This window comes from Quercus lobata, chromosome 10 (genome assembly GCF_001633185.2).
Source record: "Quercus lobata isolate SW786 chromosome 10, ValleyOak3.0 Primary Assembly, whole genome shotgun sequence".
In the NCBI taxonomy this organism is placed as follows: domain Eukaryota; kingdom Viridiplantae; phylum Streptophyta; class Magnoliopsida; order Fagales; family Fagaceae; genus Quercus; species Quercus lobata.
Window position 1 is genome coordinate 42,513,756 of NC_044913.1, and position 72,089 is coordinate 42,585,844.

Genomic DNA, 72,089 nt, shown 5'->3' on the forward strand with positions numbered 1-72,089 from the left:
CCACTGCTCACCTCTACTCTCCTCTCCCTCCAAACTTCCAAACATAGCATTAGTCTCCTAACAATACCCTTTCCTTTAAGGCACCTAGTTCACTAGGTAATGAAGTTGTAAGATAGCCTCAAATGTCACTATGCTCATCATGGAAGACATTACTTACTTCTCTATCCAATTCTTGAACATAGGCTACCTCTTGCGCACTTGGAGTGGGTTGGTTCCCTTCCATCAAGAGGAGCTTCAAGGCCTTGCACTGGTGATTCATGTGATACTTTTCATCAAAATTGTAGCATAACCCTTTCTTACATCATTCTTCTGTTTCGCTGGGGAAATCATTTGAATAGGCATCTTGGGATTTTTCTCCATGACAATTAAGGGGTAAGCTTGGTTGGGAGGCTTGCTTGAATTTTGTGGTGCTTTGAGATATACTCTTCTTGGACATTGGCAAGGCTGAAGGAAACATTTAACGAAGGGGGATTCAACTTCCTAACAGGCAGTCGTATGTCATCTCTTAAGCCACTTAAGAAACAACTCAATTTGTGCCTCTCTAAGACCCTTGAATAGGTTGGAAAGACCATCAACTTGTGCCTTGTAATTAGCCACTGTAAATGTTGCTCTCAACCTTGTAAGAGCATCCATTGGAACATCATAAGTTGTTGATCCAAATATGATTTGCTAGGCTCTTATAAACACTTTCTAATTCATGAATGGTTCATATTAACGGATATCCTTAGAGCAATTGTTAATAAACCATAATAGGATAGTTTTAACATCACTTTTATGGAAAATATAAAAAATTGTCAAAAATATTTATTGTTTTATCATTATCCTAATAAAAGGTTTCTAAAAATAATTCCTAAATCAATGCCCTAAGAGCATTGGTTAACATTTCCCTTCATGAATATGCCTGACTCCTCTACATCTTCAAACCACACCAAGGCCTCTTCCTCCAAGTGAAAGGAGACCTTAAGAATCTTTTGGTGTACCGGGCTATTGTAAAAGATAAATAATTGGTTGGCCTTGTATATCCAACAAGAAGGATATTCTCCCTTAAATCTTGGGAACTCAATATAAGTAGGTTTCGGTAGATTTGGAGCAAGAGCTTCTCAAACTGCTTGTTCTTGTCTTTGGACTCAATCTCTAATGAAGGTTCCCAAGGATGCCTGAATATCATTAAGTCGATCATTTGCTTAGTTAAATGGTGAATAGATTTTTTTCTGAGTTGCAACAGTTTAGGAGAGCTATGAAATTCTCGTCCTTTCGGCCATTGCGGATCAATACTATGATACCGATTGTAAAGGGTTGATGTAGGACAAAATTTACAATTTAATTATTGTAATTTATTAATTTAGGTATTTAATTTGTAATTTTATTTATTTTAGGTTTATGGTTATTATTTCCTTGTTTTTAGGTGCTTTTTAATGTTTTTTAGGTCAAATTTGGTTCCTACTATGGTTAGGTATCAATTAGGAATTATTTTAGAATATATTTTCTTGTCTGTCAAGTTTTTCGAAGCCCTTAAATAGGCCCTAAGTTTGTATACGTTTTTTAACAATTATTCAATCAATAAAATTCAAATTTTTGTCTTTCTATTTTCTTTTTCTAGAGGTAGACGTGTTCTGCTTCTTAACACTTCCACATCCTACATCAATTGGTATAAGACAGTAGCAATTCCGGTGACAGAAAACTTAGCAAGTATTACGTGATATACAGCTAGCACTCACAAATATCTTTGCTAAGATGCCATTGTTGGAGCACGAAAACAATAGGGATAACTATCGCAAAGACATAACTCACCGGCAACCTATTTGTAAGCAAATTTCATATAGACCGTATAGAAGAATTGCAAGTTTTAATGGTTATTTTTATAAAGAAAATTTTCTTGATTGGTTACTTGATCTAGGAGATTTATTTGACTTTGAGAATATTTATTATGAGAGAAAAGTTGGACTTGCTTTGTATAAACTTAGTGAGTATGCCTTACGTTGGTGGGAACGAGTACAATCTGATAGAATCCGACTAGATAAAGACAAAATTCATTCAAGGCCAATGATTAAAAAGATGTTTGCTATCAAATTTTATCCTTTGGATTGTGAAGAAATCTTGTTGTATACAATACAAGATTATTATTGGCCAATAAGTTAACACTTGAATTATTTTAAAGAGCCATATAATCCACCACTAAAAGAAGAATTGCATGTTGAAGAAAATACTTTTCTTGAAGAATATGTAGAAGTCAAAGAAGAAAATATAGAGATTTTTGAGGAAATTAATGAAGGCCTTATTATAGAAGAAGAACCTAAAATCAAGATTGTGGAGGAGATTAAGGAAGACCCTATTATATAGAATCTTGAGGTTGAGATAGTAGAAACCATTAAAGAAGAAATTATAGAGGAAGTTGTCAACGATCTCAATGAAGTCAAGTTAGATGATTGCAACGTTCAAGCTCCTATTATTTTGGTAGGAGACACCAAAAAAAAGGTTTATTGATTTTATTGGGGTGGAATGATTTGATTTGATTATTGACTCCTATTTGGTGAATATTGTTAATTGCATGAAGATCAAGGGACAAGAATTTCAAGTTGCTCAATTGATGACTTTCATGTTTGGCAAGAAGACAAGGAAGATGAAGTATTCAAAGTATTTGTTCTCTTGGCATGGAAGATTTCAGATTTCAAAGTTGAACTTGAGGACGAGTTTGTTTCAAGTGGAGGGGTCTGATGTAGAACGGAATCTACAATTTCATTATTGTAATTTATTAATTTTGATATTTAATTTGTAATTTTCGTTATTTTAGGTTGAGGGTTATTATTTCTTTGTTTTTAGATGCTTTTAATACTTTTTAGTTCAGATTTGATTCTTGTTACAGTTAGGTATCAGTTAGGAGTTATTTTAGAATATATTTTCTTATTTGTCAAGTTTTATGGAGCCCTTAAATAGGCCCCTAAGTCTGTAGATGTTTTTTAACAATTATTCAATCAATAAAATTCAGATTTTCTTCTTTCTATTTTCTAGTGGATTCCAGACCCTTTCTTCTTGTGGATTCAAGGACCCTTGTGAATTCAAGGAACTCTCGTGGATTTGAGGTTATTTTCAGAAGCAAACGTGCTTTGTTTCTTGTTTTCTAGAGATAGACATGTTCTGTTTTTTTATGCTTTTGCATCCCGCATCAAGAGCCCTGTTTAAGATTTGGATAATCTTAATGTTCAAGTGGGTTCTTGATGATTTGAATAATAGGATGAGGTGTTTAAGGCCTTTAGGGTATTGGGTATTTGGATTTTTAAGTGATTCTTGAAGTTATAAGAATTAGGATTTTGTGTTTAAGAATTCTAGGGTCGATTATAATAGGGTTTGCATGAAAGTGTTTGATGGTTTGCATGAAATATGACTTCAAGGGAGCCACAACCTCCAAGAGAAACAGAGATAGAAAAACAATTAAACTATATCAAAGGAGTCGCCACCTCCATGAAAAAAGAGAGACTAAAGAGAATTAAAGAGAGAACAAGAAACAACACAACAATTGGAATATTCTTCATTGTGACTTGTGAGGATTATATTGCACTAAACATACACTCCATGTCTTATTCTCATTAGCTTCACATGCCCCATTCCTATTGGATCACTAATTAGACAGGCATGTGCATAAAAGAATATCCACATGCGTTTGTTACATATGAATTTGCCTCCCTCACTTTAACAAATTGTGACCAAGTCTTGAACTAACTAATTAAAGACGTGTTTTAATGTTTTATGTTACAACTTACAATTACAATTAAGCTCATAGTAAAGACTTTTGGATGCACTTGACGGTAGTAGGAGCTTCCCACAAAATTTGGGAGTCAAGCCATTGCCGATTATACTTCACGGACAGTTAGAATGCCGATTGGAGCAATTTGTATCCCAATTGGCAATCCCTCAATTCTAAGGCTTCTCGATATGTTTCAGTTTTCCTTTGGTCTCCTAACAAGATTGTAATTCTTGCTTATGTGGAAACAGACTACAAAAGCAGCAAATCTCTTTGGTCCGTTTAGTACGCGAGTTCAAACATATGTTTTCAGTTTTTAAACAACATTACATATATTTCCACATACTTTTTCACCCACATGTATTTCTAAAAAAACTAAAAACTGTTATTTAAACACACATACCAAACGGGCCCATTCGGGTTTTTGAAAATGGAGAAGCTACTACTTTGAAGATTTAGTCATAGTGTTTGTATCATCATTGTTTCAATATTCATTAAAAGTCATTGGACTGAATAGACCTTCTACGTACTCTCCATTTTATGGAACCACAATTGTATGGCACAAATGCGTGCTTCTATGAACCTAGTGTGTTATATTCCTTCAATTTTAAATTTGTATTTCTTTTCACAAAAAAAGGGAAGAAAAAAAATATATACTAAAAATCCATATATTTCATATTTGTAATGGATCAAACTTTATGAACCCTTGTACCGTAAATTTCAAAGATTGTAACAAAAACTTATAAATTCCAAAATCAACACCAGAACGAGATTTCACTAGTATAAATTCCAAAATCTTTGTTCGTTATATATTTTAACCAATGAGCTTTACACTTATAAGAATGTTCTATTCTTCCATCAACTCTTAATATGATATTACAGGCTTACAGCAAATTCCAACAACCTCTTAATATAGAAATCAAAACAAAGAAATAAGTGATGAAAAATAACAGATACTGAAAGGCCGCCTAACTAACATGATACATGGACTAAGGTAGAAGTGAAGTTACAATGAATTGCAATTAGCAATCAAAATAAAAAGAATATCTAATCTCACTGCCTCAAGAATGGAAGGGCAGTGACTGGAGATCATCGTTAAGCAATTGCATACGTGATTGTCTCAGATTCTTGAGGCCGCCACTGGGACTTCTGAACACACAGCAATCCCTCATTGTCCTTAGAGTAGGTCAAGCGGACCTCCCACTGCATAGACTTCAGCATTTTCTCCAGCTCATTAATGGTCTCAACATCGTCGCGAACAATGAGTTTTCCTTCTGGCCTGAGGATCCGATCAACCTCCACAACTACTCCAACTAAATTGCACCTGTGAGACCCACAAACCATTATGAAATTAGAATGCAGCTTATCATATGAATAGTGTTTCAGTGATGAAGAATGAGAAATAGAATATTGCTGCACACCTCTTTTTAACCTTGGAGAAGAGATGGTCTGCATGGAGAAGATCATAGGACCTAGGATACGTGCTAAATGATTCACACCAATCATGATACATGCCAAATAGACCTCGTTCATAAATAATGGGTAGCGTATCTGGGGAGTCTATGGTGACCACATTCATGACCCAAATGCTCAAATCTTTCAGAGCTGCAGCAAATCTGCAAGCACAACCAAAAATCAGGACCTAGGGAGCAAAACCAAGAGAATAACATATTTCGGTTACCAATCAAAAGAACTACATGCTACAACCATTTCGCTTACCCTCCATAGACCGCTCTCATGTCCATGACATTCCTCACATGTGACCAGTCTATCCCCATCCCACTAAGATATGACTTGGTCACCACACGTTTCCAGTGCTCATGGTCTGCAGTGAAATCTTCAGGAGCAGCTTTTCCATAAACTCCAACCTGGGAACTCAACAACCAGTAAGGTGGTTTTTCCAACCTAGCTGGCCATTGCTCTGGCCATTGAGATCCACGTTCTGATGCATCTACAGGCACTTTGTGCATGCATGCTTGCAATGGCACGTTCCTATGGCCAACAAGCAGACAAAATGGTGGATTAGTTAGCCACAGATCTAGAGAATTATGGGAATATTTGAGTTTGCTGCAGACATAATTCCTTTGGCAAAAGTAACACCACCTTCCTTATGTGGGACAGTTTTACGTTTCTTCCAAATGCATTAAAGTTTTGGGGTCATTTTTGCCAATATTAAGAAAAACTGCAAAAATGTCCATTACATGGTTATAAACACATCACTGGGCTCATTTAGTGATAAACAAATCAATATATTGCTTATCTAGTTTACCCCTAACTTTTTTTGTCTTTTGAAAAAGGGAAATCCTAGGAATTAGAATCATAAGAGTTGCTCTTCGATTTTTTTTTTTTTTAATGATTGCAATCAACACAAAATAAAGCCTGATTTTATTAACATAATGATAACAAGCCTGTTTGATAAGTAAATCAATAAATAGCCTTGGTCCTATTGAAAAAAAGGAGTCAGTGAAAACTGAAGACCCAATTAGAAATGATATAGATTAAAACACTCTAAGTGGGAGAGGAGCAATATTCTTCATTCAGAAAGTATAACATAATTTTCATGTCTCAGCTAACAAGAGATTACCAGGCTGCATTGGGATCATCAGACTCTGGGCAAATAGGAGGCTCACTTAGTGATCTTTTCTCATAGCACTCATTAGAAGTAGGCTTCTTATATATAGCTGCACCTACTTTATTTACTGTATCCTTGCTAATCGAAACTGTTTCCCAGCACATTGCTTTTGTTAATTCCTTCATGGCTGCAAATATTACCCATAAAATGCACAGGTGGTTAGATTCAATAAACCAACTCAATCTTTGTCAAGGCTTTAAGACATTAGATTTATGTGTAACCCACCACTCCATATTCCAGCATCCTCAGCGTTCTTCTGATAAACTGGAGTAGCAGACCAGACAAAGAAACCACCAGGTCGCAACACACGATTTAGTTCCAAAAGAAGTTTACCACCTGCATATGGCAATTAGAAGTTAATTTCCAAAACAAGAGAAATTGTGAAATGGACCCCAGTGGATCAACCGCAACCGATCAATGCCGAGTTCAAGACCCAAAACATCATAATATTCGTTTTCGACAAGATTACGAATTTAGTAAGGGAGAAACGCCATTAAGATAAATCTCAAGCTTAATTCAATCACCACTCTCAAAATTAAGCCACTGGAATACCTTCTATGTGCCATGGAACTCTACAACGCGCACAGTGAACAACATCAAAAACCCTGCTGGGGTAGGGAAGTCTCTTTGTGCCCATCACAGCAGATATTGCAGGAATTCCCCTTTCAAGTGCGAATTGCACTTGGGCTTCATGCTCATCCTTTGGAGCAAATGACATAGTAAGCACATCTTTATCAAAGAGAAAGCCTCCAAAGCTAGCAACCCCACATCCCACATCCAATATCACACGAGAGCGTTTTCCCCAGGCAATATCAGGCACAGCCTGCATAAATCAAGATATTAATATTGAGCAAAATTTGTTCAACAATGTCAAGGAAAAGTGCACTAGTCATTTTTCTTCTTCACCTAATAAAATTTACTCAAAGCTTTGCTGCATGTATCATGCTATTGATGTTGATATTGTGTTTATCAAACAGATGGATATCATCATAACAATAAAAATTTAAGAGGTAGGTAGTAGAAAGATCATGTCTAGTTAAGTAATTATCAAATAATCAATTATAATGTCAGCTATATTGAATTTTATATATATATGACCCAGAACCAGTTCCATATAGATGAAAATCAGAGTCGCAAATATAATTAGGAATCATTGTAAAGCATTATGTGTTTAGTCTATTTTAGGTAATCTTAAGGGAGTGCAGAATCCACCTTTTACATCTTTTAGTGAGGGATGCCTGCTATAAAGTTTCTAGCTACAAGAATCTCCTAATCAATAGATGGAACTACCAATGGGGGAAGGAGTTGTATGAGACTTAAGTTGGGTTTCAGACATGATTTTGCCTACTAAGTTGTCCCAATACTTAATCATTTTTTTTTCCCTCACAAGTTTGAGCCAACAAATATCACTTCCTAGATGTAAGGTTGCTTAAATATATTTGAAAGGGAATTTTCCAGACTGGGATTTCAGAACCAAGCTTAGAAAACCATGATAATATTTCTGAAAGAAGCAACATGTGCCCATCAACTGCCAAAGAACATTAACAATTTTTATAAAATCATAACCAAAAATGTCCACACATACACGCCATTTTCATTGTTGTCCAGAGTTCCAAATGATCCATTAAAAGATGAATGAAACAAAAGTTTTACCTAAATGGCAAAGCTTCATCTGCAGGTGTCTAAGGGCTAGGTTCAAGCTTTACCCTTACAGCTTGTTTGGGAGGAATTAAATGAGTGGAATGGATTTTTAAGGAACAGTTCATTTATTCTCCTATATGGGAGTTTTGTAGGAAGGAATGGAATAGCTAGGCAGAAATGCTATTCCCTTTCCATTACCTCCTAAGCATTCATTGTAAAAGTGGAAGGAACACTCACAATTTTAATGAAATGAAAGTGGAAGGAACACTCATTCCTTAATGAAATGGATGTGAAATAATGATTTTGTCCCTTTCTAAGAAAAGACAAATAAAAGGTGAAGGGTATAATACTAAAATTACATATTTCTTTTCTTTCCATTTCTCTCTTTTATAAACTCCCCAACACACTAGAGAAAATACACCATATCCCAATCCATTCTTTTACAATCTACCCATTCCATTCTATATAAACTCCCAAACATAGTTTTATACTCTAACATCTACCATTACATGAATTAGAATTTTTAAAAATTAAATAAATAAATAATTTTTTTTTTTTAAAGGAAGAAGATTACAATAACAAAGGCATATTTTAATCTTCTGTAGTATGTATCGAATGATATTCCAGTAACACACAGACAGCCATTTCCACCTCTCTCCAACTAAGAGGGGATTAAGAAGAGAGACAATAAAATGAAACCAGCTGTTGAATCCAAATCAATAGGATAAGAAATAATGCAATTAATTAATGTACAAAGTTAAGGAAGCAAGAATGGGAAGAATGAGTTTATTAGGATCAAATCACTTACACCCTCTATGAATTCAATGTAATGAAGAGCACCATGCTTAAATTGGGTCCCACCACCAGGGAAAGTAAGATATTCACCACTCACTTTCACCCAATTCTGATGGCCCTTAATTTCTGCAAGCTTAGTGTGGGGAACATTATAGTACCAGATCTGCAGGAATGCACTTTATTAGTTCATCCTACAAAGAGAAAGCAAAAAGAACAAATGCACTTGCATATCAATTTATTGAATACCTTCTCCCTGCTTTTAGGCCACTCAATTGAACGTTTATATCCTTCAGGAAGAGAAACAAGGCAGGTGGGGGCTTGTTCAGGACAGTGCCTCTCTCTATGTTCATAATGCTTAGTACTTCTAAGACTCCTAATTGCTTGCAAATTGTCTAGGCAGGGGATGTAATCAGACCCAGCAGTGACATTGCAGACTTTCCAACTATAACCAGTCTCTTCTGTAGGAGTTTGAGCCTCCTTTTCATTCTTTGACTCCGTTGCTTGAGTTGACCAAGACCCATTTTGAGTGGTAGTTTCATTCAAAAGCTCTGTCTGAGCCCCAGAAGGATATACCTCATTTGGACTCTGGTTTTTGGGCTGTTCGTTTTCCTTTTTCTCACCTGAGTTCTCATTTGACTCCTTGTTATCGTTTTGCTCCACCTTCTCCTCTATCTGAACATTCACCTTCTCTCCATCCTTTGCTTCACCCGAGTTCTCTGATTTCTTCTCAGTCTCATTTGAATCAGATTTCAGCTCAACCTCTTTGGACTGGGATTTTTTCTCACCAGAACCCTCTTCAGAATTACCTTGTCCATCAGAACCATTCTCACCTCCATCTTTTTTGGTTTCGCCCCCATCTGAATTCTTCTCTTCATTATCCTTCTTAGACTCCCCATCTTCTGTTTTATTTTCTCCATTTCCTGTTTCAGTGTTTGAAACATCGTCTGGCTTGTTATCTTCATTTGTTTCAGGCTTTTCCTCTGGCTTCTCTTCAGACCTTTCTTCAGGTTTCTCTTCAGTGTTTTCCTCAGACTTCTCTTCTATCTTCTCTTCAATCTTTTCCTCAGGCTTCTCTTCTATCTTCTCTTCAATCTTTTCCTCAGGCTTCTCTTCTTGGGTTTCTTGTGAATTAGAGCTATTCTCAGAATTCACAATACTGTCCCCTTTCGTCGCATCTTCAGGCAAATCACCGGGATTATCCTCAAATTGCTTAGTATTACCCTCATTGCTCTTGTTCACTGGTTCACTCACCTCATTCTTATTCTCCTGGGGCACATCCACATTTTGAACAGGAACCACCGACGAGGATGTCATCATCCAAACCCCAACCAAGCAAAGCCCCACAAAAATGACAATCGTCACCGTCGAGCAGTAACTCGAAGACGAGGATCTCCTATTGTCTACTCTACTATACTTCCCTAAAGCCATTTTCTCTCACCACAACTACTTCTGCAAAAATTTTAACACCTGTAAACGGGAAACAAAATCAAACCCATCTCACATAAACCAAAGAAAAAACAGAACACCACAGATCCAACAGAATTTCCTTACTATAGATCTAATTAGTTCACAACATTAATAGCAAAATCAATACAGACAGGTCCAAAGTTTGTAATAACAAAACCCCATTAAATGCATTACCAAATTCAAACATTTCATGAAGACATGTCAACAGAAAAAGACAGACACACACCAATACCAATTACACAATCAAAATGGTAACTATTAATCAATAAGATTCACAAAACTCGAAGCTCAATACATACAGCTTATTCAGAATCATATAAAAATAATAACATACCAAGAGATGTCACCTAAATAGATCTACAACGATCTTAGCAAAAATCGCATAAGCAAGACACTGAAACATTCTCTCCCACCAAAAAATCAATCAAAAAAATTGAAAATTTGGAATGAGAAACAGACAAAAGCAACGAGATTGCATTAGATCTGGGTGAGAATTGTGGAAATGAACAAGATTAAAGAATGAAAATGAGAAAATCTAGCAATGATCTAGCTGAGAAATGTGAGCATTCAAACAAAGGAAATGCAAAAAAAAAAAAGCTGAATCTGATGAAAGACCGAATTATGTAAAGATTAATGTGGATTTTAGAGTTATACCTTATGGGACCAAAAAGAAAAAATCAAAAATTGAAGCAGATCTGAGTGGAAGCAGATGAGCTTGAAGCTAGTCCTCCATTTCCATTATTCTTAGATAGAGAGAGGAATAAATGGTTGCTTGTAAGGAATGAAAGAGAGAGAAAAGGCAAAAAGATAGAATTTATAGAGAGAGACTGGCTTGGTATCGAATTAAATATTTTATTCAGTCTTATTATTATTATTATTATTATTATTGTGATTGTTGAATTTGAGAGAGAGAGAGAGACAGAGCCACAAGAGAAGCGTGAAATCAGTGGGAAATTGGAAAGAGAAGAAATAATAACTTAGATTGAAAGGAAAAAACAAGTCAGAAGGATTTTATTGAAGACAAGAAGAGGTATCATAGCCTATTCGACTGCCTTAAATTCGTAGTAAATTCGCGAACTAGCCGCTACTTATGTTTTTCTCTGTTCTTTGTCGGATTCTAACAATATGACTTCCAAACATATTTTTAGGATCCTTTTGTTTCTTTTACAAGTATTTTTAATTTCTTTGTAAGAATATATTTTGTATTGATTTATTGGATTTGAAAATATATATATATAAATCAGTACAAATATGGTTATTTTTATAAAATTGTAAGTAAGTTAATTTTTAGATGTATAAATTAAAAAATTAGGTCTCTTTTCAATTAAGATAACTAGAAGTTGGTCATGTTTCGTTGATAAATTAATCTAGTTTATTTATATTGATAAAAATGGATGAGAGTTTTTAGTTTTCTTAATAAAAACTAAAAGTACAGTTCTTAAAAAAAAAAAACTATAAAACCTTTTTTTATCGATTTATTGGAGTTAAAAATACATTCATTTGAAATACGGATATCCTTACTCTTAAATAGGTTTTTCTTTTTGGGGTGACAATAATTTTAGTATTGACAACTCAGGTCACACAAACAATAACTCTAAGGTTGTTCAGCAAACCAAAACCACTTGTACAAATCAATTAGACCTGAGCTGACCGTCACCCAATTTGACCACTCTAGCGGTCAACGTTGGGTGTCTTCCTCCAAAAACCAACACCAGCAAGTTGAATGGCAGGTCTCTTCCTCCAAAACTCAAACCACTTGAACCGATCAACGAACCAAGCATTTTTCGACAAGATTTGCTAATTTCAACAAGATCTCTGCCATGTTTGGCAAGATCTCAGCTAGATTCAGCAAGATTTTCAACCAAATTTGGCAAGATCTCACTAGATTTGGTGAGATTTTTTCCTGATCTAGCATCTCACCAAATTTTCACCATTTTTGGCTATTATATCGCTTGATCTTTGTCGTTTTCTAGATCTTCAATGTTGAACAACCCAACCGCCAGCCATTGAAAACCTAATCCGCCTGATTTGATCATCCTCTCTAGTCAACAACAGGTTGAGATTTGTTTTACCCAATTAGGTCAGGTCAAGTACGGGTTAAGCCCAAACCTGATCCAACTCAACCCTTGGACATCCCTAAATAACTCAATAGCATTTATTATTTACATCAAATCCAATGGCAATTTTTGCCACATTTCATTATAACCCAAGGTTTTTTTTTTTTTTCCCTCTTTTCAAAATTTTTTTATTTTTTGTCATAAATTTTCTCACATGCACAAATTACTCGTGTCTGTTTTTGTAATTATAGAAAAACTTATATCGTACTCTCAAAAAATACGGAAGATGTTATAAAAGAGTACCAAGGATAAAATAACTCAAACTCAGTACAAAAAGGTAGCCATAAAGTAATTGATGGATGCTTTTAAAACACAAATTTGTGGATCTTATCGATTTTGTACGAGACATCAGTATATGCATGTAATGAATTTCGAGTGTAATGGTAAATCATCACCTTTAAATAGTAGCACTCAAACACCAGTGAACAAGCGAGTGAAGCGACCCTACCAAATTTGTATGAAAACAGTAGGAAAATTTAAAATGTTGTAGTTCATATATACTTTAAGCCCCATATATGTGAATTAATCTTTCTGTTAAGAAATTAATGTTTTACATACGTGATACTAAATCTATTGTCTAGGGTTAGACAATGATCGATGTTGACATAATTTCGTGAAGATTATAGATGTGTTACCATGTAATTAATTATGTTATGCAGTGTAGGCAGTTCATAATGATGTGCAAGGGATAATGATAGCAATGGTATAACAGCTACTATGAGGGAAACATGTAACATAAAAGTTCACCTACCATTGAAAACAAGAAACTCACGCAAACCCACTCTGTGGTCAATTTTACTAAAGAAGAAAGAGATCAACACTGATATCTAACTAGCTTTGAAAACGGCATGGCAGCGACTCTAACAAGATTTGTAGGTATATTTATGTTGTTTTTGGTCCAAGCTATAGTATCGATTTCACTAATTCTTACCCTCCACATAATACAATATATGTTACATTAGCCTAATCGTTAGAATTGACTGTTCATCTATCACTAAAAGGTGACAAATATTTTAGGGAATTGTTAAAAATGTCTTTTGGCCTTTTGGAATCTGCAGTCTCGCAGAGGAGTGTACTCTCGTTATAGGGGGAGTGTCAAAATCATTGTAGTTCAAACTGACATTTTACCGTGTTTTTAATGGCTACATCTACAGTTTAATTAATTCTTTCTATTATAATCATCAATTTTTTTATTGAAAAAAATTATAGAGGGAGCTTGATTTCCTTGGTTTTAAACAATAATATTCATTTGGAATTTTTTTTATAAAGATTTTTCTGTTTTATTGTGGTGTATAACTGTATATATTATACATCGGTAATTGGGGTGAGAAATTGGGAGAATTCAAAGTTTGAATATCTTTGTTAAAAACACAAGGAAGTGCTGACAAATTGAGCTACAAGGTTTTTTTTAGCTTACTGTATTATTTGTTATAACATAACTTTTAAAGAAATACTATGTTCACAACATTTTCATAATAATTTCACAACAAATCTTAAGTGGTAAGTTGTTATGAGTTGTTATTGGTGGGATAAAAGGGTAATTTTAGTGGTAAGTTTAAATTTGAACCAATAACAATTGACCACTTATAATGTGTTATAAAAATATTGTGAACGTATCACTTTTATAACTTTTAAAGTTATAAACTTATAATGTATTTTCACGCTCCACATAATCATGTGTAACAAGTGGCTTGATATATACTCTAATGTGATTTTACATCATTCTAGGTGAAAATTTTGTAAAACTCTGTTTGATATATCTTCAATTAACAAATAAAGAAAAATACCAATGTTCGTGATCTAATAATATATTGCCTTTTTTTAAGACCTAATCAAACACAATGAGTAGCTAAGCATCATCATGATTTATCCAATAAAAAAATAAAAGCATCATGATTCATGACAATATATACGCGGTTAATCAAAAGAAAACAAAAAAGGGTTCTCAAAATCAGTCAATTTGTTTTTGTTTTATACAAACCTTTTTTTTTATCTTAAAATATAAAATTTTAAACTTTTAGGACTCGTTTGGTAGAAAAGTTTAAGTAATGTTATTTAAGTATTTTTGATTTATGTATAAGTGAGAAAGCATATTAAAATATATGTAAAATTATTTAAAATGTAAAAAAGTATGATAGAGCTTACTCACTAAACATAGCCTTAATTAGTGCCTTTGGCCATGGTAGTGAATCTGTGAATGTCGGTGCAATGACAGAGAATTTGCCGCGTGAAAAAAATAAAAAATAAAAGCACTAGGAAAAGCCATGTGCCCTCTAATCAAACAAACACCGACTAATTAATTCATGGCCCTTTTTCTAGAAAAATCAATTGAAAATAAAATCATCATCTTGGACTTTTATTAAGAGAGGATCTAAAATGGGCGACAGCAGCACTGGTGGGTCCCATGATTTGTGATTATCCAAAAAAAAATTCTAAACTGGGTCCCACATATCTTGTACATTCCATTATGATCTCACGGCGGTTATAGGTCAGCTCTGCTGTATACAATCAAAACTCAAACGTGCCGGCCACTGCCTGCTACTAGTTAAATGCAGGATCCAGATCCACCGTATGTATATTTTACTCTTTCTAACTAAGTGTTTATTTAAATACTGCTTATTTGGTTGAAATTAAAAATTTATTACTGAAAGTACTATAAATAAATGTAAAAGTTAGCTGAAATAGTTTAGTGGGGGTCATGAATAGTATCAAAAAGTACAATGAGATCCATAAATAGTAGCAAAAATAAGCTGAATAGAAAATAATTTTCATTTTTCATTAGTATGCAAACGGGGGCTAAGTTCAGATCCAGAGATAATGGGAATAACAATAGGGGTAATAAAGGGTCCGTTTGGATATAGCTGAAAACTGAAAACCAAAAACACTGTAGCAAAATAATTTTTAAATGTGTGAATAGTACCGTGAGACCCATTTTTAATGAAAAAGTTGCTAAAAAGTAATGTTTGTGGGTCTCATGAACAGTGCACAAGTGTACTGTTCACGCAAAAAGTCAACATTCACGGCTAAAAAAAAAAAGTTGAAAACGCAAACGCAAAACGCAAATCATCCGGATCCAAACGCCACCAAAATATGAGAAATGCTAGCGAATGCTCTTAGGGTAATGGTCATTTTAAGAAGAAAAAAAAAATTAATGTTTTGACATTTTTTTTTTTATTTCCCATAAAAGTAGTGTCAAAATTTTCTTAAAATGGATTGTTAACCATTACCTTAAGGACACTTGTTAACATGACCCATTAAAATATTAATAAAAATGCATTGCATAAAATTTTTACGATAAATCCTAAATTATAGGTTGTTTCTTGTTTTTAATCTAATTCATTACTAATATCATTTTTTTTTAACCATTACACCCTTTGTTATAAAATTGTTAAGTAAATGCTTTGAATTAATAGAAATCACCCTATGTTGTAACTTTGGAAGAACCATCAACTATGAGGTTTTTGATCCTAGGATGAAACTTACATCAAAATCCCGAGAGATGGATGTGCATATTTTTCATAGCCAGCAAAGCAAAAATAACAATAAAATTGTAAAAAATTTGCACATAAATTTAGAACAAGTCCAACTAAGATTCTATCTTCCTACCTTAACTAAAATACAAGTTTTGCAACTGATAAAGGGAAGACACAATATATCTTAGATGCATATATATATCAAATATGTTGTCCTTATTAGAGAGACAATTCGTAAAGAGTAATTAGTAATCAATATCTATATCTGGGACGGGGTTTCAAGTAGTTCAATTGGTAAAATCTTTAGTCATTGAGTAAGAAATTTGTGGTTCAAACCTCACTCATATATAATAAATAAAAAATAATTAATGTCTTAACTTGATGATAAAAAACAATAATTATGTGGAAGTGGATGCCATAAGTTTATCAAAAATCAAAACACAAACATACACCAAACTCAGAATAAGCATAATTTTGGAAAATTTTAACATAAAAGTCACTTTCAAACCAAAAAAAAAAAAAAAAATTGCAAGTCATCTTTTCAAACCTACCTATTGTACTCTCTTTTTCACCAAACCACCAACACAAATCGTCACTTCCATGTCGTTACCTAGGGGTGTGCATGGATCGGGTTGGGTCAGGCTAAATGGATTTTTTGACCCTAACCCACCATGGTGGGTTGAACCCATAAGTTGGACAATTTTTTATTACTATTATTATTAAATTGAGTAGAAAAAAATATAAATATAAATATATTAAAAAAACCCAAAGATTAATATCATTATAACTCCTTAAAGGGCAAACAACACTAATGACTAAACAATAATAGTAAAAACAACAGGGGGCAAGAGAAAAGGACACAGCAAGATAGAAAGAAAGGGACACAGCAAGCCAGCAAGAGAAAATATTATAGAGTAAGAAATAGACCTATAAGTTGAGACAAAGCAAAAACATTTAAAAATCAGCCAAAAGAAAACTAAGAAATCAACAAAGCAAAAGCTAAACATTGATCCACCACGGCAAGAGAGATAAGCAAATAGAGCGAGAGAGATGAGAGAGAGAAGCTAGAAAAAGAGAAATAGAGCAAGAGAAAGAAACCCAAGTATCTACACCTAATATTGGAAAAGAGAACCACCAGAGTAAAAAAGAGACTTGTGGTTGAGACAACGCAAAATCATTTCAAAATTAGTAAAATGAAAACTAAGAAATCAACAAAGCAAAAAATAAATATTGATCCACCACGGTAAGAGAGATAAACATATGTATATATATATATATATATAGAGAGAGAGAGAGAGAGAGAGAGAGAGAGAGAGAGAGAGAGAGATAGAAAACATTGAGAAACTTTACCTAACACTGAAAGAGAGAGCTACCACCGGAAAGACAAAACCACTGTCGAGGCGGTGATGATAGTTGATGGAAGGCAATGGCTCAGCAAAGGGGAGAGGGTTAGAGTTTAAAAGATAGTGAAGTGGGAGAGGAGAGTGGGAAAGGGGAGTGGGAGGTGGCACATTAAGAGAAAAGGTTCTAGAATTTGTGTGAACTAATTGGCTTTTATATAGGATAGGAAGAGCTGGTTATTTAAAAATTTTTATTAATTATATAATATATTTTAAATATATATTAAATATATGGGTAGGTCAGGTCGAGTTTGGCAGGTTTGGAATTTTATGACCTGAACCCAACCCGACCAACTATCAAAAAAATTTTTGTAACTCAACCTAACCCATCAAGCCTTAAAAATTGACCTAACCCGACGGGTTGGGTTGGGTTGGATCAGGTTGGGTCGGGTTGGTGGGTTGGCTGCACACCCCTACGACATTATCCAAAGCCATAACTAACAACCACATTGCCACTAATTGCTACCACCGCCCATGATGACCATAAACACATGCATTCTTCCTCAACCACCAAAAAAAAACCTAATTGGAGATCACATTGGGCAAAATCAACGTGGTGAAAATTACATTGGGGCAAAGGCAAAGTAGGCAAGACCACCACCATCTCCTAATTGGGCTTCTCCATTGTTTGCTTCAACCTTTTCCTCATCACAATTGACGTTGACGTACATAGCTTGTTGTGCAATGTCAACCTCTTCCATGCTTTGAAAACTATATCGATTACACAATCATCAAGGTCTTTAACGAAGATCATTGCATCAACTAAGCTCTCGTTTGTGACAAGCCCAATTGTAAAAAAGAGTTGTTGTATTCACACACACACACACACACAAAGAAATAAACAAACATTTAAAGTGTTTCTGCTAAGCTATAGTACATGCCAAATTTTGCTTGCTATCGTAGCTCGTTGGGGGGTTTTTACTGGCGTAGAGCATAGTTGTCAATTCCATTACATTTTTGTCCAAATGAGTGGAATATTTCATACCAATATTAGAACTAGTATACTAAACACCTTCATTCCATCTTGATTCAAATTCTAGTGTGTTTTGGTGCATTCTGATAATTTTGGTTTGTTTTGGCCAATTTTGAGAAAAATTGAGATTTTGTATGGGATGATAATCATCTCTTGTTTAACATTTTTCTTGGTTTTCCACCTATCAAATGCCACATGGAAAATGCTAAAACTACAATTTTTTTTACAAATTTTTGATGTGGTGAATGGTTATTGTAAGTAAAAAAAATGATGTTAGTAATAGATTCAGATGAGAACCAATAAGGATTTGTCATATCAATAATTTGTGAAATTGTTTATGCTTGTAGCATTACTCAATGCCACATTACTTTTATTTATATATTTCTCTCTCTCTCTCTCTCTCTCTCTCTCTCTCTCTCTCTTTTTAAATATTTTCCCCCATTTCCTCCACTTTTCACTGTATTTATTATTTTCTAAGTGATTATAGGACCACAAACTAATTTCATAACTCTAATGTGGCAGACTGTGAGTAATTTATCACTTACACATGAACCCATTATTTTTTCTTCACCACTTAGACATTGTCACATTATAGCTGTGACAAAAAAGTTATGTAATAATTTATGGTACTATACTTTTTTTTTTCCTTCTATTTTTCTTATTATATATAAGCAAATAGTACGTGAATACAAATTTTTATTTTATATTTTTAAATTGATACAATGTTAAAATAATTTATTATTAGATTTTGAATTGATATGATACGAGCTTGATATTAAAAAACGTAGAGTTATGAAAGAGATGAATTAGTATAGTGTATAAAATAAAAGTACACCACAAATTCAGTTAAAAAGTTATAGTTGATAATAAGTATGTTTTGAAAGCCTCAAAAATCCAACTTTATAGCCTTTATAACTTATTTTATCCGCCCCATCCCGAAACAAACATTTTATCCTCATTTCAGTCTAATATACATCAACTTTAGTGTAATATTTGAAAACAAATGATTTTAATGTCATTTCAGTCTAATATACATCAACTTTAGTGTAATATTTGAAAACAAATTATTTTAATGTTTAATCACAAGGGTTCTTATATCATCTTTTTTCCCTCCCATTTTTCTTCCCAATCCAAACAAGCCAGGGATTTAGGCCTACAGTATAGGACCACTCCCTCTCTTTGTCTTTTTTGGTTGCATCCCATCCCCCTATTTAGAAGTTGTTGATGTTGTTGTTGGTTTTTTTATATACATATTTTTTTAAGTAAATAAATTTGGCAGGTTTCATTTTAGACGTGGCTAGCTAGATGCAATTGTACCAACCCACCCAAGGAAAAAAACACATAAAAAACAGAAGCATGTTGCATATTGAACCGCATCTACACGAATTTTGGCATGGCTAATTCATTGCTTATTGATTATTACCAGAAAAATTCTCTCTTATAGTCACAGATTCATCATCTTTTTTTTTTTTTTTAAAAATAGTTAATAAGAAGTCAACTTCATCAATTTGGCCACTATCACATCATCAAGATTGCTATTTGCTAAAGCGTAGGGGAATGGTTGTGAGTTGTGACGAATGACTTGGGGAGATTGATTGGTGCCTTTGTGATTGTGAGATGTGAATAAAATAATTCTATTGTATATACCTTTATTTAATATTTAAACAACAAGATCGATCCAACAGTTGGTCTTATTATTAATTTACTACAATCCGTGCAAGGCTTATTACAGTAGCCATTGACACTGTATAATAAAAGTGTACATACATAAAGGAATTTAAAATCAAAGTTCTCCCTTTTACCTCATAAAAAAAAGGGTCTCCTTTTTCCTATATAATAGAGCTTTAAAATCAAATTCCTTTCTACTTCTATAACTAAAAGCCAAAAAAAAAAAAAAAAAAAAAAAAGAATTAGGAAAAGCTATAAATTTTAGGACAAGGATAAAAAAGGAAAGGAATGGGGATCCGATTGAGTTTAGATAGAGATAGAAGTAAGTGTTTGCCTTTAATGTTGGGTTGTAGATTGAAAGGTCATGTGTCGCATATGATAATGTTGAAATCTGGACAGGACATAAAAGGACCACCAAAATCTCTCTTGTGTGCGCTTTGCACTATAGTTTTTCTTCATGAAAATAAAATAATATCTTAATTGATTGAACATTTTTTATATTAACAACAGAACATTGGATTTGATGAACGGTACTAACTTAGAATGGAGGAAATCCCGGTGGGCATAGGAGTCAATTTTATTTTTTTATGTTTCTTTTACTTTATCCACTCAGAAAGCAAAGTATTTCTATTGTTTCATCATTCATGACTAGATTTTTTTTTTCTAGTTTCCATCTCCAGTGGCATTAAATGAATTTCCTTTTATATATGATGATTAATTCTAAAGAAACCTGATTCACGGGTTTTGGACTTGTTTCATATCGAGAAGTTGATGAAATTTACTATGATTCGTTTCATAAATTACTTTGGGAAATAATCATTACATAGACAAAAATGATCATGAATTTTTTTGACTCGTTTAACCAATATATATAAGTCAGAATTATTTTTGATCATAACGGTATCAGGCTATCAAGAAGCTACAGTACTCCCATAAAATAAAGAAGCTACAGTACTAATATTGGATAGATCATAATTCAACCATTTAATTTACCTACGAATAGTTGAATACAGGAGGAATGCAAATAGAAGTTGAATCCCCTCTTTCTTTCTCTCTCTCTTCCTTTTTTTTTTTTTTTTTTTTTTTTGGTGGGGAATAAATTGAATTGAAGGGAAAAAAACTAGTGTACAGAGTTTGTTTTACACACAATCTAAGAATACAATAAAAACTTGATTTGATGTCATGTTTTCAAATAAAGTCACATTTATAGTATATTTGAGAGCAGTGTGCTTTGCATATACTGTGTGTAATAAACATAGCCCTAAATTGAATAGCACATGCAACAAGTATGTATATGAGATAATTATTGGGCAAGTTGCGCCTATTTTCCATGCATGAAGCATGTAGTACTATTTTTTTTTTCTTGATGTGATGTAGTACTATTTTTTGGCTTTGGAAGAATGAGGTGGAAATAGAATTTATAAATTTGATTCTCAATTAATATAAAAATAAATTATAATTTTTTTTTAAATAATATAATTTGATAGTCACAAGACTCACAAACAATAATAGAGAGAGATTCATTTGAAACTTTGATTTATATTAAAGGAAAGTAACCTATATATGCCATTAACTTACAAGATCGTATCCAAATCCCAATGCCCAAAATTGGGTATGCACGGAACTATAATAAGACTAAGAAATTTTTTTTGGAAAATACTTGTCATAACTCTTTTCTTGCTTTTATGGTATAGATTCATTTCCCATTTTAACAAAAAAAAAAAAAAAAAAAAAAAATTCACATGCATGCATTGCTATATATAGCCCAAAGAAATAGCAATAAATAGCCGTTAATGAAAAAAAAAAAAAAAAAAAAGGAGAAAAATCAAGGGACGTTCACTATCCCTCCTTTCATATGTGCATCATATTTAATTTCTCTCTCTCTCTCCTCCATTCATTCTGCACTACATCATTTTTCATAATTTACATCCTCCAATCAAAAATTGCCACGTACAAAAAGGGCCATTTTAGTAACTTCACCAACAAAAAAATTCACCAACTTTCTAAATTAACCTTGTATATTTTAGTCAAATGACGAAATACACATTCCGTGTTTCTCGAGTGTCGAAATGTGATTGGTTGTTAAAGAGGGAAAGAATCACAGACGAGAGAGAGAGAGAGAGAGAGAGAGAGAGAGAGAGAGCGCTCTGAAGCTTTTGGCATTGCGTGCCTCTCTCTAAAACGAAAGCGAACCTGTATCTTTAACGCTCACTTTCAGACACACTCTCTCTGTTTATGTTTCTCTTTCTATGTATTTCTAAGCTGTGGATCTAAGATTGTGAAAAGGGTTCAGTAGCAACCTTAATAAATTTGGGCCATACAAGAAAAGCAGTATAGGATGCTACAAAAATACAGGTACTAGTTCTTGTTCTTATTTATTTCTTTTATAAAAAAAAAAATTGCAATTTTTTTTTTCCTTTCTGGGAAGCTCCTAATGCATAATTTGGTGCTCAAATTCATCTGGGTATTTGGAACTATAGACATTTGTGCCATAATTTAGTTTTTGTTATAGGAGTAAGAATGAAATGGTTGTAAATTCAGTTGGGTATGTGGGTTTTTTCTCAAATACCCAATTGGGGTTCTCTCCTAGGTAATTTTTTTTGTACATTTTATGAAAAATTTTAAAAAAGAAAAATGGAAAAGTTCTTGACTTTAAAGTTCCCATTGGAGTGGTGTTTTGTACATTTTTTTTTTGGTGGTTATCTGGGGTTGTTGTGCTGATAATTGTGAGTACCAGTTTGGTTTCCCATCATTAATTCTAGAGAATATAGTGCTTCATTTTAGGAACATTATTTAAGCTTATCTCCAGCATAGGAGGGTGCAATTGTTTTTGATGGTTTATAAACAAAGTTAAACTTAGCTTCAAGACAAGGTTTTTGCTTGTTTGCTTTTAGAAATTCTTGATATGCATATGGTGATCTTTTTTTTTTTTTTTTTGGGGGGGGGGGGGGGGTCAAGTGGGTTGAGCAATCAAGTATGAAATTCAACAATGTTTTTTCAACTATGGCATTCCTGTGATTTCAACAATGTTTTTCAACTATAGGATTCATTCATAATATGTTACTCATGCTTTAGTTACTTAATATTATCCATATACCATACAGGATCCTTGATTTGGATTAAAATTTATTTTTTGAACCATTAAGGACATCATCCAGTGATGAAATTCTAACTGGATGCTATAGAATCATCTTTACTTAGTTCATTTCATGAAAGTTACTAGAGAATATGAACTCATTATCCCGTCTTGACTGATGAGTCGGAGTGCCCATGTCGTATGATTATTGACTTGTTTTGGATGCAGTTATATATTGCTTCTGTCCATTTGCCAACTTTAGCACTGGATATAATATTGGCTTGAAAACCTTGTTGATACATATATTTTTTCTAGTTGTACTTATATTGCTTTAGTGACAAGCTGCAATAGCTTGCATTTCAAACAAGATTGCCAAAGCCCGTCATCATTTTTCATTTTTATTTTTTCACCTGGTGTTGTGAGTGCAATCAATTATAGCAGGTCTATGAAAATATAAATATAAAAAAAGAACAGGACAAACGATGGTAGAGGGAGCATGGAGTGTTGCATGGTTTGGCTTTAGAAGTACATCCATGGCTATGTTAAGAAAGTTTCACTAACAAAGTAGGGAGATTACAATGGTATCCAACCAAATCCCAAATTTACCAAAATAACTCTTTCTCACTAACTAGTTCACAAGAGAATTTCTGCTTTGCTTTGGACTCTCGCTGCATCTTGAAACTCTGAGAATGCAATCAAAAGGCTAAACATAGACACACACACACACACACACATCTCCAACTGAAGCCAGAAGTTGTCACTTTGTATCCTCCTCTTTATGTTTAATAAAGCTTTTATACTTTCAAAAATATTGTGAGCATCTACATGACCTTGTTGAGTTGTTTGAACCGAACTTGTTCACCATTTAATTGCATTAATTGAAACATGAATTTATTGCTATATCACCAATCATAAATATATATATATATATATATATTTTTTTTCTTTATCATTTTATGTATCCTTGCAATCGTTCCTAATAATGTATCAAATGGATGTTGCTTGATTAAAAGCATTCTATCAACTTTACGTACTTATTTCCTATCTTTATTTCCTATCCCTGCTTCTGTGGCTAACCGAATTGTAAAAATTCAGTGGAATTTCATATGGGGTGGTCTAGGGGATGAACCTAAATTTCACCTGGTTAAATGGGATAATGTCTGTACACATCTTTCTTTAGGTGGCTTGGGGGTAAGGAAAGTAAAATTTTTTAATGAAGCTTTTTGCTTGGGAAGTGGCTATGGAGATTTGGGTTTGGAAGGGATGCCCTTTGGAGGCAAGTGATAGAGGTGAAATATGGATGTGTATGGGGTGGTTGGTGTACCAGTCCAGTTTCTGGTCCATATGGTGTTGGTTCATGGAAAAATATTAGTCGAGGATGACCTTCTTTTTCTTGTTATATTCTGTTTGATATTGGTGATGGGACGAGGATGAAGTTTTGGCAAGATTGTTGGTGTGGGGATACACCTCTTGTTGTCCGCTTTCTTGATTTATTTAGATTTTGCCGAGATAAGGAGACAAGTGTGGCTGAGCTTATGAAGGTCTTTAATAGGGTCCTTTTTTGGGATGTGAGTTTCTTTAGGGGTTTTCATGTTCGGGAATTGGAGGTTGTGTCGAGCTTCATGGATACTATATGTGGCTCCACAGTAAAGGGGTTTGGGGAGGATAAAATGAGCTGGAAGCTGGATAGAAATAAGGGATTCATGGTTAAAGATTATTATAGTCTAGTGGGCTAACGATTGCTGTTTCCCTTGGAAAAGCATTTGGAAGCAGAAGATCCCCTCTCGAGTGGCTTTCTTTGTTTGGACTGTTGCTTTGGGGAAATGTTTGACGATTGACAATTTACATAAAAGGAAGGTGTGGATATTGGATTGGTGTTATATGTGCAAGTATAATGGTGAATCGGTTGACCATCTCTTCCTTCATTGTCCGGTTGCTATGGATTTGTGGTCTATGGTTTTGGATTTATTTGGTGTTAGTTGGGTTATGCCTAAGTCAGTTGTGAGGCTCCTTGCTTACTGGCAAAGCCGGTTTGGTCGTCATTGAAATAGTCATATATGGATAATCGTTCCCCATTGTTTAATGTGGTGTCTTTAGAGGGAAAGAAATGATAGGTGTTTTGAAGATTCTGAGAGATCCATTCTTGACCTCAAGTTATTTTTCTTTAGAACTTTTTTGGATTAGTTGTTTGCCTTGCGAAACCAATCATTCTCTTCTATCTTTTATTTTCTTGATTCTTGTAATTTTTGTATTTGACCCTTGTACACTTCCTGTGTACTAGGGTGTCCCTTTTTGATATCAATAAATCTTATTGCTTACAAAAAAGAAGAAGGGATATTGCTTGATAGGTTTATTGTGCAATTCTTTCATTATTTTCTCTCCTTAAACATCCATTACATTAAGATTGCAAGTGCTTTTATTAATCTTCAAATAGCATCTATTAATCACTTTTTTGCATTTCATCTAGCTTCATTTGTTAGAATTTCAGCCAATGGACTATAGTTCAACTGTCACTTCTCTCATAATAATTGGTTGGAGGGTGAGGTCGTGGGTTCAAGACCAATTAGGTGTGTGTGTAACTTGCCTCTCTCTCTCTCTCTCTCTCTCTATATATATATATATATATATATATATTTAGAATTTCAGAAAGTTAGGCATGAAGAGTCAGGTTCAGTAATAGTCAAATACTTAGGCTTGAGGACACATCTGGATATCAGTATGGTGTTGTAGATTGGAATTTGCCAGGAAAAGGTTTAGATTGTATAAAATTAAAATGGGCTTAATAATTTTATGCTGTCTACTTTCAAAGTTTACATACATCAATATGCTTAGTGCATGGTCTGCCATAAGTCAAATTGATTCACTATCATAGGAAGAAATTTAGAATTAGTTTTCCAGGATCCATGTAGTGTTGATGTAATGCATTTAAAACTTGTTTTTGGTAATAATACTTAAACCACTTAGAAGAGTTCATGCAACATTAAGAGTTAACAAAGAAAGCCTGATTTTAACTTCCATCAAGATTAGCCATTGCTTCTAACACCAATAACACTGGCATCCATCTAAAGCATTTTTCTAACCATTGGGTATGTGTCCATAGGTTTAACTTTACTCTTAGAGTTTAAATTCTTGATTTGAATGGTACCTCCTAGAAAGAAGCTATATTATTGGTCATGAGAAAGAATCCCTCCCTCCCCCTCTAAATTTGTTGCTATTAGAAAATGATAGTCGTGCAAATTCAAGAATCTGTGTTGGAAATCGGTAAAGAATTCCCATGTCCTACATGTTTATACAATTTATATTAAACGAAATATAAGCTCCATTTAAAACTACCTCCTTTTCTGTGCCAATCTGATCTATTTCTTTCTTTTTGTTACCTCATGCAGATGAAGCCTGCAGTAACACAATGATTTCCTTTTAGTAGATGATGGACTTTTTCTGATCATACTCCACTTGGAAAAAGCTGGATAAATATTCTGGCCAAGGGATCTGCAATTGTTGTAGTGTATAAGCAGAGATGAAAGCTGGCAACAATCATAGGTTGAAGGGAAGAAGTCTTTCTCTCACACTGGTTGTTCTCATCGTTACAACCATAGCACTTTGGGCTTGGGAAAAAAATCCTTTTGCTAATACTCTACTGTTGGCCCAAGAGTGGTATATAGCGCCTTCTTCAGGTTTGTGTTAGTGCATACATGTATACACAAATTTGCACTTGTATCTTTCTTCTGCTATTAATGTAATTCCCACTAGAATTTAAAGAAGAAAAATGACAAACTATGTGACTTATTAAAAATAAAAGGGTGCATGGAGCCTTCCAAGGAACCTATAAACAAGGCTCTGATATGAGAAGATTAACTTATGATCTGATAATTGGAACTAAGAAGTTTTTTGTGGTGCATTGACTTAGTTACGCATGCTGGCCATGTATGTCAGTCATTGTCTCATTTTTCTTGTGTAAATTCCAACCTTTCTAGTATTTCCATCCCTCTTCAGGATGCACTCTATGACCTGGATTGGAACTAAGAACTAAGAACTCTTTTGTGGTGCATTGACTTAGGTATGCATGCTGGACATGTATGTCAGTCATTGTCTCATTTTTCTTGTTTTATTTCCTACCTTCCTAGTATTTCCATCCCTCTTTAGGATGCCGTCTCTGACCTGGATTGGAGGCAGGCCATGAAATTGGGAGACGGCTGCTTTACATCAAAGTGGAAGTTCAGATCTTATTCCCTTGCAACATAGGAAACATATAGTTGGTTGTAAATGGTATGAATTCCAAAAACTCGCACAAACCGGGGGCACCCACTAGACCCGACAAGATTCAGCCAGTTTTGATGGCTTTGGTGGTCAGTGGTGGGTTTTCCACATGAGAATCCAACACACCCAACTCGTCTGACTTAGATTTCAAAGAATCACCCAATTTTAATGAATGGAAAGGGGATCTAGAGATCTCTATCCAGATTGAAGGGAGATATAGAGATCTCCTCCTTGTTGCCAAATCCGTATTGTTATTGCCTATCAAATTGTTGTCTTAACCAGTTGACTGCCATCCCTGGAGTTCCAAACGGTCAAGCCACCATTTCTACTGGGTCGGCAGCAGGTTCCTTCCACCCCCACCCAATGTGGTCAAGACAAGTGACGGGTTGAGCCTTAACCTGTTGACATCCCTAGTAAATGGTATTATACTGTTAAGTTCCATCCTGATGATTGACTTAAAGCTTGGTTGGTTTCCAAGGGCTGTTGCCAAACTTATGGTATTGATTATTGTGAGACCACCTCTCTTGTGGTCTCTTCTATTCGAGTCCTAATATTGCTTGCAGCCAATCTTGGTTGTAACTGACATCAGTTAGATGTTAAAAATGCATTTTTCCATGATGACCTTCTTGAAGAAGAATATATGGAGTAACCACCTGTGTTTGTTGTTCTGGGGTAGTATCAGGGCAACGTTTGCAGGTTGAAGAAAGTATTATATGGTCTTAAGCAGTCACCAAGATTATGATTTGGGAAGTTTTGTGAAGTTTTCATGGATTTGGACTCCACTGTTGTCAGATGGATCATTCAGTTTCCATTTACACACTGATGCTGGAGATGCATATTACTTGTTGTCTATGTGGATGATAGTAATTATTAGGGATGATTAGAATGCAGTTTTATAACTACACTTTCACACCAAAGATCATGGCTTTGATACTTTTTAGGAATTGTAGTTGCAAGATCTAAGCAAGACATCAATTTATCTCAAAGTAAGTATGTATTTGATATCCTTGAGGAGACTTGATTGCTGGGTTCTCGTCTTGTTGAAACTTCTATGGTTCCAAATTGGAAACTCTTAAATGATGAATGAAACTTATTTCAAATCCTAGCCGATATCTTCAATTGGTTGGGAGGCTTAGTTTTCTCACTATCACAAGGCTATAGTCTTCATATACAATTAGTGTCTGTTTGGGAACAACTTATCTAGCTTTTTTCTGAAAGTGTGCTAAAGTATAATTATACTTTGAAAAAATAAAAAAAGTAAGAAAAAATGAGATTTTAAAAAGCTATACATAAAAGCTAAAAACTGAGCTTATAAGCTCAAGTCAAACACACACTTTGTGTGATGACTTATGAAACACAGGTGCATTTCCGGATTCGGGTGTGGGTGCGGGTGCGGGTGCAGGTGCAGGACTTGACAATTTTTGAAAAAGTAAGGTGCGGGTGCGGCGATTAAAAAATTATTAAAAATATTTTTATTTATATTTTTAATATATTGCTAAGCATACATTTTTATATTATATAAACGTATGCCAAATTTAAGAGCAATAGTAGATAATAACTAAAACATGATGTTCATAAATTAAATAAAAAAAATCAAACCCAAGTCACAACATTACAGCTTATATAAAAAATTAAAAAAATCAGATCACAGTTCACAGATTCATAAATCACAATGAGTAATATCTATTAACTAAATAAAAAATCAAACCCTAGTCACAACATTATTACATTATAGCTTATATAAAAAATTAAAAAAAAAATTAAAAAAATAAGATCAGGTGAGGTGAGCTTCAGACTAAAAAAATCAGATCAGCTTGAGCTTAAAAAAATTGAAAAACTAAGATTGAAAGCTTTAGTTTGATACCTGAGTTGAGACTCTTGAGAGTGGGTCAAGCTTGAGAGTTGAGACTTGAGTTGAGTTGAGAACTTGAGATTGAGAGTGGGTCAGTGAGGTTGTGAGTGAGTTGAGAGTGAGATTGTGTGTGTGACTGAGTGGCTGAGTGTGAGAGAGGGGAAACGGAGAGTAGAGACAGAGAGCACAGAGACAGAGTGAGAGAGAGAGCTGAAGATGAGAAGAATGAATCGGGTTAGATTAGTTAGGGTTTTGTTATTTCGACCAAAACAGTGCGTTTTGCACCTTTTTTTTTTTTTTTTTTTGAATTTCAGCGTGTATCGGTGGTTTCGGCCAGAATCGGCAGTTTCGGCCGATATGGACCAATTCGGCCTGAATTGGCGTGAGTCAGGAAACCAAAAAAAAAAAAAAAAAAAAAAAAAACCAAACTGGACGCTTCACAGACGCACAGGCAGCGGCGTCCCTCCCGCATCGGACGTGGGTGCGGCGGCCATTTTGCCGAGTCCGTGCGTCCCAGGTGATGACTCAGCTCTTAGAAGTCCCAAGACTCTAACATTGGTGTGCTACCCTAAGAAAGCATGGCCATCTTAGGGTAGAAGACTTCATTGATGCAGATTGGGCTGCACTACCTTTTGATGGAAGGTCCACCACGGGGTTTTGCTCCCTGGGAGGAAAATTTGTAACTTGGAAAAGTAAAATGTAGTTTTTTAGTCTAGTGCAGAAGCATGATACAAAGCGATGACATGTACTGCTAGTGACATGACTTGGTTACAGCACTTTCTTCTAGAATTATGCAGTGCCTACTCCTATCCCACTATCATGTGATAGTCAAGCAACTATACATATTGCGATATATGCTCCAAGTATTTTTGTTCCAAGCTGGGTTTATATGAGATATATGCTCCAATTGAGGGGGGACTTTTAGAAAGAAAGATAATTCTATCCTTCTAGAAAGATACCATAGGTGAGGTGTCCCTATTCTAGACTCTTCTAGAAGATACTATTTATGATGTGTCCCTATCAACTATCATTATTAGAATATAATTTTTTGAAAAAGACCATATACTATATACTGTAAATTTTCTTTTGTATATATGGAATGGATTGGGTGAGGGCTTGATATATAGAAACAACCCATTCTCTTTCATCTTTTTCTTCTTATTTGTGATAAATTACCAACTGTAACTGTCCCAAAAGCTTAAGCGGTTAGGAAATTTTGAATTCAATCATTTAACCATTATTCTAACACTACCTCTCATGTGTGGGCCTAGACTCCTACTTAATAAGTGGGGTCCAACATGTGAGATTTTTAACTTTTTGGATGGGAGGTAGAATGGATACATGGTTCTAACTCAATACCGCTTATTCTAACACCATGATAAATTGCTAGTTGTACCAAATGCTTACACTGTTAGGAAATGGTGAATCCAATTATTTAAGCATTTTTCTAATAGATTGCCCCTTCTTTTTCATTAACAAAAATAAACATGACAATCTTCCTAAAATACTTATAGGTGGGCCAAGAAAGGTTTCAAATTTATAACAAGGAAGGGGGAAGGGAGGGGGGGGTGTTTAATTTAAGAGTGATATGTCAAATAGATAGATGTTTTTATTTTTTCAAAAACCCATATATTTTGGGGACAAACCTAAAAGGAATGCATCCCATCTATTTAGGATGGAGAGAGTATTACTGTAGGAGTGGTGTATGTATTGCTCCAATCAACTTGATATTTTGCATGTTAAAAGTAGTGTGTTTATTGAAACATGTCCTCTTAATTTATGGAGTGGTGTAAGCTCAGCGACATCACCAGTTTAAACTTGATTTGATTCTGACTGGTAATATTTTTAATATCCAGACATGTTCTTGTTACGGTCAACATGTTTTTAACTTGCTTTTATAGGTTTGTAAGCCTGCTAATGACTTATTTTTTGTTGTGGCATAGAGTTTCATGTGGATGCCCGAAATGATTCTGTAGTATCCATGAAGCCAACAGAGAAAATTGTGGTAAATATTTCAGATTCCATCATAACAAAAGCAGAAGAAAACTTCGGTACTGCACCAGTAGACTCTATATCCGCACTCTCTCCTGAAACGATAGACAGAAATGAGGATATGACATCCTCCTCAGAAACTAAAGGTACTTTTATTTTTATACTTCAATATAAGCATGCCTTTGACATCTTTACACACTTGTTTTGCAAGTACAATATTTTTTCCCCTTCATTTAAACCCTTAATGATTGGTGCTGCACTTATGATTAGATTTGCTTTTCAAATTTTTTCTCAAATTTTTATAAAGGAGAAAAGTCTGTATTAATAAAGCTACTTTATGCAAAAAGAGCAAAAAATAGAGGTGCATTTAGGAGTCTCTTAAAGAGTAATAGCCAGTGCTTTTTTAAGAGTCTTCATGGTATCAACTCTCAATTGTTTTCAGTAGTGTCAGGGGCTGCAATTTTTGGCATCTGGCTCACAATATGTCAAATTGGGAAATAAAAGAAAGTATGGCTTCAAATAGAATAGAATAGAGGAAAAGAATACATGTGGAACTAATCTGTCAAGGACCCATAGCCGACCCCAAAAATTTGGGACTAAAGTTTTGTTGTTGTTGGGAGATGAAAGGGGTGGATTTTCTAATGGATTTGTTATATTCTAAACTTCCCTTTGTTAGAAGCACTGTCTGTATGAGATGGGTTTTGAATATGAATGGTGAATTTAGAGTTTGATCTTGTTATGAAATCTTGAGAATGCTATTAAGAAGCATTTCCATGGAGATGCATCTAGATGAATTACATGAACAAGAAAATGTTAATTCGTGTGGACAGTAGGGTTGAATAAATTTTTGACTATAGACAATCTTATAAATATGAATATAGCATTGGTTAATTGGCGTTGTATGTGTAATGTAAATAGTGAACACTAGAGACCCTGTTGATCATCTTTAGCTTCACTGTTAAGTTGCTCAAAAACTGTGGTCCTTTTTTTCTTCCATCCCACTCCAACCCCTCCCCACCCCCCCGGTGGGGTTTTATGGTGCAGTGGGTGATGCTGCAAAAAGTGAATTTATTCATTCATACTCTAATTGTAATTGTTTGGTGGAATTGTTGAAACGAAGTGTAACAAAATATAAAGCTCTGTAGAGTTCTAACTTATCCACACAAAATAAAAAAAGCTCTGTAAAGTTCTAGCTTCACACTTTTTTATATATTAATTGTTTATGTGACAAGTCTAAATTTGTTACAAAGCATCCATTGACCGGATTTAATTCATGCATACTCCAAATGTAATTTATTCACTCTTCAAATGAATACTAAGGTTGTCTGGTTTTCACCTCTGCAGTCTGCAACTATGCCAAGGGTAGATGGGTTGCTGACAGTCGAAGGCCATTGTATTCTGGTTTAGGATGTAAGAAGTGGTTATCAGCGATGTGGGCATGTAGATTAACACAGCGAAAAGATTTTTCTTATGAGGGATATCGGTGGCAGCCAGAAAGTTGTGAAATGCCAGAGTTTGAGCGGTCTGCATTCTTGAGAAGGTAGGTATCTCTTCTTCTTATTATTTGAAATTTCCCTTCGTCTCTTCTCTGTCTTGTGTATCATATGGCTTTTATAATTCAATTCAAAGAACTTTCAATGGCCTTGGTATAATATATCTGATATCTTATTTATTAGATTTTCTGTTTTTCCTATTTTAACAAAATCCTGACTTGAGCACAGAATTTACTTTACTACAAGCAAGTATGAGCAACATAGTTGACTTCTTTAATTTTCAGATTGCATCAATTTTAGTATGAAATCAAATCTTAAACTGATGTTAATTTATCATTGATGTCAGATGCTTTATATTGCACCCCGCTCAGGTCTAGTTATAACTTTGAAATTTTTAGATTTTTCTCCCTTTTTTTTTGGGGGAGTTATTAATGATCATTTAGGCAATAGTTTACTGACTCCTAATATGTAGTTGGACATGATTTAGTCATAAGTTTGAAATTTGATGCTCTGGTTATGTTCATGATCTAAAGTGTTGCTGTTCATATCAGAATGCAGGACAAAACAATTGCATTTATAGGAGATTCATTAGGCAGGCAGCAGTTCCAGTCTTTGATGTGTATGGCCACCGGTGGGGAAGAGAGCCCAGAAGTTCAAAATGTGGGAAAAAAATATGGTCTTGTCAAAGCTCGTGGAGCCATACGTCCTGATGGCTGGGCTTACTGGTTCCCGAAAACCAATACCACCATTTTATATTACTGGTCAGCAAGTCTGAGTGATCTAGTGCCCCTTAACACCTCAGACCGAAACACCAATGTGGCTATGCATTTGGACCGTCCACCAGCTTTCATGAGACGATACATCCATTGTTTTGATGTGTTGATTCTTAATACAGGGCACCACTGGAACAGGGGGAAGCTTAATGCAAATCGATGGGTGATGTATGTGGATGGAAAGCCCAATGAAGATAAAAAACGTAATGAAATTGGGAATGCCAAGAATTTTACGGTGCATAGCATCGTCAGATGGCTTGATTCTCATCTTCCCTCTTATCCCCATCTCAAAGTTTTCTTTAGGACTATCTCACCGAGGCATTTCTTTAATGGAGACTGGAACACCGGGGGTACCTGTGATAATACCACTCCCTTGTCCGGAGGAAGTGAAGTTATGCAAGATAGATCAAGTGATCCAGTTATTGAGGGTGCTGTAAAGGGTACAAAAGTAAAGATTTTGGATATTACTTCTATTTCTAAACTGAGGGATGAGGGTCACATCTCCCGCTACAGTATTAGAGGAACAACTGATGTAAATGATTGCTTACATTGGTGCCTACCCGGCATTCCTGACACATGGAATGAGCTCCTTGTTGCACAAATATAGGCTCAGCCATGCCGAGTATGCATCGACAAAGACAAATTGAATCATCTATTCTTTATGGTCTAAGAAGACCATTTTTCTTCATAATTAAAATAAAAAAAAAATTTAATTCAGCTTTCTTACCTAATAGTTAAAGCATCATGTTCCAATCCAAATCACATGGAAATGTATTCTTCAGTGTTATAGTTGTTTTTTCATAGGATTTTACGGACAAAGAGACTGCCAGAAGAAAGAATACCCGAGGGCTTCAGCTTCACTCTCAGACTAGCAGTTTAAGGGCTGTTGTATGTATCATCAATTCATCACATTGTTATAAGAAATTATCCACGAGCTCCCCCCCCCCCCCCCCCCCCTTTTTCTCTCCAGAATTTTTTGTAACGTATATGTTAAAAGGCTTTTTTAATTTTGTTTTGTTTTGAAAACAGCTTCAGCCTCAGTGAACAAAACAAGGAGGCATACCAGAGTAACAGACATAAACACAGCCGACAGAAAACGAATACTTGGTACATTGAACCTTAAATCTTTATCTCTTCCTTCTCTTCTACATCTATGCCTTTCCTTCTTCCTTTTCTTCCCCTCTTTTGGGAATAAAGTTACATTCTTTTTTCATATTTTCTACTGGAAATAAAAAACATAATCCACAAAAATGAAGGTCCCCGATAGTGTGTTTGGATTGTTTATTTGGTCTCTCGTGTACTAATTGTAATGAAAACTGGCCTATAGAGTTAAATTTTTCCTCAACTTCTTGTTTGTTCACACCCTTTTCTGAAAAAAAAAAAAAAAAAATCCACGGTGAATTAGTTTTTTTATATCATGCACGAGGCCTAGGGGAACCCTGTATTTATTTATTTTAATGAATGAATAAACTTTTATTGAAATTCGACAGCGTTTACAGTATTTACAAAAGCTTGCTAAGAGCCTTGTAACTCAATCAGTTGGTAATTATTGCACTTCCTGATATTTTCAAACAAGGGTTCAAACCCCCCTCCTTGGTTGTAACTATCTAATTATCAAAAAATAAAAATTACAAAAACTTGTAGCATCAACAGCCTATTCAAGGATCAATGACAAACATGGATCTTCCGCAGACTACATGGTATGTAGGGGGTCCTATTTTGTATGGTGTTATTCACATTTTCACAACGTGAAAATCTGTCGTATAACTTCAGATATATTTGCATGTACCAATTCAAACCGATTTCTCCCATTATAAATTCCAGCAACTGGCACTTTGTCAATCTCTCAGCCCAATAGCCAATTATTGCATATAGCTTGTTGAAAGCCTTTTCACTTAATTTCTTAGGCTTCCTTTTAAGAGTTTATAAGGGAATGGAATGAAATAATCATAAGGGAATAAAAAGGAATGAAATGTATTTAAACAAGGGAAATGAATGAAAAAGAATGGAATGAAATAGAATTAAGTAACCTTAAGTGGATGTTTTAAAATAAAGAAATGGAAATGAATAAAAATGAATGGAAGGTAAGTAATCTTATTTGGAAGTAACATAGAGGAAATGGAATGAAATCATTTTATGGTAATATTATTATTAGACCCCTATTTTAAAATAAATTGTTGAATATATAGGAGTATTTTCATATTTTGAGAGTTTTAGTAAAAAATTTATTTAATCTAATTCCATTCTCGCTCATTCCTCTCAATTTCAAGGAATGAAAATTTGAGGTTTTAAGAAAATATAGAGGAATGAGTGTTCTCTCCTACGCATTCCATTTACTCCCACTTTAAGGGAATGTACTTTCCATTCCCTCCATTAAAACTCCCAAACAACGGAAGGAAATAATATTCTAAAATTATTATTTTCATTCCTTTCCATTCCCTACTCCCAAACAAAGGCTTAAGGGCAAAGTTTGGATATGAACATGGTTGTAACCATTAGTTACAAGTTCAACTAAAAAAATTAAGGATATAGTTTGGCTACAAATTTGGTTATAGTACAAGGCTACAACTTCTTTTAAAATATTAACATTATTATATATCTTGAATATTTAACCGTTAGATTGTATTTTTTTTACACTCACATATGTCAAATTTTGTGTCAATCAGATGTTATTTGTTATATGATCAATAAACTTATCTTTTATGCATAATTTTAAATTACAAAAACTTGAAATTTAAACATTTAATTGATTGCATAGTTATTGATTTTTAATTTTCAGAAAATTTTGCAAGTATAGAGAATATAAGAAGAAAATGTAATCCAATGATAGATTTGTTAAAATTCACATCCAATAAAAAGATATTGATTAAAGTTGTAACCATTGGTTATAACCAAATTTGTAACTAAACTTTGTCATTTTTTTTAATACAAGATAGAAACTCTACTCTAGCCTAATTTAAAGGTATATGTGTGTGAAACTCTCATTTGAAAACTTGAACTTTGACTTTTACCCTTTACTTCACAAAAACTTTATACTTGCGGAGTAAGTGGTGTCATTTTCTTAATAGCCCGTGTTTCTAGCTCATCATTAAAATCTAGCTCCAACCTGTCTTTCTCATGAGACATCTTCTCAAAATATCTTCCTAAACTCTCTTAGATAAAAGACACTCAAAATATAAAAAACTATGCAGATCAAGTCTCTCTATAATCCGATTTTAGAGATAAAAGAATAAGAAAAAAGTCCTATAATTACATCCTGTTAACGTTCCACTTATAGTGAATTTATTCTTAATAACCAGCCAATACACAAAGCATGCTTAGGAATATTATTATTACTAGTCGCTAACTCGTGCGATGCACGAGATAGTTAATCTTGAAACACACTTGTAGTTTTTGATACTATCTCAATCCCTCAACAATCTTTACCCTTCTAGCAATATATATATATATATATATATATATATATTTCTTATCCTCAAACCAAACCTATTTAGCGCATCTTTTTATTTGCTTCAAAATAAAGCATAACATTAATCTACCATGTGCTTCTACCAGTTTTATAGTAATAATTCCCCATGTATAATCATTCCCATCCAAAATATTAGCACACAAAACAAAACTCCCCAATCAAAGCATTGAAACGTAAGAACATATGGAAAATGCTAAAGGTACTACCAATTTTACAACAAAAAGCTTACGCAACTTACATCAATAAAAAATAAAATAAAAACTTTTAAAGTGGGCGCATTTCATGAATTAGCCCATCCATTATAGTGATGACTCCAATTTTTCTAAAGCGCCTCATCTGATATGTTGGATTTATGAATGCAATATCATGCAAACTATGAACATTTCCAATTAACAGGAAACCAAACAGGTTCAAGAGATACACCTAAAAAGGGAAACATTAAAAAGAAAAAATTATCAGCTCAAATTTTAATTGCTTTAGTCAAATGAGTTCCATAGCAGCAAATTGCTAGCATCATAACTCATTTAGTTCATAAATACAATAATAGAATACAAACAGAATAAATTGCTGGCATCATAACTCAACTAAATGGTATAATCACATAATACATCAATTTATGAACTTAAAATAAAATATGAGGCAAGAAAATCCATTGAGAAAAAAAAGTACTCACATTTTATATAAGCCTATGCACCATAGAACTATGTTAACCTCAATATCAAATTACAATGGCTACAATACAACTTAAGAAATGAATGCAACATAAAGAAAAGAAACTAAATAAGAATTGAATAGGTAGACTCAAGATACCTCCATATGCACTGAAACTTTTTTCAAGAGAAAGCAAAAACAATCACCTTTAAATCAATATCTACAAACATTATTTCATGATACTATTATACAAAGGACATAAGCAATAAGCCAGAACCCAAAATATTCTTATATGCCTTAATCTATATTCCCATAATATAGTAATTCAGAATAAAGCTTATTTCAGCATCAAACTTAGCACAATAAAATCAAGTTTATGACATAATTTTAACAATTATAGGAATATCAGCTATAAATCAAAATGGCAATCAAGAATATATATGTACATTTCAAAGTGGCAAGGATCAAAACATGTGCATATCTCTAATTTTAACAATATTATATGGATTAAACAAACATAGTAAGGATAAAATATATACACACACTCACATTGAATCATTAAAATCACTATTATTTCCATGGACCTAATTCACTCTACCATTAAACTCAAGCCCAGAGGATTTTTAATGAGCCTTATGGACTTATGGTTATCTACAGGAATTGGTAACCATCACCGAGGAAAAAAATATCTAGAGTCTTCCAAACTTAAAGATTGTCACCATTCCCATCTCTTAAGAAAAAGGAAAAGAAGGCATGATTGTGTTTCTTTTTCTCTATTTTAAAAACATCATTGAAAAATACCCAAAACCAATTAACCCAAATACTCTAAACAAAAAAGCGAACCAAATGTGACATAAATATCCTAAAGATAGCAAATTCTAACCAAATACCTTTATCAAAACAAAATCTAACCTAGAAACAAAAATCAAAGATTTAAAATCAATCCAACCAGAATACCCAAAACTAATCATATTTAATTCCATTTTTGAAAGACCATAAGTTCAAAATCAATCCAACCAATATACCTGTTTTAGATGGTGTTTTGGGGAGCAAAAAATTATGTTGGTTTGGAATTTTGTTGCAGTGGAAGGCCAGACAGAGTCTTTTATAGATCATATGTAAATCGTGTTTGAAATAGTACTGAAACCTAAATCACTTGAATTAACTACATTTAAAATTACCTGAATTCTTTCTATCTTTCTCACGATATCAAAAATCCTCTTGAGTACCTCTTTGTTAGATTTTTGATGCACTTACAAAGACAAAATGAATTGAGGAGTATTTAGTAATTCACCCAGTGAACGATTTTTAAAATTCAGATTTTTTTTTAAAAAAAAAGTTGAAATCTTACAACATGAGAATGTACTTGGTGAATCTAGTGGACTTGCACAACATGACTAACCCTCCAAGATAGCAAGATATTATCACAAATTAAGATGCATTAAAATTTAAAACAGCAATTCCATAACAAAAGAATCAAGGGTAGTTCAAATAGTTCATATTGTTAATCTCATGCCATAAAGGAAACAACAATTTCTGAAAAAATTATTGACTAAGTTCTTTTAACAAATAGGCAGAGCACATCATTAAACAAAAAATTGAAATAAATAGATATTGAGACTTGAAGCTCAAATATTTGACATACTAAAGTAGAAATGGAAATCCAATTCAGATGCAAAGTTTGCATTATTAGCCTCGTTGATCAAATATGACAAAACTCATCTCTAACATTACAGAGTGTGTGTATACTCTAACATTACAGAGTGTGTGTATACTAACGAAATACAATTTAATAATAAAATTGACCTAATCATTGTGATATGTGAACAACATGGCCTTTATATCATAACCCAGGATAAACTTTAATTTTAGAAAAATATATACTGAAAAAACTTCACAACAATGGTAGTAAAGAAACATGGGAAATGAAAATATAAAGAGGGGAATATATTTCAACAAAAAATTAAAAACGGCATAAATGAAATGGCAAACAGAGCTTTATTTTTTGGTAACATGAATCTATATTCTTTAGAACTAAATCAATCCATGAAGATCTCCAGAGATTTCTCTTTGGAGCGAAGACATACTCAAAACAAATTTAACCCAAATATCCAAAAGAAATACCAAATCTAACACATATAATTGATATTAAAAACAATTCTAACCCAAATTTCTTACTCAAACCGAATCTAAGCCAAAACCTGAATGCAATCCAATCCAATCCAATCCAATCAAAATACCCAAACCTAAATCATATCTAAACCCAAATTTAAAGAACCTAAACCAAAACACAATACAATTCCCCAATAGTACACCCACCAAATAGCACCGTTTTTGGTAGGGATAGAACCCAAAACTATGTCATATTTCATTCCCAAACCTAAGAAATAAGGAAAAAAAGAAAGAAAGAAAGAAAAAATTACCGATGGTAGTTCTGACGGTCTGATGGTAACGATGCACCTTACAAATTGTATATTTGTGTGCCAGCGGTTTCTGTGGTCGGATATCGGGAGGGAACAGGCAGGGGCAGGAATGGCCGGCCATAGTTATTTCTCCCTTGGGTTTGTTCTTGAAGAGGAGAAGCCATTTTTCTGAGTTTTTCAACCAAATAGAGAGAAATTGTTTCAAAATTGTGCATAGGAAATACATTTCAGAAGAGAGTGAGAGAGAGACAGAGAAAGGGAGAAGGGAGCGTATAGGGAGAGGGAAACAGTGAAGTGTTTGATTTTTTTTTTATTTATTTTTTTTATATAGTTTTTTATGGGTAGGAATATGAAATGGGTTTGTAAACTGCTACCCAAGAGTCAAAACGTTGTATTTTTTTTTTCTCTGAGAAGAACTTAATTTTTTTTGAGAAACTTTTAAGATGAAAAACGTTGTATCTAATGAATCAGAAAATTGTTTCGCATAGACCATTGAACCAAAAGTCACCTCTTTTAAGGTTTTTAAAATGTAAACGTGGTAGTGATTTATGTAGCCACGTGGCGCAATGAGAAACAGTCAACAAAAAGTCAAATGTTTCGGCTATTAGTTATTATATAGATTATTATTATTATTACTAGTGTGTAGCCCCTGCATATGCACGGGTATAATTAAAAAAAATCACAATTATATAGTTCAAATTATAACCTTTTTTGAGAAGAAGTTCAAAATATAGATAGTATTAGCTTACACTTTCTTTAAACCATACATTTTAAAAATATGTAATAGTTTCTCATATGTGTGTGTGTGTGTGTAGTTGATTTAGAATTTAATTGGATTTAGACTTTTTGGTTTTTGTTCCCAATAATTCACTTACCACAAAAATTAAAAAAATTAGATGGACATGTGGTGGAAATTAGACTCCAATTGAAAACCAATTTAGAATCTAATTAGATTTGGAATCTTCGATTTTTACACTCAATAATTCAATTGACACAAAATTAAAAATTAAATGGAACACATAGCGCAAAATTGATAATCCAATTAAAATCTAATTGGATTTTTCAAAACTTTGGCTATTATATACTAGCTTGTAATTCCATACATATGCATGAATATACTTAAAGATATATAATAAGATACATAATATAATTCCTATTTATATAATTTAAATACTATTGATAGTCATTTTTATATTTTGTTAACTCTTTAAAATTTTTTGTAAGGATATTATTATGTATAAAATGTAAATTGTCCATTTTTAAAAAATTATTGTGAAACACTTTTTTTTTAATGATTCATTTATTCTAGACTCTTTGGTTTTTTTTTTTACTTAATAACTCATTTGGATGAATATTTATGATGTGGTCCCACATTTGATTCTAAAATTAAGAAATAAAACTTTTTAAGAATAAATAATTTAGGACACGTGGCGCAAAATTGGAACTCTAATTTGGAATTCTAATTTCAGTTTCTCTCAACTTCACCTATTATTATATATATAGATTAGTATGTAGCCTGTGCTTACGCATGGGAATGATAAATTAAAGTGGTGCTATTGATGTTAGCTTAGGTGACCAGGACATTTAAAGGTATTAAAATTATTTTTTCTTACAATTTTCATGATATTAGTTACGTGAAGTTTCTCATTACATTGCTATTATATATATAATTTTAAAAATCATTATTAGATACTACATATACAATATCAATTTACAATCATTGTACGTGAAATTTTACTAAATATAACACAAAATAAAAAGAATATATTGATCCAATAGTAACTCCTAAATTGAATGGGGATAAATACATGAGATCGTTCAGTTCAATTATAATTTTTTAGGTTCAAGATTTTCGCATACAAAATATCTAAATAAAAATAGTATAACAAATATGCTTATTAGTTTAGAGAAAAAATAACAACAAAAATCTAAACAGTTTAATATTTATGGAAAGCTAACAAAAGAAAAATTCAATTTTGATTCTAATTGAATTTTCATTAAGCTTTGGTTTAATATATATATATATATATATATATATATATATATAGAGAGAGAGAGAGAGAGAGAGAGAGAGAGAGAGAGAGAGAGAGAGAGAGAGAGTTAGTAATGGACAGTATATAGTCATGATATATTACATAAATAATTTATAAATTTGAATTATTTTTAGTTACACAAAAAATGGCTCATAGATATAAAATCATTCAAACTCTCTTTTCCTCTAATTTTATATATAGAGTTAAATATATGATTAGGTTTTATTATTATTATTATTATTATTATTATTATTATGGTTTATTTATATTGGGCTTCTCATTTTCTACACTGAATTAATTCATTTAGCACAAAAAACTTAGATTAAATGGGACACATGGTGCAAAATTAAACTCTAATTAAAATACAGTTTTTCTCGGCACAAAAATTTAAAAGTTTAGATTAGATGGGATACGTGCCATAAAATTATACTCTAATTAAATTCCAATTTGAAATCTAACTGGATTTTCTCTTAGTTTTGGCTATATATATAAATATATATATATATATATATATATAAATATATATATATATATATATAAAAATATATATATATATATTATTTTTATTACTAGTGAGTAGGCCCCTGCATATACATTATTTAGGTTTAGTGTCCATGTTTGATATAAAAGTAATGAGTGGTGTTAAAAGTAATTCATACATTTATTTATTATATTGTAAAAAGAACATTAGTCACACTTTTGAAGTAAAATTAAGGAATGGGGAATATAGACATTCACTGAACTTGGGAATTCAAATCCCTTCCTATTAGACAAATGACAAGACCAAGTCCAGGGTAAATGACAAAAATATGGTAACCAGTAACTTGAACCCTCATCATGCGTGCAACATGTTATGTTATGTAAATATGTGTTTGACTTCTGTTTGGGGTATTTTAAAGTACTAAAGTTGTTTGAGATAGTTAATTACGAAACTTATGCCAATGAATCAAATTATTATTTTTGTTGCTAATTTTATGTTTCTTTTTAAACAATAAATTAACATAATGCATGATCGAAAATAGAATAATAAATAGTGTGTAAGAGAGATAGAGATATAGTACAAAAGAGATTTTCCATTATAAACACGGCTACAGACTAAGTTTATAGACGCGTTGAAAATAGAATAATAAATAGTGTAAGAGAGATAGAGATATAGTACAAAAGAGATTTTCCATTATAAACACGGCTACAGACTAAGTTTATAGCCGCGTCTATAAAACCCGGCTATAGGGAAGGTAGAAAGGTGCTATAGCCACGTGTTTAAAATGCGGCAATAGCTCCAAACCAAAAAATGCGGCTATAACACTAAAAAACGTGGCTTTAGACATACTATAGCCGCATGTTTAAAACGTGGCTTTTGTTCAATACTTTAAGTCGTGTTTTTAGAAAACGCGGCTAAAAAAAACGTTGCCTAAGACCCCGTGTGTTTTGTAGTGAATGTAAAACAAATAATGTTCATAATCTATATAAAAAAATTAATGTTGAATTATTAACGAGCAAGACCTATCTTTTTTGCATTAGAGACCCATTTTAAACATGGGTTAAAGGATCAGTCCACAGCAACTTTTGAATTATAGAATAAAATAGAGATGCCTACCAATGATCAATGCTGACAAGAGATATCCATCTCTTCGTCTAACCATCAATTTTTAAGATACAACATAAGATAACATGGTCCTCCTCTAAGGCGGTTGTAGGAATTTTTTTTCTAGGGTAGTAATTGAGAAGTTTAAATTATACAAAATTTAATAATATATCAGTATCTAAAATAAAATAAAAAACATGCAAATGTATAAAATTTTACAAAGTGAGAGAACGTCTAAAATGATGTAGAGAAGAGGGGGGAATTAGTGCCGGCTTTACTACAAAAGCAATTGATGTGGTCCCCTAAGGCCCCAAGTAGAAAAAGGGCTCCAAATTTTAATTTAATTAAGCCCAAATATTAGTCAATAAATAAAATAATAATTTTTTATCAAATGAAAAACAAGAAAAAAGAGAAAGAAATGCTACATTCACAACATTTTTCACCATACTTTTACAACAAATCTTAAGTAGCATGTTGTTACAGGCTGTTATTGATGGCAAAAAAATAATTTCAGTGATGGTTTCAAATTATAACCAGTATTAACTCAACACTTAGAATTTGTTGTGAAAGTAGCACTTCTCAAAAAAAAAAAAAAAAAAAAAAAAAGTAATACCCAAAAAAATTTATAACATTTTTCACAATATTTGAGTTGGCAAACTTACCACTATCAATCTACCACATCAATATGTGTGAAAAGTTTTGTCAATTTTTTTGTGTCTATAGACTTTCTAAAAAAAAAAAAAAACTGCCTAATTCATATTAATTAGTAAAAAAATTTCATCTAAAACAAGATAATAGAGTTTAAGTAATATTTAATTTTTTAAGTCACATTTAAATATATAAAATGCCACAATTTCAGTTTTCGCCTATTCGCCTACACCATCGAAGATAACTCATGGCTACAATATCTCTCTTTGTACCATTTTTTTAAGGAATGAGTTATGAATTTGAATGATTAGGAGTTTTTATTTAGTTGAATATTTTGTTCATTTGCTATTGTTTGGTTTAAATAGGTTGTTTTTTGAGTTATTTTTTGCTGTTAAAGGACTTTTTATTTTGTTTTTTGTTTAAGGGGTTCAAGATTATGTTTGGGGGCTTAGGATTAATTTTGTGGGAAATGTTATGTCTATAACGTTTTCACAATAAATTTTAGATGGCAAGCTGTTATTGATAGATAAAAAAATTATGTTATTGATGAATAAAACAATGATGTTAGTAGTGGGCCAATTTTAAAACCAATAACTACTTTTCACCTACAATTTATTGTGAAAAGCTATTAAAACCATTAAAAAATCTATGGTGGTAAGCTGTTATTGATGGATAAAAAAATGATGGCAAGCTATTATTGATAGATAAAGAAATTATGTTATTGATGAATAAAAAAATGATGTTAGTAATGAGTCAATTTTAAAACCAATAACAACTTTTCACTTACAATTTGTTATGAAAAGCTGTTAAAATCATTGACAAATCTAAAAGGTGGCAAGCTGTTATTGATGGATAAAAAAATGATGTCAGTGGTGGGCCTAGTTTAAATCCAATAATAATTTATTACTTATAATTTGTTTTAAAAATATGGAAAAACTACAATATGTTGGAAAAATACATGTGCGCAGCGGAAAAATAACGGATCTGCTTCATTCGCAATAGATAACATGTGCTATGTAAGTTTTAGAATTTGAGAACAAGAATACGTACCTTGGTGTGGTGAAATTCAAAATCGAAGATCAGAAGTTCTTGGGAAGACTTTTAATCTTCACTCCAATTCCACTTAGTGCCCAAGATGTGTGGTCTCTCAATCAGTTTCCAAAGAGAGAATAAAGAGTGTCCAACACTCACATACAAAACCATTTCATTCTTTTTATGATCTTAAATGAAAGACCTTATGAAAGTCTCTTATGAAAACCTTAATTAAATTATGTATGTTTCTCTCCTTATATATAACTAATTATCTAATTGGGTTAGCCTTTTAGGCCATTCCAATTGGGCTCTAGTATGTGGCTTGGAGTGGGACCAAAATGGACCAATAAGACACTAGCTCTAATAAGCCTTGGGCTTTTCTGTCAACTCTTGACAAGTCCAAAGTTACCATTAATTATATTCAATACCACTATATGAATATAATTGCACTCTAGGCCTTATTAATAAATCATATCCAAAGACTTTATTATACATGCAACACTTTCATTAAAATATTCGTAGTAATACAAAGTCATGAAATAGACTGCCACTTTGAAGATTACTACATCTTAATCCTTGAGTACCTAGTTTAATCATTTATGTTATTCATCATATATTTATGAAATCTAATTTTATAAATATATACTTTAGTAACTCTTTACTAAAGTGGTTGGGCCCAACACTCTGAATAACCAAACCCATTAAACTTATCTCAAGGGAATATTTTATATCTCCGTTAAGAGACTATGAATTCCATCTTGAGAATATATGTTCCATCAACATTAAATGCGGCTGCCCAACATATTAAGGTTTTGACCATAACTTATAGATCTCACTCCTGATATATCAAAGCAATCTACATCTCATGATCAAGTCCACTATTCTCTCAGGATTTAGAGTTGATTTCGTGAGATTTATTATTTATTTGACAGTCATTAGGAGAATAATAAATCTCACAGCGGTCCAGTTCAATATGTCTTAACTCTTAAAATATATTAACATACCAACTAGAAGTCTCAACTTCCATGATTAAGACAAATCATCGTAGTTGATATGTTATAGTCTTCGCAGATGAAACGCCCAATTTCATCACCAACTACGAACTAAAATTATGAGTTTACAAGGAATTTGTGATTTATATCTTCTGTGACTTTTCACATAAATTACATACTATGCATCTCATGGATTAAGATAATGTCCCATTAGTTCATTAATAAATAGTCTCATATAATTAAACAATTTAATTATTTATGTCATGCCTATAAATTGGATTTTAGGGCATAAACCCCAACACAATATTGGTCCCTCAAGTTTACCCTGTGTGCGCAATTGGTCCCTCAAGTTTGAAGCGTGTGCAATTGGTCCCTTAAGTTTTTAAAATGAGTAATATAAGTTCTTTTATTAACTGCCATTAACAGTGTTACTTATGTGGCTAACGGAACAATGACTTGGCATTTTATTTTAATGATGTGGCATATTTTTAATTAAAAAATTACAAACTAAAATTACACACAAGCTCTTCACGGACTCCTTCACTCATCAAGTGTAATCGTTACAGAAGATGAAGAAGGAGGTGAAGAAGGAGGAGGAGATGATGGGTGTTTGGATGATTGGGAAGTTGTGGCGGATGCTTTAGTGGTTGAAAACAAAAACCCGTCTTCAGAATCTTCTTTGGAGTGTGAATCTATTGCTGAATTGGTTTCTTCTAGGAAGCGAATGATGGGGTGGGATTAGGAGGTGGTGATTTAAAGCCTGAGTGTCCAAAAATGGTTCTGAGGGGGGCTTGTGGGAACAGCCAAGCGTGGAGGCCGGATGATGCTTTTAGGCCTCGGAGTTTACCCAATTTGTCTAAGCATCATAGCTTGCCTAATCCAAATCAGCACTATGGTGGAGGAGCAGGAGGGGTCACATGGGGTTGTAACAAAGTGGTGTCTACGCCAACTTCGTGTCCTATATGCTATGAGGATTTGGATTTCACAGACTCGAGCTTTTTGCCTTGCTTGTACAGGTTTCGACTTTGCCTTTTCTGCCAGAAAAGGATTCTTGAGGAGGATGGCCGCTGTCCTGGATGCAGGAAGCCATATGAAGCTGACGCTGTTGAGGCAGAGACAAGTGTTCATGGGAGCTTGTTGTTCCCTCTCTCCCCTTCTTTGTCTCGTGGCTGGGTGTTTACAATGGGTAGAAAATAGTTTTTTAATTTGGTAAATAATGTTTCCCACGTGTAATTTTAGTTTGTAATTTTTTAATTAAAAATACGCCATGTCATTAAAACAAAATGCCAAGTCATTGTTCCGTTAGCCACATAAGTAACACCGTTAATGGCAGTTAGTAAAAGGACTTATATTGCTCATTTAAAAAACTTGAGGGACTAATTGTGCACATAGGGTAAACTTAAGGAACCAATATTGTAGTTTCGCCTAAAAATATTGTAGACGTAGTATTACTCTACTTTTGTTGAAACCCAATTCTTAAGATTCTCAAGTTAGGTGTGTGTGTGTGTGTGTATATATTAGAGTAGACAAAACAAGTTATTTTAAAAGAATTATGTATATAATTTTTTTTTGCAATTTAGAATATTCATATGAAACATACATGTAAAGCCGTCATTGCTCCTCTTATTGAATGTATCAATAGCTTTTTAATGAGAGATTGTATATCAAAAGTATGTATTTTTAGGAATTGTATGTGAGAGGGAAGGGGTTTGGTTTTTATTTTTTATTTAAAAATAAAAGGTATAATTCACTTTCTAATTCATTGAAAACCAAATTTATATATTGATTGTTAAAGAAAATTGTGAGTGTAGACACTCGATTTTACACCCATAATTTAATCAAGGAAGATGGCTAGAATGATCATTCATATACTTGAAAAATCATGGTTGCATTACATGCATTAATTAATTCATTGTATAACATAAAAATGATTTTGAGATTCTAACGGTCATGATGGTATGCCCGAGTTCCAAATCGGATCGTCGGATTGAAAGATATCGCATGATCGAGTTTGCACGGTCAACATGCATTTTGTTTGGGTGGAATCAACCATGCACGATTAATTTAAATTAATTTTGATTAGTTAAAAAATTAAAATTAATTAAATAATTTTGTGATTGGTTGTTAGTTAGTGTCAAAAATAGACTAGCTTGCATGGGAATAAAGAGGATAATAAGATAACAATGAAATTGTAGATAATCAAGACTTTTTGGGATATTTATCTACAAGATAATCATTACTATAAAGACCTAAATCATCAAGAAAAGGGGTTTAATTTTTAGAATACAGATTAAAAGCGTGCAAGTCCCAACTTAAAAGAACTCAAAAAAGAAGTCCAAAGTGGACCAAAACTTAAAATCTCAAAATCTCAAAATTTGCTAATTGTCAAAGATCTCTTTAAACTAAAAACTGATCTGAATTTTTCGGATTTGGTTTTTAACACACAAAACTTACCTGAATTTTTTCAGATTTTATTTTTAACACTAAAAACTGATCTGTATTTTCATTAGATATATATCTGATTTTTTTAACACACAAAACTAATTTGGATTTTCATTAAATACAAATATGATTTTTTTAACACATAAAACTGATTTGTATTTTCATTAAATGCGGATCTGATTTTTTTTTTTTACTCTAAAAAACTGATCTATATTTTCATTAGATACATACCTAAATTTTTTTTTACACATAAAACTGATCTGTATTTTCATTAAATACAAATCTGATTTTTTTTAACACATAAAACTGATATGTATTTTCATTAAATACAGATCTGATTTTTTGAGAAAAATTTTTCTTTGACACAAAATTGTAGATTTTCAAATTTAAAAGAAGAAATTAAAAATTAGGTTGAAGTCTTTTCTTTGTCTTAATATGTGATGCATGTAAAATAAATTTATCTCATGAGTGTGAACCCTCTTTCAAAAAGTCTTTTTCATGATATGTCCAACAACAAATCTGATTTTTCTAAAATCAAAAATCATTTTTTTTAACTGTTCAAAAACATATCTGATTTTTCTTTACAAATCTAATTTTTTTAATTACACAAAAACAGATTTGATTTTTCTTTACAAATCTAATTTTTTTTTTTATCTACATAAAAACAAATCTGATTTTTCTTTACCAATCTTTATTTTATTTTATTTTATTATATATATATATATATATCTATATATATATATATCTACACAAAAACAAATCTGATTTTTTCTTTACAAATCTTAATTTTTTTTATTCACAAAATAGATCTGAATTTTTCTAAAAAAAGAGGATACATTCATAAGATAAATTTACTTGAATTAGTTTTGGTCCAGTGCTTGTCATGTATGTTCAACATATCATTCACATCATGCAAAAAAGGGTATATTGGTCATTAGAGTTTAGAAGACCAAAGTTTGTCTGGACAGAATGGGTGCCTAACATCTTCTCATTTCGTAACCTAGCCTCCGAACTTAGGATTTTGGATAGGTAGATTAGTGTCTTATTTTTATTTATTTATTAATTTTTGGTAGATTGTAACTAGGAGCAAAAGCTTTGTATTCTTTTACATAGATTGTAACTAGGACTTAAAGCCTTGTAAGGTTTAATTTACCAAGATTGTATTTATCTTTATTCAATCAATGACAATGAAGTATTTTGATCATGTATTTTGCATTTAGTTTTTTTTTTTTTTTTTTGGTATAAAAAAATAAGTGGCGACTCTGCAGCACTTACCCAAAAAGAGAGGTGTCGTTAAAAGCACCTGAATCTCTTTTTTGAGAGCACCCTCTCAAGAAGTTGCAGTCTCTCATAGTGGGATTGCTTAATAAATTGAGGGATTGATTTTTAGAAAAAAAAAAAATCATGGAATTTAATCAATCAATATGCAATTCAAATTCAAATTATCATTGAATTTTATGTGCAATTCCATTTATAAATATGGGTTCTATTGTAATATATTATTAAGAAAAGCGAATGAGAAAATGTAACAACTTGGGCACTTGTCTTGTGGATGTAGGCCACAAAGCTGAACCCCATAGACTATCATGTGTTTTCATTCATCTCTCTTTTTCTTCACATTATCACAAAATTCTGCATGGTATTAGAGTGGGTTGATTAGGGAATTCTTGAATCTCTTTGTTGGGTTTAGACTAGGGGTGTCCATCCACTTGCCAAACTCGACCCACCTGTCGGAACCGACCAGACCTGATCCACCCGCAACCGATCTGAGAGCCTCGGTAGTTGACGGTGGGTTCTAGATATTAAAAACCAACTACAGCGGGTCGGTTGATGGGTTCTCTTCTCTAAAACCTGACTCAACTCATCTGACTATAAACCTAGAAAAATATGGCAACTTTAAGCATTTTTCAGTGAGTTTTTGTTAGAAATCCATTAGATCCACCTACACTGAAGTGCCTACATTGGTTTCTACTTAGTTATACCTCCTTTGTTAGCTAGTTTTCTCTTACTCAAAAAAAAAAAAAAAAAAAAAAATTGTAAAACTTTGAAAGACGGATCAAGATTTGGATTCTATATCTAAAAGTTATACATATATATATATATATATATATATTATTTTTTTTATAATTAAAGCACAACTTAAAGAGGATTGTTTGAAAGTATAATTCACTAGTCATATCTTTAAAAACCAAATTAAGATTTCAATTGTTAGAGAAAATCATAGGGTTACTTTCATAAATCAAAGAATTGATTTTCATGAGATCGAAGCAATCAATATTCAATATACAATTCAAATTCAAATTATCGTTGACCTTTTTTGAATACTTCCTAGCATTCCCGTTTGGAAATGCCATCTTATCCTATTTTACCATTCTAAAAAACTACTTTATCAATTATGCCATACCATTTTATAACACACCCAACATCCTAACTTTTATTTTCTTATACAATACATTAAAATAATATATTTACACAATAAAATATATTTACGTCTCTCTCTAATTTTTATCTCTTTTCCTTTGTCTCTGTCTCTGTTTGTCTCTCTCTCTCTCCCTCTACCATTCATCACCTTCATCACCACCGTGAAGACCCAAAACCCTAACACAGTTTATCAAAAAAAAAAAAAAAAAAAACCAACACAGAAAATCTCATCCCAAACCCCAAACAAACCCAGCACAGAAACTTAACCAACCATCAAGAATAAAGCCACCCACCTATCCACCCAAAATTTCCAATCACCATCCATCAATCCATCATCAACAACACCATCACCCATTGATCCACTATCAACAACACAACCACCACCCACCATCAACAACACAACTAACAACCACCACCCATTATCAACAACACAACCAACAACCACCACATCATAGAGGCACCACGGGAAACACCAAGCAAACCCACCAAACTCAGCCCCAGACCCACCGTGCCATCACAACCCATGGCCCACCACACCGATCCCATCACAATCCACCACCGAAACTCAGCCCCAAACCCACGGCCAAAACCGATTAGTAAACCCATCACCATACACAACCAAATCCGATTTGGAAACCCACAACCACGCCGATCTTGCCACCACAACAACTACCAGATCTTTGACCACGCCGATCTTGCCTGGAGAATCCTACAAACCCACAACCACGCCAAAAACCCATGAACAAACCCACAGAAGCTGATCGAACAAACCCATGAACAAACCCACAACCATGCTGGAAATCCACCACAGCTCATGACCTCCACGCCTCCACTACAGAAGTTGATCGAGCCTCCAATGCTGATGCCTCCATGCCGATCTAAGAAAGAGGAAGACAGAGTTTTCGGGTTTGAAGAAGAGAGAGTAGAAAGAAGAAAAAGCAGAAAGAAAGAGAGAAAAGGAAGAGAGAGAAAGATAATGAAATAGTGCCTGTTTGTTTCCACATTTTGAACCCAAAAAGCGCTTTTTGAAAAAAGCCAAACCAAAATATGCGTTTGGTTAAGCCCAAAACGCAACTTTTTGATAAAAGTTGCGTTTTGGGCATAGACCAAAAATAAGGAGAAACGTGGAAATTTTTATGGACCCTTAGGGGTCCATAAATGAAAACGTGCATTGTGCGTTTTTAGTGGGTTACCGTTGCAAAATTAAAATTACGGAAATACCCATCAAATAGCACAAACCCACGGGAAGAAGAAGATGAAGACGAAGATTAAAATCATTACCCAAAACACAAACCACAATCCAAAAATACAGAAATCAAATAGCACAAACCCACGGCCAAACAACCATAAACACATAGAAAGACAGAAAGAAAGAAGAAGAAGAGGAAGAAGAAGATGAAGACGAAGAAAGACCGAACCCACAGTGTTCAGTTCAGGTCATGAGGCTTCTCAATTTTCAGTTCAGGTCTGCGAGCAATTTGCTTCAAACACAAACCCACGGCCACAATCCAAAAACACATACCAAAAATACACATAGAAAGACAGAAAGAAAGAAGAAGAAGAGGATAAGTTAAGAAGCGGAAGTGGAGATCTTTTGGAAATCAAGTGGAAAAAAAAAAAAAGAGAGAGAAGAAATTGAAAGAGCCGGAGAGCTTTGGAATTGAGAGAGCCTTCTGGAAACAAATAGAAAAGGAAAAAGGAAAAAGGAAAAAGGAAAGAATGAAAGAATGAGAGAGCCTTCTGGAAGGTGGAGGTGTGGGAAAAAGGAGAGGATGTGGACAAAATAGTGTACACGTGTGTGGTGGATAAAATACAAGAGAAAAAAGAAAAAGAAAAGGAAAAGGTAACGTATGGAGGAAAAAAAAAGGAAAATTATTAGAAATCACAATTTCAAAATATTACCACAATATTTTCACAATATTTTTACAATAAATTTTAAATAATTAGCTAATATTGATGAGTAAAAATATAATTTCAGTAATGGGTTCAAATTAGAACTAGTAACAACTTTTTATATAAGATTTTGTTATGATTCTTGTGAAAGTATTGCAAAAAATATTGTGGATGTAACATTTTTGTTGAAAAATATAATTGTTGAAAATGAATAGAAAAATAAAAATAAATATTAAAAAAGAATAAATTTGATTACAAAATAAAAATTAAAAAAGTAGATAGGCAAAAGATAAATGTCACTGTTGATTGTCCAAACAGCACAAAAATTTGTCTAACTTGCTGGAGATGCTCTTATATATACATTGTCTTTTTTGGTAATTTATCCCTCAAACTGTCACTTTTATAAGTACTAGCCAAACACTCAGCTTTTTCAAAAAGCACTTTTTAACAGCTTTTACCAAACACTCAACTTTTTGAAAATGCACTTTTTCAATTATGCACTTTTTGAAAACTCCACTTTTTCATTATGCACTTTTACAAAAAGCTGAACCAAACTCACCCATAATGAGAGAGAAGAGAGAAGAACCAAACATTAAAAAATAATATTTTGTTATACCATTGTGCTACAGTGCCATTCTACCTTTAGGACGGTACTGTAGCACTATGGCAAAAACATTTTTTTTTTTACATGTTTCCATGTCCGGCTGTTGAGCTATTTGGGCCTCATATGCTAAATTTTACTTACATTTGCCATATGCTAGGCCCATTGTGAATGCTCTTATGAACACCAAAGTAACAAATTTAGATTACAAGTCAAAAACGTATTCTAATAAAGAAATTAGACAGAATAAATACTCCAAAATGTGGAAAATTATTTAGAAGAGGGACTGATTGTATGAAAAGCCAGAGGATGCATCACCAGCTACCATACTAGTGCAGCACAGCATGCCAGCTAGTGCAATAGCCAATGCACCAGGTGATGCAGACTCAGCTGCCACACTAAGTGCAGCATAGCATGCTACCCAGTACAGCAGCTCGTGCATTAGAACTGCCTAGACAAGCATTGGACCAACTCAGACAAGAAATTCAAGATCAAGGACAAATGAAGTTTAGATTAAAGATTCAAGTAGAAGTCCATATTGTGTTTTAGAGTTGAAGAAATTGAAGAGTTGTAATTACTCATCTAAACGACACTGTGGTTTACTTGGTTTGCTTGATGTGTGTACAGAAATGACATGTAGTTTTGTTAGTTTTAAGTCAGACACGTGTGTGAATCTGCTATGTTTGTTACATTGTGTTCACACGTGCTTGTAGCAGTTAAGTTAGTATATATATACAGTTGTATAGTTACTGAATTAATTAATGAAAACAGTTTTCATCAAAATCAATTTCTCATATGGTATCAGAGCGATTTCTTAGACGCTTCTAATTTTCTTATGGTTTCTCAGATCAATTTTGGGAATTCTCTATTTTTCTCATTCACCATTATCATCTTCTTCAATTTTTTCTCAAGCTTTTCTCATTCACTTCGAGCTTTTCTTATCCACCATTGTTGTGTTCTACAAGCTTCTCAAGCTTTTCCAATGGCAGAAACAACAGCAGCTAATGCTTCCACCACAGAGGCTTCATCTTCTTCACAAGATTCGTATAATCTTAGTGATCCTCTGTTCTTGCATCCTGGAGAAAATCCAGGAGCAGTTCTCACTTCTCAACCATTGATTGGGGGAGAAAATTATCCTACTTAGGCTAGATCAGTGAGAAAATCTCTAATTGCCAAGAACAAGTTAGGATTTTTTGATGGATCTTTAACCATCTCTTCACCATTGGTGAATTCTCCAACTGCTGCTCAAGCATGGGTTCATGCTGACAATATGGTGGGCACCTGGATCATCAATTCTATATCACTAAAGCTCCAAGGTAGCATTATTTACAGAGATACTTCTTTAGAGATTTGGACTGATCTTCGAGACATATTCAATCAATGAAATGGAACCAAGATCTTCAATATCCAGAAACAAATTGTTGAGATTCATCAGGGAGAGCAATCACTCACTGATTACTTCACTCAACTCAAGATTTTGTGGGATCAATTGTAGAATTTGAGTCCATTTCCTCAATGTACTTGTGGTCAGTGTGTGTGTGTGGGATCAATCAAAGGTTGAAGAATCTTCAAACCAAGGAGTCCACCATGAAATTTCTTATGGGAGTGAATGATGCCTTCTTTCAAGTAAGAACTCAGATCTTGTTGATGGATCCTTTGCCTTTTGTCAATAAGACTTATTCTTTGTTCATCCAAGAAGAGATGCAGAGGTCTGTGCATAATGTTGTTAGGGTTGAATCCACTGCCTTAGAAACAAAGAACTTAGGAATTAACTTCAAAGGCAAAGAAAGGCCTTTATGCCCTCACTGTGGAAAGCTAGGCCATACTGTGGACAAATGCTATAAGTTGCATGGCCTCCCACCAGGATTCAAGTTCAAGAACAATAAAAATGCCACTGCTCATCAAGTTTCATCTAATCTTGAACTTACTCAATGCAACACTTCTACTAGAGTTACTGATTTTGTTCCATCCATGTCTGTATCTTAAGCTCCAGCCTTCACTCATGACCAATACCAGCAACTTTTGACCTTAATTGGTTCTTGTTCTACTCAACAATTCCCTAAAGGTCAAGCACTTCATGTTGCTAATTCTGTGACTTGCCCATCATATGTTGTTGCAGGTAATTCTATTAACTTCAAGCATTCTGTTTTCTTTGCTAAAATTGTTAATAAAAGAGCTTATGATCTTCATACATGGGTCATTGATACTGGTGCAAGTTATCATATAGTATGTTCCATTCAATTGTTGACTTCTTATACTAAGATTTCACATAATATGGTTGAATTGCCTAATGGGAAAGCAGCTCTTGTTACACACATTGGTACCATTCAACTTTCCTCCCACATAAACCTTAGCAATGTTCTTTGTGTACCCTCTTTTACCTTTAATCTTCTGTCAGTTAGTGCCCTAACTAAATCTCAACCTATATGTTTGGTTTTTCTGTCCCAATTTTGTTTTCTACAAGACCTTACATGTTGGAGCACGATTGGAATGGGCAAAATGCATGATGGTTTGTACTTGTTACAAGATTCAAGCCTTTCTCAAGCCACTGCATCCCTTTTTGATTTCCTTTCCAAGCATAATTTTAGGTCTTTCTCTGCTATTTACTCCTCTTCCCTCTCTACAAATGTGTTTTCACTTTGGCATTCAAGGCTTGGGCACCCTTCTGATGTCAAGGTTCATTCTTTGAGCAGTGCTTTACCTTTTTTTAAGAATTGTTGTAATAAGCCTTGTACTGTTTGTCCTTTGGCAAAATAGAAAAGAATTCATTTTCCTTTCAATAATAATAAGTGTGCTTATCCTTTTGATCTTGTTCATATGGATGTATGGGGTCCCTTTTCTGTTTTAACCTCTAATGGTCACAAGAACTTTCTTACTATTGTTGATGATGCTTCTAGAACAACTTGGGTTTTCTTGCTCAAAGCTAAATCTGAAGTTAGACCACTTATTATATTTTTTTATAACATGATTCTCACTCAATTTGGAACCAAGATTAAATCTATTAGATCTGATAATGCCTTAGAATTTAGCTTTAACTAGCCGCGAACCCGCGCGTTGCGTGTGATAATTATTTTTATGGTGGTTTTATTAAAAAAAATTACAATTTAAACTAATCTAATAATGAGTAATGTATTTCGTAATTATATTTTTATTTATTATAGGAACAATCATAAATGTAATATAGGAACAATCCAAAACACCAAAAAAATGTAAACTAAAAAAAATAATAAAACTTAACAATGATTAATTGAACCAATATTATGATAAAATTTTGTTTTTGATAATCTATTAAGGTTATTTTCTTTGTAGAAATTATAATTTCGGCCACCTAAAACATATTATCAAATAAACAATTATTAGCAAAATCTAAGAATTAAATTTCTATACATGCATTGTTATAAAATAATAATAAAAATAAAATTGCAAAAGTTAAAATTTGTCACCTATCTGATTATTTTTGTTTGGCTAACCATTGTTTTTCTTTAAATAAATGGCATTATAGAGTACTTTTAATACAACTATTAAGAGCACTTTGCTCGCCACAAAGGATTAGAAAATAAACAAAAATTAGTAAAGTCTCATAATTTAACATCTAAATTGAGCACTATAAAAAAAATCATGCTATGTAACAGAATAAATACCAAATTATCCAAATCATGCTATGTAATAGAATAATATTATATTTTTATATGCTATATTTAATTCTTTAGAACGCAATAGGATAACATTTAACAATCAAAGAGAATTTAAAAAAAAAAAAAAAAAAAAAAAAACAACAACAACAACAACAATTTAAAAAACAAAACTAAATCACAATTTAAAAAACAAAACTAAATCGCATTAACCCAAAATAGAGTTTTAAAGAATATAAAAAATTATCAACCTAAAGTAGAGATGCAAGAAAAATAAAAAAATCCACCAAAAAATTTAGAGAGAGAGAGAGGGAACCTTTTTTTTTGTGAGGGAAAACTATGCATAGAATAGAAGAGATAGTGACAAATTTATAGTAAGAGGGTGTGAATAAGAAGAGTCAAAAATAAAGGAAGATGAAGGGAAAGAGGAAGAATGATATTAATGTAGAGGGTAGTGGGGAGATGAAAAGGTAAGGGAGGGAGAAAGATTGAAGAAGTAGTGGGAAGATGAAATAGTAAGGGAGAGAGAACGGTTGGAGAAGTATAAATATTAAAAATAAATAAATGTTAAAAACAATTATAAGAAAATTGAAAAAAAAAAAAAAAAACCTAAAGCTTGAAAGGCTTCAACGTTGTTGTTGTTGTTTTCTTTTTCTTTTTTTTTTCTTTTTTTTTTTCCTTTAAGTTGAAAAGGTGACACAAAACCCTAAAGCTAAACTGAAAAAGTTTTGAGTTGGACTTAACAGTGGAACTAAATAAATAAGAGATGGGCTGAATTAATTATATAGATTTATTATAGGGTGATAATGGAAGTAAATAAATAAATAGTGGACTGGATTTATTATAGGGTGATAGTGAAAGTAAATAAATAAGTAAAGGGTTGCATTTATAGGGTTGAAAATTGTAAAAACCATTTTAAAATTGTAGGACAAATTATATTTTAAAAAATAAAAGAAAAAAAAGAATGACGTGGCAGCTGATGTGGCGCAATGTGAGAGCAGCAGCATTAAACGCTACGCTTCAGTTTTTAGTAATATATAGATGACTTTTACAGTTCTAAAGGAATTGTTCATCAATTGAGTTGTGCTTACACTCCACAACAAAATTCAGTTGTGGAGAGAAAGCATCAACATATCCTTGCTATTGGTAGGGCATTACAAATTCAATCCAATGTTCCTCTCTCTTTTTGGGGTGACTGTGTTCTTATTGCAGTCTACCTAATAAATAGACTTCCATTCCCTTTCCTAAATCATAAAAGACCATTTGAACTTTTATTTCACAAACCTCCTTCCTATTCACATGTTAGGATTTTTGGCTGCTTGTGTTATGCTACCAATCCCACACCTCATAAACACAAATTCACTCCTAGAGCCAGAAAGTGTGTTTTTCTAGGATATCCCTTCAATGTCAAGGGTTATAAACTCTTTGATCTTGATTCTCACACTACTTTTCTATCTAGGGATGTTGTGTTTCATAAGTCAAGTTTTCCCTTTACTTCAGATAACTCTCATAAATCTGTTACTTTTATTACTTTACTTGTTTTCCCTTCAACTCCTTCCTCTGAGTCTCTTGTTGTTCCTTTCTCTATTCCTTCTCCTTCCTTACCTATTTCTGATGACACCATTGTCCAAATTCATCAAGACTTTGATGAAGATGTTCATGAGTTTCTTGATGCAAATGATGTTTCTGATGCACTTGATCAGCTTGCTATTCTTAGAAGGTCTGCTAGACCTACTAAACCACCTTCTTACCTTGAGGCTTATCACTGTAATCAAGTCACATTAGCTGCCATTTCAAGCTCCTCCGTTCATGTTTCAGGTACTTCTTACCCCCTTTACTCCTATCTGTCTTACACTAACCTGTCTTCTCCATACAAATCCTTTTGCTATGCCATCTCTTCCATCATTGAACCTACATTTTATCACCAAGCTGTTGGTAACCCCAAGTGACAAGCAGCCATGGATGCTGAGATTTCAGCTTTAGAAGCTAATCATACATGGACTGTTACTTCCTTGCCACTTGGTAAGAAACCCATTGGTTGTAAGTGGGTGTATAGAGTGAAGTACAAATCAGATGGTTCAGTTGAAAGATATAAAGCCAGGTTGGTTGCCAAGGGTTTCACCCAAAAAGAGGGGTTGGATTACATTGAAACTTTCTCACAATTTGCTAAAATGGTGTCTGTCAAAGCTTTGATTGTTGTGGCTGCTATGAAGGTTGGTTTCTCAGCCAACTTGAAGTCAATAATGCATTTCTCCATGGTGATTTGCAAGAAGAAGTCTATATGTCCCTTCCACCAAGATTTCACAGCAAGGGGGAGCAGTCTCAGGTTGTTCACAATAAGGGGGAGCAGCCTCAATTGGTTTGTAAACTCAATAAATCACTCTATGGCCTTAAACATGCATCTAGAATGTGGTTTTCTAAGTTCTCAACTGCCTTAATTGATCTTGGTTTTGTTCAATCCAAGGCTGATTACTCATTGTTCACTAGGCATCAAGGAGATACATTTATTGTATTGATGGTTTATGTTGATGATGTTCTAATTGCAAGCAATCATCAAAAGGGAGTTGAGGAATTTAAAGTTTTGTTAGACCAGAAGTTTAAGTTGAAAGGTTTAGGAGACTTGAGGTATTTTCTTGGTTTGGAGGTAGCAAGAACAGCCAAGGGCATTTCCTTGTGTCAAAGGAAATATGCTCTAGAGATTTTGGAAGATGTTGGTCTACTAGGGTGCAAACCAGCCAAAGTTCCTATGGATCCTACTTTGAAACTTAGTAAACATGAAGGTGATGTGTTATATGATATCCAAGTCAGTACAGAAGGTTGGTAGGGAGGCTGTTATACTTAACATTACTAGGCCTGATATTACTTTTGCTGTTCACAAGCTCAGTCAGTTCATGGCAAAGCCTAGAAAGCCTAATTATGTAGCTACACTTAAGGTACTTCATTATCTTAAGAATGAACCAGGGAAAGGAGTGTTCTTTTCTGCAAAGTCAGAACTCCATGTCAAAGGTTTTAGTGATGCAGATTGGGCATCATGTCCAGACACAAGAAGATCTATTAGATGATACTGCATTTTCCTTGGAGACTCATTGATTTCTTGGAAATCAAAGAAACAAGCTGCTGTATCAAGATCTTCAGCTGAGGTAGAGTACAGGGCTATGGCTGTAGCAACTTGTGAGATTGTGTGGATTCTCTATTTGCTAAGGGATTTGCAGGTTAGGCATGATAGAGAGGCAATGTTATTTTGTGACAGCCAATCAGCCTTGCACATAGGGTCCAATCCAGTTTTCCATGAAAGGACCAAGCATATAGAGATTGATTGTCACATTGTAAGGGACAAGGTGTTGGCTAAGGTGATTAAATTGAATCATGTGAGAACACATTGTCAACTGGTAGATTTGTTGAATAAGGCATTGGGCCATAAACATTCTCTGCATTAATATCCAAGATGGGACTGCTTAACATTTATTCTTCCTTAGTCCATCTTGAGAGGGAATATGAAAAGCCAGAGGATGCATCACTAGCTGCCACACTAGTGCAGCATAGCATGCCACCCAGTGCAGCAGCCAATGCACCAGGTGATGCAGACTCAATTGCCACACTAAGTGCAGCACAACATGCTACCCAGTGCAGCAGCTTGTGCATCAAAACTGCCCAGACAAGCACTGGACCAACTCAGACAAGAAATTCAAGATCAAGGACAAATGAAGTTCAGATTAAAGATTCAAGTAGAAGTCCATATTGTGTTTCAGAGTTGAAGAAATTGAAGAGTTGTAATTACTCATCTAAACGACAGTGTGGTTTACTTGGTTTGCTTGATGTGTGTATAGAAACGGCATGTAGTTTTGTTAGTTAGTTTAGTTAGTTTTAAGTCAGACATGTGTGTGAATCTGCTATGTTTGTTACGTTGTGTTCACACGTGCTTGTAGCAGTTAAGTTAGTATATATATACAGTTGTATAGTCACTAAATTAATCAATGGAAACAGTTTTCATCAAAATCAATTTCTCATAGATTGCACGTGGTCCAAGATTAAAAAGATTGAGTTCAAAGAGGAGTCCATATCTTTGTAACTTTGCTTTCACTGGAGGATCTATGAGACTGTGACACTGCCCTAAGCTTTATATAACATCGGGCGACAAGAGTGGGATTTTACTTTTTCAAAATCCTCAACACGCACGAGCTCTAAATTTACGAAGTCATTGACCCAACGAAATATTTTGTGCAAAATCATTACGTGGAGAAAGAAGAATAGAGATGCAAACACGTTGAAACCTTCATGTACTTTAAAAAAAATAAAAAAAATCTTATGTTAGATTATTTATTTTATATTATATTTTATTAAAATATTAAATTTTTTTGATCTTTTAATTATTTCTTTTTCTTTGTACATAACAATCATTATTCATTCTCACTATTTATTTTCAAAATACATAAAAAAATATAAAATAAATAGTATCAATATAAATTTACACGATTATGGTAATAACCATATATTTTTACACAATTTTAAATAAACTAATGTAATTGAATTTTGAATTTAATAGACTAAAATGAGATATTTTTTACTTTTTCTACCAAATTTGGGGAGGGCCAATCCATGATCCATCAGCCAAGGATGGTCAAATTCATCATCTGCCAGAAAAAAATCCATTATTTGAATCAATTTTGGACTCACTAATATAATAAGGGTTATGTTAACAAGTACTCTTAGAACAATAATTAACAATTAATTTAAGTGGCTATCTACTTCTTCATCATACAGATTGGTTACTCCCCCTCGTCTTTTCCCTGAGAATGCACCCGTCTCTGTTCTCATTAATCCAGTGGAGGCAACATGGAAATCAGATCTTATTCATGAATTATTCCTCACCTTTGATGCAGAAGCTATTTTGTTGATTCCCCTGAGTGCTTCATTGCCTGCTGATAAGTTGATTTGGGCCCCTACGTCATCAGGTCAATTTACTGTGAGCAGCGCCTATAAGATCACTCGCAATTTCTTTTGTGAGCACAATCGGGCTGAGTGCTCTTCATCTCAGCACCTAACATCTTTTTGGAGATGTCTTTGGAGGATGCATATGCCGAATAAAGTAAAAGTTTTCGCTTGGCGAGCTTGCAGGAATATTTTGCCAACAAAAGCAAAACTTTTTACTCGGAAAGTTACACAGGATGATGTATGTGAAGAATGTGGAGTGGGTGTGGAATCTTCGGGTCATCTGTTTTGGCACTGCAGCAGAGCACAGGAGGTGTGGAAAGCTTCAAACCTTGGTTTAGAGGCGGTGTTAGGGGAGATTCATGAATTTATAGACCTGGTGTGGTATGCTCGGAATGTAAAACAGATGGATTCTCAAGCGCTGGCTCAATTCTTCATGGTCGCGTGGGGCATTTGGTCTAACAGGAATGAAATTCGTACGGGAGGTTCAAGGAAGTCAGCGTCTTTGATTGTGAGGTGGACGTTGGACTATCTGGAAGAATTTCAAGTTGCTAATCATACGGTTCAGATCAAGTCTGCAGAATCTGAATGCGGTTGGTCACTTCCCCATGCGCCGGGTTTTAAAGTAAACGTGGATGCTGCTATTTTTGAGAATCTATGCTTAGTCGGAATTGGAGTAGTGATACGGGATCAACTGGGGTCTGTCCGAGCAGCTATGTCCAAGAAGTTCCGTGCAATGTTGGGACCATTGGAAACTGAAGCTAAGGCGATGGAGGAAGGCTTGAGGTTCGCGTGGGACAGGGGCTTCAGAGCAGCAATGTTTGAAGGGGACTCTTTGTTGGTGCATCAAGTGTTGACTAGCTCTGCCATCCCACCTGCTAGCATCTCCAACATTATTTTTGGTGTGCTGGGTCAGGCATCACAGTTTGATGAGTGTGTCTTTTCCTTTACTCGGAGGACTGGCAACAAAGTTGCCCATGCATTAGCGCAACATGCTAGGCATTTATCTGATTCTAGTATTTGGCTAGAGGAATATCCTAGTTTTATTGAGAACTTAGTGTCTCAAGATGTATTGTTTTTATCATCCTTTTAATAAAGTGACGTAATTTGCATAAAAAAAAAAAAATTAATTTTAGGAAAATTTTGACACTACTTTTATGAGAAATAAAAAATATTATTAAAAAATTAATTTTTTTCTCATACAAATTTTCTTTAAATAAATTATTAACCATTACTCTAAAAAACATTCCTTATTTCTCTAATACTAATAAATCAACCTCTTTGTCTCAAAAAAAAAAAAAAAAAAAATCAACCTTTTGATTTTGAATGCTGGCGGCGCTCTTCTAGACGTATGTTAGAAAAGTGGATTCAGGTCTCTCAAAAAAAGAAAAAGAAAGTGGATTCGGGCCTTTTGCACACAACACGAAGAGGTCAGAGGCAGACAAAACCCAACGTTGGTTCGTGCGTGTATCATGCTTGTCTGCCTCTGATACAAGCATGATACACGCACGTTGGGTTTTGTCTGCCTCTGACCTCTTCGTGTTGTCTGCAAAAGGCCCGAATCCACTTTTCTTTTTCTTTTTTTGAGAGAAGCCCGAATGTGCTGTGGTCGCAGTAGATTAACTCGTTATTTATTTTAAATTTAGGGTCTGTTTGGATAAAACTTATTTTGCTGAAACTGAAAACTTAAAACTGAAAACACTATAGCAAAATAATTTTTAAATGTGTGAATAGTACTGTGGGACCCATTTTTAATGAAAAAGTTGATAAAAAGTGGAGTTTGTGGGACCCGTAAACAGTGCACAAGTGCACTGTTCACAGAGGACCGGGTCAACAATTGCTGCTGGGGAGAATAAAAAAAAAGAAAAAGAAAAAGAAAACGCAGAAAACGTGAAACGTAGACGCGCAACGCTCTATACAAACACACACTTAGTAGAATATTCCTTGACGAGTAACCTTAATTAAAAGGACAAGCATGTGTAAACTCAATTTGATAAAGAACACCTTGTAAAGTGATCAATTAAAAGGTTTTTCATTATTATTATTTTCAAACATGGGTATTTTTATTTGTCATGCATATAATTTTGACAATGTTAATCGATGAGGATACTCATTTAAAAACTATATATAAGCATGTTGAGTTATATGTATAATAAATAAAATAGGTAAATGCTTAACAATAAATTCACTAATATCTAAAAGGAGATAGTGTAAGTTGATTTTCATATTAGAGTTATATTGGGCTATGTGGAGCTTAATTGTATTTAATTTGGATTATAATCCGATCTAATATAAAAGTGTTACGGTTTTTAAATGAGTTTTTTTTTTTTTTTTTTGAGGCTTAATCCATCTCCCTCGAACCTTGGGCAAAATTTTTGGCCCATGTTTAGCCCATTATGAATCTTTTATGCAGGAGTGAAATATTATGAATCTTTTATGTAGGAGTGAAATATCATTATTTTCAAATTTGGGTTTAGTGTGTTGTTTTGAGTGAGAAAAAACTGTACTATTGCATTTTTTATATTTTCTTTTTGAATAGTGAAATCATTGCAATTCCATGAACGTAGACAAATTGCCAATCCACGTAAATATTGTAAAAAGAAAATAAAAAAAAGTGTTTTCGAAATTTTAATTTGGAGTCCAACGAAATCATGAAATCATGAAAGCAACCCATATTGTTTGATTCCGATATCTTCAATGATATTGACAAGGTGTTGATGCCACATCAATGATGGAGTAAATCATCCTAGCATATAACATAATGACAAGTGTAGGTTCTAGTGGTGATATTCAGTTAATATTTACGGTCTAGAACAATTTAAAAGTTTATAAAAATCCACGACTGTCTTTGATTATTAATCATTAGCATGATTTTTCTAAAGAGGTGATATCACATGCCACATTTAAATAATGAAAATACCCATAAATCAAATGAAAATGAAATTTATTGTGTGAAAATTCTAGAACAAATAAAATTTATTAGTTAAATTCAAATTTGTATATGTTCCTGTACTCCAAATATGGAAAAGTTTAATCAAATATGATTTTATTTTTTTATCTTTAAAAAAAAAATGCTTTCTCTTTTATTTTGTATATAAATATAAAATCTGATAAAATATAATGTGGTAAGATTTTACTTAAGGATTTAAATATAGAATAAAGTTTAAATTTAATTGAAAAATAAAAATATACTATATTTTAGAATATTGATGTGTAAAATTGTGTAGCCTCAAAAACTTATGTAAAATGCATTATGAAGTTAAATAAAAGCCAAACTTCTTCAATTCTATATATATATATATATATATTAGAGAATCTCAAAAAGATATATATTAGAGATTATAGATAGATAAAATTAGAGAGTTTCTTTTGATTAAGCATGTCTAAGTTGGAGTCGTCAACTTTTCACTTCCTCTATTCTCTACGGTCAGACGGTGGTCGATCATAACACTTTTCTTTATTCTTACACTACGGTCAAAGACTTTATAAATATTTTATTATCAAATATTTTCACACTTTGTAAATTATCACAACTTTTCTATGTACTAGATTGTAAGTAGTGAAGAAAAAATGATAAGTTTATACGATAGTAACCAATAGTTAATTACAATCTATCTAATAAGATAATTATGACAAAAATATATGTGAAAGTGTGGAACTAAGATTATTTCACATAGTCAAACCCACAATTAACTGATGACAAGGAATAAGGATGCCTAGTTGCCTATATATATGGTTGCTTTCTTTGCTTCCAGCTGCTAAATCCTTCAATTCTCAAATCTCTATCTCTGAAGTTCTCTTGCTACATATTATATATAGCACAAGGCAGTAAAGCGCGATAGCCACCATGTCTTCACAGCCGCATCAATCTGAAGTAAAGGCTGCAGCGTCGAAAAAGGGTAGCAAACCCATTAGAGGTAGCATCAAGCGCCAAATATTTGCGTCTTTCATCAAGAAAATGAAGAGTATTCTTCTTCGTCACAAACGCAGCAATGACAACTAGTTCATTGTCTTCTTCATCGTTCACGCACTCTATCCATATGCATGTTCACATGCACATCTTCTTCTTAGCTGGTGACTTTTCTTCCTCTTTCACACACACACACATATGGGGGAAGGCTATGCATGCATTAGGTGAGAAGTTTTGTACGTGAGTTTTGTTTGTTTGTTTTTAGGAGAGTTGAATGTATGGTGGATGGAGAAATAATATATGAGCAATCACAATCAGTGTTTATTTGTAAGATTATCTAGTAAGATGTGTACTTTTCATATTCTCAAATATATGAAAATAGGAAAACTTGTTATTGAATTTGTAACAGCTTTTATGTATTTTGAATCGAGATGAAATTTCAAACTTTGATGTACCAACAATAGCCACGAGAATAAACTACGGTTTTTGTAAGAGCAATCACCCTTCTCTCATTTGCTTGTGTATGGGACGATGTATGTGAAAGATTTTTGGAGGTCTAGATAAGTTTTTATTTATTTATTAAATAATTTAATTTTTATAATGGGGATAGGCGGCAATCGAATCCTAATTCTCTTCGTAATGAAGACAAGAAAATAAAACTAAACCACAAAATTCTTGGTGTAACGCATTAATAACTTTTTTTTTTTTGGTGTGGGCAAAATGATATGGTAGAAACTAGCTCGATGTCATTTAGGGCAAAACAGCCCCGTAAAATTTAATATCAAAGTGAAGATTTCACTTAGGGACATAAACTTCAACGTAACTAGTTATTAATACATGCGATGAATGGAAATATTCTTAATAATGTTATAATTTTAGTAATCAAATGCATATATGAGTTTAGTGAGAAAATGAATATCACTGCTAATAGTGCTTTCATAAGAATTTATTAGAAGTCGAATACAATAATTTAATCAGTATCCAAAGAGTTTATATAATTCATTATTGTTAACACCTTGCATTTAACCTCATCTTGAGGGTAATAGGGTAATTCACACCCCAAGAGTATCATTATAATTTTGACCGTTGAATTTAAATCAATTCACATAAACTAAATCTTGAAGACTTAATAATCAAAATGACAGGTCATAGATCTCAATCAGGCCATCAGATTGAAAAATATCATAAAGTCAACTTTTAACTGCTAAGATGCATTCACATGATGGAATCTGACCACTAATGATTATGAAAAATTAATTTTTATTTGTCCCAGAATAATTCAATTCATAATCAATAACATGTCATAATCCCATTGTTTTGGACTAAAAATAATGGCAATGATACACATACTTGATTAATCCGATTGTTAAGCATTAATGATCCCTTAAATTTTGGTGAAATTACTCTATTTAAAGGGGTTGATAGAAGCCTATTAATTCTGAAATTTAGTTGCTTTAGGCCTATTCATGCTAAAATAAAGTTAACTAGGGGCCTATTAATGTTAATTGTGTTGAAACTCATTTCCAAGAAATGACATTTTCTCACTGTCTAAAAAATATCTCTTAAACAATTAAATTTTTTTGAATGAGTTATTTTATTTTATATTATTATTAGAAAGTAGGCTTTAATTAGAGCACAAGAATAGACCATTTTCAATAAATTATTGAGATATGATTTTTTGAAATTAGCCTTATTGTCTATTATGGGAAGCTTCAGGAAGAATTGAGATTCACTTACTCTTCACTCCAAATTTGCTTTAAAATCAAGTTACCAACCCCCCACACATGTCAACTCTCAATTAATCACCAACCCCCTCCAAAACCTTCCCCTTTGCCCCCACCCAAAAAAATAAACTATAAATGGAGGAGAAATTCTCATTCCAAAGCACCACACTCCTCTAGAGCTCTAGAGGAAGTAAAAGAGAAAACCTCCTTTAGTAGATTTGGCTTCCTAGTTGCGAATTAATAGGACAATTTGATCTTCCTATTCTTGGATTGCAACTCAGTAATTGTTGCCTCACTCCTCAAATGTTCTAAAGGAGTCCACTGGTTCTCTCTTATGGGTTTAGAGGAAGCAAAAAAGAAAGAAACCCTGTTGATTGTTTTCGACGATAAAAGACTTTACCAAATGAGCTAACTGGAACTCATAATATTTCTTATTTCTTAAATCTTAAATAAACCTAAGATATATGCTTCAATAACAATAAAAACTACATAGGGTGCTAGCCTTCCATGAATTCAAAAATTACCCTTAAATTTAGCTAAAATTTTCAAATATATAGTGGCCTCCAAATTTTCATATATCTCATATGATTTTTTTAATTTATATATTTGTTTACCTTATATATATATATATATATATATATATACCTACTCTTGAATGAACTCTATGCATTGCATAGTCTAGCTTGTGAGAGATGGAGCAAAGATAGACTCATCATGCTTGATATAAAATAAACTACAAGCTCATTTAGGGAGAGAAAGAGAGGTCCAAGACTTCATTGATAGATGAAAATGACTGCTCGCCATTCTAATTATCATTCTCATTCTCCTCTAACGATCTCCTCATTGTTTCCCGTGTGAAAAAGGTCGTTACCAACAATCCCAAAATACATACTACACCCGAAATAACCAAAGAGGCTGTCATTCTAATTGCTTTGGGGTAACCTTCCTCTTTATGGTCATGCGAAGCCCACAAAAATCCAACAGATCCAATAATTGCCCCCACTTTCCCAACAGCACCAGAAATGCCATGACATGTTGTTCTAAATCTAGTTGGAAAAAGTTCTACAGGCACAATAAAAGTGGTAGTGTTTGGACCAAAATTGGAGGAGAAAAATTTGAGCCCATATAGGATCATGAATCCTATATTTGTGTTGTCGTCCCAATATATGTAATAGGGTATCCCAATTGCTAAATAGACAATTGCCATGGAAAAAAAACTAATTTGTTGGATTTTGACTCTTCCAATACGATCAATGAAGCAAACAGTGACCCAGTAGCCTGGAATTGTGGAACATATTGCTACAATTGCTTGTGGTTTTGCTATATTGAAAGCATCTTGATAGGCATTGACTTTATCTGCCTTTGGCACATATTGGTTGTATATCTGAGATTGGAAGAGATTGCTACTGTAAAAGAAAATATCAACAAGAAACCACGAAGCGGAACAAGAGAATAGAACACGGCCATGGCGACGAAAGAATTGCTTTGACAGAAGGGGATAGGATGGTGGATGTAGTGGTGGTGGATTTTCTTCTACAAACTGGCTTATTGGAACATCTAATGATGATCAATGCCAACATTTTGCGCCTTCCAATTCGATCCCCAAACCAACCAAACACCAGTTGACCTATCACCGTGCCCAAAAGAGCTATGCCCAACAAAGTTGACAAAACAGCTGGTTGGATTTGGTACTCTCTGGACTCTGGCTCATTCTCGAAGTAAACCCGTCCGATGAGTTGCATAATTGGAGGGATACAGAAGAGATCGTATGCATCCGTGAAGAGGCCCATGCCTGCTATGATGATTGCCTTGAAATGGTAAAATTGTGTTCTTGCAGGGTCGAGCGCTGAAAAAATCTTTCAATGGCGCCATTTTGTTAGATATTCAAAGAGTTCTAACACCAAATTTGTTAAAAAAAAAGTTTTACTTCGTTCTTTTAGACTTTCATGTAAGCTAAAAGAAAGGAAAAAAAAAGAAAAAGGATTGTTTCTTTTTTGAGAGAGAGAGAGAGAGAGAGTCGTTGTCTTTTCTTTTGTTGACAGTTTAGAGCTATATATAGGGTTTAGTTTAGTTAGAGTTCAACACGACGGCATAAGGTTGTTTCGTTGATAGTGATGGAAGCGTGGACTAGTTTTGAGTATAGACGGATTGAGTCTATTATTGCAGGCGAATATGCTGTCCCTATCTTATAAAGAATATTTAAATTGCATTATGTTTGTATATATTAAGGTAGGTTGTGTTTCTTGTAGTGCTTGCTTTGCTTCTATTTGTTGAAAGGGTTGGACTTTTGGAAAATAATGCGGGAATTATGGGATTGTTTTGTTTTGTGAGTCAAAACTTTCTACTAGGTTGCTATATATATGGTTTCTTCTATTGTTTTCTTCAGTCAGACAACTTCAAGGTCTTAAGAATCTAAAGATTTTCTCATCACTTTGTGGGATTTTCTACATTATAATAATGGAATACAATTAATGTTAATTTGTGTTCATTTTGGCCCCATAAAAAACAATGCTAACATTCATTCAGCCAAAACAAAAAGCAAGATCCATTCAACCAACACAACAATGCAAGTGATGTCAAACAATTCAAGAAAAAGAAAAGAAAAAAATTCAAGATTTTGATTTTTCAGGGCTTTTAGTACATTGACTCTCTTTCTTTCTCATGGCCGGCATCATCCAGCCAGGTGGGTGGGATCAATGTTTGCGCCACGAGGATGGTCATATGTGATATGACCAATCTGACTTGTCAAAAAAAAAAAAAAAAAAAATATATATATATATATATATATATATATATATATATAAAATTAGTTTTAAATTAATCTTTTTTATCTAGCTTATAAAACGTCATTGAATACCTTGACTTGAGAATCTCAATAATTTTTGTTTAATAAAAATAAAGTAATACTATATTCACTACATTTTTATAGTAATTTCATAACATATCTTAGATAGCAAGTTGCTACTGATTTTAAACTTGATGACCCATTGCCAACATTACTTTTTTTATCCCTTAGTAATAACCTTTTACCTATGATTTTTTTTATGAAAATGTTGTGAATGTAGCATTCTTACAAAAATAATTTTGACCCTCAAACATAATCCTTAATACTTTAAATAAAACTATAATAGCCTAAATCACAACAATAAAACTAGCCTAGATAACAACAAAAATAACTCAAACAATAACAAAATTAGACCAAATAACAACCAATAAACAAAATATTCAACAAAAAATCCATTCAAAAACAAAAAATAAAAATCCCTAATCATTTGGATTCGTAACTAGTTCAACCAATTTCATAAAAATAATCTCTAATTTTGTTTTTCCTAAAAAAAGAAGAAGCGATACCATCGGAGATATTATGGCCGTGAATTCTCCACGGCAGCACCAGTTGCTCTACTCTCTTTGGCTTAATTTGCAATCACAATAGTTCTGTTCTTCTCGGCGACTTGACTCACAGTTGCAGTAGATTCAACCGTTGCTTTCTCTTTCTTCATTTTTCTCTTCTCTATCATCATTTCATACTCTATCTCGCTTTATTACTCTTATCACAACATTCTTAATTCTCACTTGATCTCTCATCAGTCCCTTTATGCTTTTTTTTCATTTTGTTAATAGAATGAAATTACAAAACTTAATATATTTGGGGGGGGGGGGATGATTGCAATATATTCGACTTCTTTTTTATATAATTAGATTTGTATAATTCGTAAAGCGGTCACTACTCACTAGGTGGGATTTAGGATATCAAACGAGAGGAGCTCATATATTACATACAATACAAAATTAAAGTAAAGTTAAGATGGTTCACTCTAATTTCGTGCTAAGTACCTTGTATTAGGCTTTAAAGTTTAAATCCACTCTAAGCCAATTTGAAATTATTTTCATATTATTTAAAAGTACTTCTAGTTAATATTATTTCTAGAAAACTAGTTGTTTCTTTTCAATAGATTTTCTTAATGAATGAATTTAAATAAATTTTTTGAAAAAGATAATAAACATTAATAAAATTTATTATATTGCAATAACAAAAAAGACTTCAATTTTGCAGTTTTATTTTTGGGTAGTTAAAACTTAAAAGATCAATTGAAGTGTAGTATTTTTTTTGTTTATTTATAAAAAAACATTAAGTCTATATTTGAAATATTTTTCTTAACAATTAATAATTTTTATTATTAATTTCAATCTTTTTTTATACTTACATGTTTGTGTTGAAATTAAAGAACGTCTCCTTTCTTTTAATCGTTTATCTTTGTTTTATTTATTTATTCTTTAATTAATTATATATATTTTAAAAATTAATTATTAATCCAATGATGAACTTATGACCCTACGATTGAACCTGTGACCATC

The 72,089-nt window shown here is 33.2% G+C and overlaps 3 protein-coding genes, 1 long non-coding RNA gene and 1 pseudogene across 7 annotated transcripts; 2 read left to right on the plus strand and 3 right to left on the minus strand.

Annotated features, from left to right (window-relative positions):
• Nucleotides 1-4,496: 4,496 nt before the first annotated feature.
• LOC115963345 (probable methyltransferase PMT26) lies at nt 4,497-11,292 on the minus strand. Its single transcript, XM_031082312.1, has 9 exons — nt 10,929-11,292; nt 9,054-10,274; nt 8,821-8,970; nt 6,924-7,194; nt 6,597-6,707; nt 6,324-6,498; nt 5,459-5,731; nt 5,161-5,355; nt 4,497-5,063 (listed from the first exon to the last, which is right to left on the minus strand). Exons 2-9 carry the CDS (start codon nt 10,233-10,235, stop codon nt 4,835-4,837), a joined length of 2,586 nt encoding a protein of 861 aa, XP_030938172.1. The 5' UTR covers nt 10,236-10,274; nt 10,929-11,292; the 3' UTR covers nt 4,497-4,834.
• A 10,730-nt stretch (nt 11,293-22,022) lies between these two features.
• On the plus strand, nt 22,023-34,070 carry LOC115964044 (protein trichome birefringence-like 14). Of its 4 annotated transcripts, none has more exons than XM_031083332.1 (6): nt 22,023-22,260; nt 25,449-25,548; nt 26,368-26,655; nt 31,034-31,228; nt 32,427-32,622; nt 33,127-34,070. In XM_031083332.1, the coding sequence occupies exons 3-6, from the start codon at nt 26,499-26,501 to the stop codon at nt 33,953-33,955; spliced, it is 1,377 nt and encodes a 458-aa protein (XP_030939192.1). In that variant the 5' UTR covers nt 22,023-22,260; nt 25,449-25,548; nt 26,368-26,498; the 3' UTR covers nt 33,956-34,070. The 4 variants fall into 4 exon arrangements, with proteins under 4 accessions (XP_030939192.1, XP_030939193.1, XP_030939191.1 ...); XM_031083333.1 differs by having other exon boundaries at nt 25,462-25,548; XM_031083331.1 differs by lacking the exon at nt 25,449-25,548.
• Nucleotides 34,071-36,903: 2,833 nt separating this feature from the next.
• LOC115965546 lies at nt 36,904-40,228 on the minus strand. The gene is made up of 2 exons (XR_004086103.1): nt 39,892-40,228; nt 36,904-37,240 (listed from the first exon to the last, which is right to left on the minus strand). It is a non-coding gene; the product is annotated as an uncharacterized LOC115965546 (long non-coding RNA).
• A 6,404-nt stretch (nt 40,229-46,632) lies between these two features.
• On the plus strand, nt 46,633-47,378 carry LOC115964784 (annotated as a pseudogene).
• Nucleotides 47,379-68,538: 21,160 nt separating this feature from the next.
• LOC115964785 (probable inorganic phosphate transporter 1-9) lies at nt 68,539-69,523 on the minus strand. The gene is made up of 2 exons (XM_031084037.1): nt 69,346-69,523; nt 68,539-69,290 (listed from the first exon to the last, which is right to left on the minus strand). Exons 1-2 carry the CDS (start codon nt 69,521-69,523, stop codon nt 68,539-68,541), a joined length of 930 nt encoding a protein of 309 aa, XP_030939897.1.
• Nucleotides 69,524-72,089: the final 2,566 nt, after the last annotated feature.

Bases quoted from the DNA above. Each gene is read 5' to 3' on its own strand.
- LOC115963345 (XM_031082312.1), bottom strand. From the start codon at position 10,235: ATGGCTTTAGGGAAGTATAGTAGAGTAGACAATAGGAGATCCTCGTCT. The intron at 7,195-8,820 runs GTAAGTGATTTG...TGATTTATGCAG, and splicing joins ACATTGAATTCATAGAGGGT to GCTGTGCCTGATATTGCCTG. The intron at 5,732-6,323 runs GTAATCTCTTGT...TGTTGGCCATAG, and splicing joins GATGATCCCAATGCAGCCTG to GAACGTGCCATTGCAAGCAT.
- LOC115964044 (XM_031083332.1), top strand. From the start codon at position 26,499: ATGAAAGCTGGCAACAATCATAGGTTGAAGGGAAGAAGTCTTTCTCTC. The intron at 26,656-31,033 runs GTTTGTGTTAGT...GTTGTGGCATAG, and splicing joins GTATATAGCGCCTTCTTCAG to AGTTTCATGTGGATGCCCGA. The intron at 32,623-33,126 runs GTAGGTATCTCT...TGTTCATATCAG, and splicing joins CGGTCTGCATTCTTGAGAAG to AATGCAGGACAAAACAATTG.
- LOC115964785 (XM_031084037.1), bottom strand. From the start codon at position 69,523: ATGGGCCTCTTCACGGATGCATACGATCTCTTCTGTATCCCTCCAATT. The intron at 69,291-69,345 runs GTTGGTTTGGGG...GATCATCATTAG, and splicing joins GATAGGTCAACTGGTGTTTG to ATGTTCCAATAAGCCAGTTT.